Here is a 72089-nt window from a genome sequence, read left to right on the forward strand (position 1 = left end):
TATCTTTTATATCTTTTGTTTCTATTTTGAAACTTTTTTAATTTAGTTTTTTAACTGACCAATACAGCCAAGTACAAAACTCAGAAACATGAAGCATAATTAAAACTTTGTTACTTTGTACACAGGTCATCAACAAACTGAAATGTTAAAATCAATATATGGAGACATTGTCTTCAAGAATGGACTACGTATCAGTCAAGGCTAAATTTTCCCATAAACTAAGAAACTGGAGTGATAATTCATTTGCGTGGTCAATAAATTTCAGGAAATGAGATGGTGAAATGTTTGTTATTCCCATTCAACTGTTTCTTGTTCTGTACTACTGAAATCTTGTGTTCGATAGATCGTTGTAGCGTTGTAATATCTTTGGTGTGGTCAGATAAACCAGTGGAAGTACATCGTAACCACAGCCACGTGTAGAAAACCCGGTCTTCGCTGCGCTGTCATCTTGAAGAATCGCTAACAACGTACTTCCAGTTTTACTGGCTTCTGTGTTCTACGCTCAAGCGACACGGCTTTCAAATTTCTGTCCGCAGGTGAACTCAAGAACGAATTTAGCATCTAAAAAACCTAAGGATATATATATGTTGTTGGAAAATCAGAAATTCCGAAGCACGATTCTTCTTTCAGGGGTTGTCAGTAGCTTAAATATAAAGAGAATCCGAAGATAACAAAATACGTAATAAGTTTCTTCGAGTTAGTTATTTAAATTATTAAAAGCTACTTAGCAATTTCCACTGAAAAAAAGAAAACGTGCGTACAGGGAACTGCACTACGCGAAACAGAAAAATGTGAGAATAAAGACAACAAAAATTCGTCTTCAAACACACATGAACAAGATATGTGTCTGCTTTTGATTATGCTTTTAGATATGGTTGTATTACTGTACAGAGCGATGATTCAGAGAAGTGTACTGTTCAGCATTTTAAGTATGTAGCATTGATTCAGATGTTTTCTTGACGTTCTCTGTTTGACCTAATTGGCGTTTTTGTACGACGTACAAATTCATAAATATGAATTTCTTTTGCGTTTATACAGATTCGCAGAGTAGGTTGTGTCAATTGAGAACAGGGATATAAAGGTCCCTCGGTCAAAAATCAAGTTTTCCTGGCTCTAAAATTAAGCCATGCATCTTTGCAAAGTGGTTATGCGTATCAGATAAAACACGAACTCCAACAATTGAGCGGATATGAAATAATTCTGAAAACAGGAAAAATGACAGAGAGAAAGGTAAAAAATGGAATTTGTTTAATGCCTGAAGGCCGCGTATTTCTGCGAGAAAAGGATTGATATAAAGTATGCAACGATTTTTTGTAAGCTCGCAGTAGGTGCTCCTCGATACAATTATTAAGTGCTATCGCTTCCATTCCGTGCTACGTATTTGAAGTAAAACTCGTCACTATCATGTAATATTTTCTGGCATTAACTATTTGTACTTTTAAAGACATTTATCGTCGTGTATAACTGTTAAAACCAGTTACTCCTAAAATCCAATAGCATGTTGGCATTCCGGCCATTCAGATGGAACCTGAAGAAAACTTCTAAGCCAAGATCGCTAAGAAAAACATGGATGACTGCTTTCGACAGAGCTATGCTGTAATCATCGGATATTATGCTTCTGAATTTTTACGACATACTATCCATCAGTGATACAAGTCACTTCGCGATGCACACACCCCAAGCGACTTCCAACACTGACCGATACTACTTTGTAAAAATTGAAAAACATGGAATCCGATGGTAACATAGTTCTGTCGAAACCAGTCACCCAGTGAAAAGCTTTTCTCAGCGATGTTGGCTTCTGGAGTTTTCTTCAGTTACACATCGCAGATCGCCCCCAGACTGACCATGTCAAGAATATATAAACTTTTCAAAGGGAGTACAGCGAAAAATTTGTGCTTCAGCTGTGTCAAAATTTCAGATGAATTTAGTTTTTCCAATTCAGGCTTGTGCTGATGCACAAAATATTCATTTTACTTGTAAAATGGCTGTACGGCATTTTTAAATGCGGTATGTTGTTTTAACAGTGAAAGGGGACTAGTGACTTTGTTTTATGACTGTCAGGTCCGGCCAGGGTATTTGTGCTATTTGTGTTGTATGTTGTGGGAAAGTGAAATCTCTAATGCCATTTCTTATTTCGTTCGTGTGTATATTTCCTGGCTGTGTGAGCTGTGCCCACCATGTGTTTGCGCTCAATTAATTAGATTCATAGTTTTGAGATTATTATTTTTTACCTACTGAAATTGTTAATCATTGTCGTGTTAGTGACTACGAAGAGAGCATTTAACTGCGGGTATCGTACTTTTTTTTAGGGGACAAATCGAGATTAATAATTTTTCATCTTTTTTTTTTTTTCAAAGGAAAGAGTTTCGTTTTCGTTTTCTCAAGCCTCGTTGGTGTCGTTAGGAGGCGAGGCGGTTTTGTTTTGGTGATCAGCTGATCGCGCCGCTGTCCTCACCTGCGGCGACGAAACAGAACTCGAGGGCCTGGTGGGCCGCGTCAGCCCAGGCGGCCTCCATTTCGAAGCCTGGCGGTGCCTTGCAGAGCAGAAGAAGGAGAAGAAGTAGGAGCTACGCGGTAGTCGTTGGAAGGCTAGGGCCGGGCACGCACCGTATACGCAACTACCTGCAGGCTGAGCGCGCGCGCCGCCCGGCCGGGCCGTGGGAATGTTGGCATTGTCGGCGAGGCTCCGCCCCCAGCGCGCGAGGCCACGCCCCGCGGGCCGGCCGTGGGCGGGGCGAGGCGGGCTCGCCCGGTCGCTCCTCAAGACGCCGGCCTCTCGGGTATCGCGGAGGGGGGCCGCTTCTTCTTGAGGCGGCCGCGGCTGAAAACACCTTAGCCTTCTCTTCTCCAGTAGCCTGCCGGGGGCCCTTGTGAGACGTTGGCAGAGTGCGTGTCTTTTATCGGGCTCGGCGCAGCGCCGCGCCACCGCCGCGACGTCCATTTTTAATGACGCGACGTGACAGGCGGGTCGGCGCACAGAAAAATACAAGGCCCACGCCTTGTCCGCCCCGTCAAGGACGCTGCCAACGGCAGCCGATGGCCCGATACGCGGCGTTTTATTTCACTCACCATTCGCCGCTGCTCTCATCGTTTATTTTCTCAATCGTTCAATGTTTGTCGACATTGGAGTATCGTAAACGAGCAACAGCTCTTATATCAGTAACGGAAGAATGACGCCACTGCATCACATTAGGTATATGATTAGCAATCTTTCTCGTATTTATTTAACAAAATAATTCTATCCACTTCTATTGAACTTTGTTTCTAATTACGCATAGTTTTTACCCAATAGCAAAATTTATCACACATCAATAAGAAATTAGTTTATTTACAAGAAAAACGCGCCTACAAACTGCGAAATTCAACAATTCATCATAATCAGTTGGTTTCTGTATCTGTTTCTTCTAGTTTCATAGAATACTGAAATTGGAAACGATTAACGTTCACCTTAATAATAAACTGATTTGAAACTACCAATAGCTAAAACAGCAAAATTTATCACACATCAATAAGAAATTAGTTTATTTACAAGAAAAACGCGCTTACAAACTGCGACATTCAACAATTCATCATAATCAGTTCGTTTCTATTTCTGTGTCTTCTAGTTTCATAGAATACTGAAATTGGAAACGATTAACGTTCACCTTAATAATAAACTGATTTGAAACTACCAATAGCTAAAACAGCAAAATTTATCACACATCAATAAGAAATTAGTTTATTTACAAGAAAAACGCGCTTACAAACTGCGAAATTCAACAATTCATCATAATCAGTTCGTTTCTGTTTCCGTGTCTTCTAGTTTCATAGAATACTGAAATTGGAAACCATTAACGTTCACTTTAATAATAAACTGATTTGAAACTAATTGGTGGCGTGTGGCTGTTCTACGTTAAACAACTTTGTATATGGAAATAAAGTTAACATTTTCTTAAAAAATCTGAGAAAATTTATTCACACACATAACTCAGTAGTTCAGTGTTCGTCAAAATCGGAGCATCGCAACCGAGCAGTAGCTCTTATTAGTACTGAAAGAATGACGCTATGTGTATTACGTTCCGTATATGGTTAGTAAACTTCCTCGCATGTATTAAATAAAATAATGTCAGTTTCCATCGAACTTTATTTTTAGTTGCACAGTGACAACGAAATAGCAGAATGTCGCCACAAATTAGTAAAGCCAACTTTATTTAAAAGAAAAATAGCCATCGATTGAAAGAAAAATTCATCTGCTCATCTTAAGCTGGTTTCTGGTTCCTCGAATTATTGCTTCATTAGTTTTTGAAATTTGAAACCAATAACAATCACTTTAAAAATAAACTAATTTGAAGCTAATTGACGGGCAATTGTTGTTTTGCATAAGAAGGAGTAATGTTTAATATAACATTTTGTTAATAAAATGTGAGAAAGATTCATTTCAAGTCCATGACATAATGCAGATACCAATTTATGAAAAGATCCGTTTACCTGTTTTGAAATTTCGTATTACATCCTCTGCGATTTCGAGCTTTTGAAATAATTGCCTCTAGTTTGCTTATATTCTAGACGGGTAACGACATTTCTTTAATAAACTACGGCAGTTAAAAACATTGTTTCAATAACAAGCATGGATCTCAGGAAACATATTTTGGTAAAATAACATTATTGCTTGGTTTTCCCTTCACCTTTCTCATTCCTGAGGTTTTATCGACGCCATTGAGACATCGGATGAAATGCTAGCATCTGTATGTATGTATTATTAATTACTCCTTATGAGGTTAAATCCGAAAAGAACTGCGAGAGAGCGGGTTGCACAGCTTCTATCACACCCATTTTATCCTCCAGGCGTATAACTGTCCGTCAGTCAGCAAAGAAAAATGTCCTGTGTTTGTATTGAAAGGCGACGCAATGGTAATGGAGAAGGTGGTGTTCCAGTCCCTGACCAAGGCGCTTTTCTTTCTTGCACAGAGTAGTGTCGTGATGTCATTGCTTTGAAACTATATTATAAAATGGTTGACTGCATTTTGTGCTTGGTGTTCTACAGATAATATTATTAGCAATAAACTGGAAGTTTCATGTTGTAAACACCTCGCAGCAATCTGCTTTGTTTTGTTTATAGTTTTCGTCGCTTCTACGCGAACGGAACGTTTTCATACGTATACAATTGAAAGATGTAAATTGCGTTTGCGCAAAAAATATTACAGAATGTGTGATGTTGAATGTGAGTGTATAAGTAGAAAAGTTGTACAAGTGACACCACTAGAATAAAGCATTCACGGAGAGGATGCGTTTAATAAACTTTCACGTCTATTTTCTATACAACCGACAAACTCTGGAATCGTTAACTATAAGCGGTGGCTTTTCGCTCGGCATTAGTTTCTACTTTTTCGTTCATTTTCTGAACTGTTCATAGTTTTTCGATATTCACTAATCGCAATCTGATCTCATGTAGATAAATTTTTTCCTCTTCTGTAGTCATATTTATTTGACAACAAGTTTTCGTTTCTTGTCATGCCTGTAATTATTTCTTCTGTTTATCATAATAGAGGCATCGGAGGAAGTAAATGCCAAATTTTTGGTTAGTGTGTTGCTGATATAACAGTGCTATTTTCAGCACTCATTTTTTGCTTCTAGTGAGTGAATGATTGTTTCCGAACTAATATGGTAGAATATTTTGCACTGAAAGAGGAATATCTTCAGATAGTCCGATTCCTACAATGAGCGCCATGTCTTTCATACCAATGTTTCTATTTCTGTTTATCAGTTACAACCTACTTTATACCAGAGCCCAACTTGCTCTGCGAAATTTTTATTTTTAATAAAACTAAACAAATACGAGATCTTTTGTTAGCAAGATATTAAAATGCACTGTGCTTTATGGACTGCACACATTATAGAAAAAGTAATGTAAACGTTCATTTATAACGGTATTTGTCTTTCAAATATAATTTTATTTAATATGAATACACAGTTTTTTCTGTGATTGTCGTTACTGTAACGCTTATTTAATGGATTGTTCCCATTTACTTATTATTCAGACAAAACAATGAGAGAAGCAATAAATGTGGGAACTCCATTTCTTGTAGATATAACTTTGTTTTACTGGGTGACTTTTCCTGACCTATCAGTCTGATCACAAGGAACAATAGTTTATCTATTTATCCCATTACTTTTGCGGATAAAGGTTAGGAGTACTATTTCCGTAAGATTTCTTTTTTTATTGTCATGGGTAGGGTAACAGGCAAATTTGAAAAAAAAAGGAGTTCCATTTTCAAGCATCGCTTAAGAAACACTGCCAATCTCAGAGGTTGTTGTATGACCTTAAACAAAATTCTAAAATTTTCAGTTGTGAGTGCTGAAGATTAATATAAAATAAAATCGTACAGTTATTTTAGTTGACGATTTTATTGTTTAATCGCAGCCCACGTAACTTTGTGAGCTTACAGAATAATTTCTTTGGGATTCAGCCACTACGGAAGAAGAAAACGAACAATAATTTTTTTTTTTTTTTTTTTGCAGTTTTAGCGCAAGCGATCACAATAAAATATTTTTCTACACGATGCCATGGAGATTTAGAAACTCCATATTAAGTTTTTTGAGAAACGAGAAGTAATTACACTGCAACAGTCTAAAATGTATGGAGCGTAAGTTCTAAGATGCCGCAGTATGCAGTAATCAACGAAGATATGCGGTCGAGATTGACAGACAAGTCTAGGTGTACGTTGCAGTATCGTTACTTCAATCGGAAGCGACAGCCGAAATTTTCTCTAAAATCTCCACCGCAGGCGCGAACGAAGATATTAGATTCGTATACTGTGGCGAGTACACCCGAAAAATAACAAGTGAATGCCACCAGTGCTGAGAATTCACATTTCAGCTAGTTTTCAAACTGCGGGACGCTTCATCAGACGGGTTACTGAATTTTTGTACTGCTCTTTGTTTCTAATCCAACTCCTGCACACGTAGGCTTGTTCAGATAATGTTGTAACTCGCGTAGACGTGCTTCTGTAATCGATGCTCTTCAGTTTTCTTTTCATGTCCTTTTTCATAATTTCATCCATTAAGCTTTTTTGAAAGAAAGAGCGGAAAATAACGGTATGTCAACTGCATGCAGAGTAAGTAGCCGAACTGTGCGTTCTTACCAGAGATATTCTACAGTCACGGTCGAAAAATAGTCAAAATGGCTTCATATTCTACCTAGCTGCTTATCTTCCTTTTTCGTAGCCACACGCTTGGCTCTTCCTTAAATAGATCATTATTCAGGAAGATAACCAGAAACGGAATCTGTACACGAAAAAAGTTCTCCTGATATATTCTCTTGTTTTGTTACAAAAACTTCAACTTGATACCATTACCAGGAAATTTTATTGTAAATATTCGCTGTTATAACCCGTTCCTAGTTTCTGTGTTCTTGCATTAATTTTCTTGGACTATTTTCATAAAAATAATTATATCTTTACAATAAAGTGAGTGTCCTGCAGTAACAGTTATTGCTTTTCATGCTAAAAGGTTACATCGTTACGTGTACTGTTAATATCGGAAGCGTTTTTCAAATGAAATTTCGTATGTAGTAGACATTTCGGTTCTGGAAGTTGTAAGCAGCATGTAAGGTAAGGGCTCTGAAGCTGATGAATATTAATTTAAGTCCGTTTCAAGCTGGAGTGCAAAATATTTCGTGGCGGTGGTGTTTTCACGTTTCTTATTTAGAAAGGATCATCACTTACTGTAAGCAGATATTATGATGCATTTCAAGTCAGAAATAGTTCTTTCCTATATGTGCAAAACAGTTTAGTTCCTGTATACGCGTATTATGAAACAGTTATGTACACTGATTTTTTTCTTTGCTTGTTATAACGTCGCTTAGTGTACCTTTTCACGCGAACATGGATGCGAAAGAACTCGTCGATTGCAGTTTTGTTTGTCGTGTGCTAGTTTCTCAGGGTGTCATTAATGGCTCTCAAGTTTCTGGCTATATGTTCATTGCTCCAAGTAAACTGCATGTTTACTATTCTTTCCAGAGCCAATCTCGTTTTCGCACAAGTGTTTCGTTTGTCGCTTGTCAATTGTTTAGCTTCACGTATGTGCTTGTCTCTACTTCCGCGCGCTACCAATTTTCGTGTCTGACGTTTAAATGTTTCCTTGTTGTTTGAGTGTGTCTTTGCTGTCGCTTCCGCCGAAAAGCTTCTCGTGAATTATGTGACTACTTGGAAGTGCATTTTTATGCTTTTGTAAGTAGCCTGCTGTTTTCGTAATACTGCACTGTTATATCATCTTGGAGCTAACGTAAATGTCGCTGTATACTAACTGACTTCACAGTAACTGAAACGTTATTTGAATATAACCTTAAGGCTGTATTTGGGTATAATTCACAGAATTTTACTTTCCATGTGGTACATGTTACTGGCGGGATAATCTAACTCAGCGCATACAACAATTTATAGACAGAAACAATCAGTTGTGCATAGCGCCTGAAAGAGAGGAAAGCGATTAACTAGAGGAAAACATTTACTACAATTAGCCAAACAATTGACGACAAGTTGGCTGTGAGGCATGCAGGCCGACTCGTGTTGCGTTTGTCGCCACGCGAATGTCAATAGTGAACTTGTTATATTGAATCAGCATATCCCATAAAATTTTGAAGATTTCTGTTGCACACTTGAAACATTGTTTTTAGCCTAAATCAGTTTACAATTGTAATAAACTTCATCAGCATTCAGAGATGCCTTAAAAATATATTACTGATTTTCCGTTACCATTGTAAGCTAAAACCTGCATATTCTGGATACTTTTCATGGAAAATTAATTTTTCTACAATGTAAAACGTTTAAGACTGGAATTTCGAACTAAATACTGCCTAGACATGCGTTCTATCTGAAGATAAAACACAAGAACAATGGCCAATGGCGTATTAAACTTTGGTGCAAAAGGGTGCTGAATTTCAGACAGTATGATTTCCAAATTTTGGTTACTTACTTATTGTGCTTAAAATTAGCGATTGAAGTCTCTGCATTTCCTTACGGAAAGGTCTGATTTTAGACCAGGCGAAAGCCGTGTCGTGGCATGTGATTTATATAAATGCCTATAATGTTTAGACAGTATTACAGAACGGAAAAGAAACATTGCAGTTCAAACAGAATGTAATATAATGAGAGTTTTAAGTCTTCCATTGTTGTAGTTTTCCCTTTCATTTATTTTGCTTCATTGAATAGCTCGCTTTTATAGCTTTTTCAACTGTTCCCCTCAACTCCTATATTCCTAACGATTCGTAAGCGTACCTCATAATTCGCTGCAAGTCATGGGTCCAAACACTAGGAGACATGTAAGAGAAGTGAATAATGCCATAACATACTCTCTTCAGGTTTCCGGTATCATACATTACAAATATTCTGTATTTCATCAACAGCAAGGTTTGACCTACATCAGATATGCAGATATAGATAAAAACAGTACGCTATTCAGTCATAGTATATGTGTTCTGATACATGAATAACTGTCGTTATTAAAGTTTCGTTGATACTGAACTTGTTTATCAAACTACTTCGGTTACTATGTTATACAATGGAAGTTTCTCTCGTCGCTGGGCTTTTCCCACAAGCATAATGCCTAAAATAACATTCCGTTACCACATTGAAAGCGTTCACTAATCTGCTGCAACTTACAGCATATCTTTGACCAAGTTGACCCATATTAACATTTGGTTATATTTATAAGAGGTTTATGCCTTGTATTGTCACAAAAATTCCCAAAATCTTATCATACATAAAATGAGAAGTAAATTTTTGAAAGAACGTGATAGTTGTCCAGAAGATAAGTAGCACTGACTAAATACAAAGCGAAAATTTTAACATTTGTGCAGTGGGAATAAATGGAAGTTTGTTATAATAGTATGGTGAATGAACACATTTACTAAAACGGCAATGCAAAAAATATGTCAAGCAGTGCACTTTCATCTGATAAGTACTTAAAAATTATTTTTCAAGGTGTCAGTCCATCAAGTTAACGCGAATTGGATACGAAGAATTTTATTCTGTAGTATTCACTCGGTATGCAGCTCAACAAAGCTAACAGTTTTTGTTTCTGTGTAATGAAAACGGAATCTAAAACCAATTTTAAACGAAAACTTATTTATGAGCTGTACATATGCATTTACACGTCTAAAGCAGGGCGATAAATAATCATAGATAGGGCCTACTTCTACTTAGTCCCCAAAAGAATTATTGGGAAAGCAGGAATACCACTTCAGACAAAAAGTTCATAATCTAATTTTGTCCATTATAAATCTTTTTTGTGAAAGCCTGATACTGTGAAAAATCGTGGAAAAATGTTACAGCTGAAACAATTTAAAAAATCTTCAGAGAAGTACGGATTCCATTCATAGAACACTCACTGCAATAACAGAAATTCCTGCTAAGCGTCACTTTCAGTTTTCACAGACGCATTTGCACACACTGACTTAACACGTCCTGCGTGTGAGGGGACAGTCAGAGTCTCTTGTCTTTTTACAAAGCACCAAGACTGAATCCTTTCAGTGATCTACAGTGCTCTGGCTCAGGATAACTCCAGTTTTCCACACGTGCAAGTGAGCTACGATTAACATCCAGTCTACAATTCATTCACTCATCACATTCAATTTCACATTCACTCTAACAATGTAATTGAAAACAATCTGCTAAAAAATATTAAATGAAAACTGTGCATACTGTACAATAAAAAAACTGAAATTCATAATAATGAACGCTCAGTTCAGTGTTTTAATGCGGGATCAGATTTATAGAACAATATAACAATGGAAGTGCAAGAGAACCAAATATTCAGTTCACAGTGTAATTATACACAAAGAACTCTGTTGTAATGTGTTGCATACGATTACAAATAAATACAGTTTACTAATTAAAATGGCCAGAACTATCTAGATGACAACAATAATAATCTCTATCATAAACATTGTCTATTCTTAATGGCAGAAAACAAATGCACCTCTATGCGTATTCAAATATTTTACCATCCACTCATATTTTATACGTTTCCATGTCACAGATGTTATTTAAACCTATCAATTTTTTTGGAGTTAGGATAACTCAGTCTATAGGCGTTTCTTTATTCCGGTCACATGATTTTTCTTTATTCCTGACTCTAAGTCAATGTCAAACCTGATCTTTTTTTCCCTTTACATTCTGCCTGTACTTCCTTGCCTGCATTTCTTGAACCACTCTTTTCTGTTTCCTGTTGTGTAATAATTTCTCACGCTAAATTTGAATTTCTTGGCCTTACACGTCTACTGTCCTAGACAGGCAAATTCTTTTCAGCCCCTGTGACTGTAGGGACAGCTATCTTTGTAAGTCTAATTATTCCCTAATGTGATGTCGTATCCTTCTTGTATCTTCTTAGTCATTTCATCTAACTATCCCCCAGTCTCAGATAGTTTTCATCAGTAATCTCATCCTATGACATTGTCTTCCTTTCATAGTTAAAAATTGAATTTCCCTCATTTTTGCTTCTAATTTATTCGTTGTCAACAAAAAATCAACTGCATCATCAGTGATTACATCATTTTTGCTGTCAGTGCTCACTCTAGCGTTAACAGCTTCCTCACAACTCACTTCAGCGTTAGTACAAATTAAATCTTCACCATTATCAGCAAATCAGCAATAACATAAGAAATGTCTTGTACCTGTGAAACCGCAGAATTCTGAACAGGATCAATACTCACTTTTATCGCTCCTGCATTCAGACTCTCACACTATTATAGATTACTGGATTGCTGCCAATATCCATAATATGGAATATGTAGTTCCTAGCCTGAGATATCTTCTGTAAATCTCACTACTAACCAAGCAACTCAGCCTATACAGTCCTACGAATTATAGTGTCTGACTTTGCTAATTTTCGACATTAGTAACACCGTTTAATAACATATTTTCATTGACTAGATGCTGCTCGTAAGGTTGGCTCCTTGATCGCTAATACACTACTTGATTTCAGCTACTTGTCCTCTCACCTTCACCGGAGCATCCGCTGTTAAATTTACGTAATTCATTTTCAGTTCATACTTTTAATTGGGCCCCACACTGAGGCATTATTTCATTGATTCATACGTTCACACATGAGAATGCCTGAAGAAATGAAGCAAAGAAAGATTCATGCAAAATCTCAGATATCTGCAAGAGAGAAAACTGTTTGCCACATAGACACCGCTGCCTTCTTTCAGCTTTATGATGTAACACCGATGTCATCGGGATGCACGGCTGTTCGCCACTGTATCACCGATTGTGCACTCGATAACAGCACTTACTTGCAATATCTGAAATTAAGAACTCGTCGGAAAATTGGGCATTTTACGTTATTTTAATTCTCGGAAAACAAAAATTCATGTAAGTAACGTATGCTGTGAAATTATTCTCACACACTGCAGGCCTACAGAATTGTTGAGATCGTTGTTATACAGGGTGTACATAAAGTCTGGGAATTCTTTCAATTATTTACTGCACAAGAACCAAACATTGTGCAGATATCATACATATTCTGAGGAGAAACCATGGAAGTTTTTTTTTTCATGTATACCGCCATAGCGTAGTTTGGTAATTTGTCGATAGTCAGAGCTAGTCCCAAACACTAGCTTTCTGTGTGTTGGTGTTCGACAAAAACCAGTCGTAACGAATTTGTTGTGCCAGTGGTAAATGGCCTTCCCTGTTGGTGGCTTCTTACCGTACTTGGTTCTACACATCCGTTGAACAGCTGTGGCACACTTGTTTTTGTCGAACTCCAACACAAAGAAAGCTCGTTCCGCACCTGAACTCGCCATATTTGCGACTATCGCTGACTCGGCAAATTACCAAACTACGCTATGGTGGTATACATGGAGAAAAAGGGCTTTCAGCGTTTCTCTCCAAAATGACATATGTATGATATCTGTACAATGTTGTTTCTTGCGCAATAAATAATTGAAAGTGCTCCCGAACTTTATGTACACCCTGTATATGCCTTTTCTTACGTAAATATTAACAGTTTTTATTTTGTCACAAATAGATTTTCAGTTACTTAGGTTATCAACAGCTGACACATAACAGTCACTGCTGCAGAGGAAATATGCGTAGAGTCGTCAGAGGTACAATGTAACAGCAGAAGTTACATTTCCAGGTACAAAGTTGATCCGAAATTGATCTTGCAGTTATTTTTCTGTGTTTTGTCATATGATACAGCTAAAGCACTTTGCTGCGAGAAGCTAATTTAACAAAGGAAAAAATAAAACTGTGCTCATATCTTTAAAACTTAAGATCGGAATGTGATTACTTTCACTTTGAAAATGTTTGCTGTGTCATGTTCCTGCTTGTGTTACGTGTAGCAGCAGCAGTAAAAAAAATAAAAAATAAAAAAAAAGATACCTGTGGTGTGTACTGTTTAGTTACTGAGACACATTTCAAAATTTATGCCCTACACTCAAGCACACTTGCGGTATTTTTTGATTAAAGAGAGGGGGTGTAAGGGGTCAAATTCAGAGAAGTAATTTGGAAAAATACCAATGCTTAATCAGCAAATCATCGTGATGACAGCACACAGGTAAATTCCAAGTGGCAATCTTAGGTTGTATTTTCAGCTCTTGAAAGCCATTCTTCTGGAAACACTGAAAGTGCACAGTGATTGCTCACAAATGTTTTCATACAACAGTGTATTATACATCGAGGGTAACCCCAGGCTAAATGTGTCCGCAATGAAAAGAGAAACATCTCGTTTTTCTTCGACTCTGGAACTCGTAGTTACCTTCGATCTCACTTACTGCCGATGTTTTTCCCACATTGTCCTTTATTTGTTATATACGGTGTTTCATAATTACTGTTTCAGGTTTCTAGGGGTCTTGCGAGACAGTCTTGATAAGGAATCTATATCCGAAAATGTACTGTTTGGATGTAAAACAAGTTTGCAAATCGCATCATTTTTAAATTTCCCGCTTCACGGTACGCACAAAGCGCAGACAATTAGCCTTCACTAGCTGCTCCACGTGGTGACCCAGCTGCTAGTTGCACGAGGTGTGTCCGGAAAGCATGCTTTGATGTATACCGTTCACAAACCCTGGTCCGTCTCCGTAGGGCACCACAGGTAACAAGCATAGCTGCGAACGTACGTTTCTCGCAACCGCTTTGTTTATGATATATGATGGACTGAGGCGACGCGGAAAACGGTGTCGATACGTACGTGGTCCAACTCTACCATTAGGAACATACCGCGAAGCGGGAGATTTGAAACTGATCCGATCTTCAAACTTACTTTATATCCAAACGGTACGTTTCCGAACTTGGGTTTCTTACCAAAACTTTAGCTACAAAGTCCCCTCTACAGCCCGTGACATTCTTTAATAGGAAATGTGCAACAACCTCTGTATGACCTTATAGCTACTTAATATATTAATTTGTTAGTCAGCGATGTGTTTAAGCAGTGTCATTATATCTTAGGGGAGAGAACTACCAATGCTTTGTGTATATATTGTACAGATATAGCTACGTCATACTCTGAGTCTAGAAAATATTAACCAGTTTATTAGCTGATGGAACCGTAGTTTGGTGGATGTTGTGACGTTTATTTATGTTTATTATGGTCCATCGCCTAAGTAAATAATATGGCCTACAGGCAATTTTATGCAAGTTGCACAGAATTCGCATAAATTTTACAACTAGGTCACAGCCTTAGTGTTATTAGTGCAAGTGATCATTCTACTTAATGACTGTTAAAATATTTGTTGCGACTACAGTTTCGACATTTTATCACTGTCATGTAATGTGGGATTTAAAAGCCGACTCTACAGCGTTAAGTTCTAACATGCTGCAATATAGTTCCCAGCAACCTGAACCCAAATTATGGTGGTATAACCACACTGGCTCTTCCACACACCATGTGGCAAGCAGAACAGTAACAGTAATCATGTTGTTTTTCGGTTATGTTGTGGGTGTACTTTCGTTTTTATGCAGGCTGGTTGGTGTTGTTCTGTTTGTCAAATGGCTCGTGCTCAAATGGTGTTTGGAAGAATGGATATCCTTACACCACCATACGTATTTGGATTCAGGTGGCTAGAAACTATGTTCCAGCACATCACGTTTCACAGTGTTTGACAACGATTAAATGTAGAAACTGTAATCGCAATAAATATTTTTCACTGCTATATGTGGAGTGACTACGTTCAGGTAAACATGATTTTAATGTCGTTTCAAAAAAATTCCGTTGTATTATTCTGATCTGATTCCTTGCTGGCGGATGAGCGCTCCGTCAGTGCGTGGTGATCAGCAATTCCTTATTCAGAGAAGCCTATGACACTTAACTTATATTAATACTGCTATTATTGTTACCATTATAACTACCCTCGATATAATATTAGAAAAAGGAAAAAATGTGGTATCTGCAATAAACAATCTAATAACTAAAAATGTGACAGAGAGAGGAAAAAAAGGATAAGGACGAAAGTTACCGCGATTACTAAAATACGCACGGAAGGCGACAATTAACAGAACGGTTTTTAAATACTCTTAATTAGTCTCAGGGACTAGGGTTCTCTACGTCCCGTTTTCTCCTTGCTCTAGCCTCAAGCACGTCGTGATTCCGAAAATAAAACGGTGTACAGGAGTGTTTTCTACCTCAGCACCTATGTGACAGTTTAGGTACTGTTGATCCACTCTTCATCTGAAATTCGACTTCGAACTCGAAAAAAATCAACTCGGCTTCGGAACCAGACACAGGCTGATCATATCCTTGACTTATTTCCCGTATCCCTTGCTCAGAGTAGCCCTAGCACCTTATATCCGCAACTATTTATTTGGTGTGTATTATAGCCTCTCCACACAGTTTTTACCCTCTACAACGTCGTCTAGTATGAAGGAAGTTATTCTCTGGCGCCTTAGACCATGTGATGTTATCCTGCCCTTTTTCTCCACATCTCCTTTTCTTCGCCGATTCTTCCTTCTGAAAGACTGGGGACACTTTAGCTAGTTTGAGTCATTTCAGATCCGTAACCCTTATGCCTTTGGGACTGGAAAGCTTCTCAGCGAATTTTCAGCGTATAAAGACATTAGATTCTGGAACTGTGATAGATGCTGAAATGACGTGAGCCCTACCTATATTTCTGTCGTTCGCGAAACAAAACCGAGGACAAGCCACATGGTGCGGAAGATTTACTTACAGGCGAAATCCTTTTCCAACGTCAGTGCTACGCTGTTTAATTTTTACTTCTAAAAGGAAGATTTGGTTGCTAAATTCTTAACAGTGTTCATCATACAAATTTTGAAGGGCAGCTTGAGGAGTCTGTTAGAGAAAATAGTCTAGATTTATAAAATTTCAGTTGATGTTTGTCCTGGGTCACTACAAGAAAGGTAGATTAAAATTTCTTAAGGTAAATATGCCTTATAAAGAAAAATTCGCCGATATTTTGTCGGTCCAGTTCACGTTCGCCCTGTATATTTTGTTTTCGGTGCTAGCCATTGAAAAGAATTTTGAATCGCATTTTTTAGATACACAAACTGCTATAACAATGTAGAATAATACTACAGCTTATTATTTCAGAGTTGTCAGTGATAGTGGACTGTGGATCAGAGATTCTCGTGTGAAAGTCCTTGACAGTAGGGACTTAGCAAATTAGTTTGAAACCCAGTTTAGGAGGACTCAACTCTTTGATCACTGATCTTTTCACCACTGTTAGGTTTGGTGTGACTTAAAATAACAGGAAACAAGCATTATACGGAACTGGGATTTCCTCAGAAAGATTTCCACTGCTCTTATTCGCTTAATTAAATCGAAACTCTTAAACGACATATGGCGCGTTTAAGTTTTTCGTATCACATACATCAAAAAAAGTTTTGCATCACGCCAGTTCCCAGAACTCCGGAAGATAGACGTTGACTGTGGATATTGTATCACAGACACAGTTCCCTTGACAGTTCAGAGATGTCACTAAACCCGCCCAAAGATGTAAACAACCATACATGAGCAGCGCTTATTAGACGGAAGGGGTCCGACAGCCGACCAGTTCCAGTCATTCCACCAGGAACGAGGTACACGGCTCGTGTTGTCTGTAGTTCAACGTGCCTAGACGGTCAATACCGCTATTCGATCGCGTCCGCATTGTTACTTTGTGGAAGGAACGGCTCTCAACAAGGGAAGTGTCCAGCCGTCTCGGAGTGAACCAAAACGATGTTGTTCGGACATGGAGGAGATACAGAGAGACAGGAACTGTCGGTGAAATGTCTCGCTCAGGCCGCCCAAGGGCTACTGCTGCAGTGGATGACCGCTACCTACGGATTATGGCTCGGAGGAACCCTAACAGCAACGCCACTATGTTGAATAATGCTTTTCGTGCAGTCACAGAACGTCGTGTTACGACTCAAACTATGCGCAATAGGCGGCATGATGCGCAACTTCACTCCTGCCCTCTATGGAGAGGTCCATCTTCGCAACCACGACACCATGCAGCGCAGTACAGATGGGCACAACAACATGCCGAATGGTCCGCACAGGATTGGCATCACATACTCTTCACCGATGAGTGTCGCATATGCCTTCAACTAGACAATCGTTGGAGACGTGTTTGGAGTCAGCCCGATCAGGCTGGACGCCTTAGACACAGTGTCCAGCGAGTGCAGCAAGGTGGAGGTTCCCTGCTGTGTTGGGGTGGCATTATGTGGGGCCGACGTACGCCGCTGGTTGTCATGGAAGGCACCTTAACGATACGTGAATGCCATCCTCCGACCGTTAGTGCAATCATATCGGCAGCATACTGGCGAAGCATTCGTCTTCATGGACGACAATTCGCGCCTCCATCGTGCACATCTTGTGAATGATTTACTTCAGGATAACGACATCGTTCGACTAGAGTGGCCAGCATGTTGTCCAGACATGAACCCTATCGAACATGCTTGGGATGGATTGAAAAGGGCTGTTTATGGACGACGTGACCCACCAATCACTCCAGGGGATCTGCGCCTAATCGCCGTTGAGTAGTGGGACAATCTGTACCAACAGTGCCTTGATGAACTTGTGGATGGTATGCCACAACGAATACAGCCATGCATCAATGCAAGAGGACGTGCTACTGGGTGTTAGAGGTACCGGTGGTACAACTATCTGGACCACTACCTCTGAAGGTCTCGCTGTGTGGTGGTACAACATGCAATGTGTGGTTTTCATGAGCAATAAAAACTGCGGAAATGAAGTTTATGTTGATCTCTATTCGAATTTTCTGTACAGGTTCCGGAACTCTCGGAATCAAGGTGATGTAAAACTTTTTTTTATATTTATATATTCTAGAATGAATGTCTCGGAAACACAAACTATTGCAGAGCATGTGATCACTTGCACGACGGAAAAATTAATTCAAAATGTGTTAATGTGGATCTGCTGAGGTTTTGTTGTACTTAGTTGTTTGTGGACACGAATTAAATCTTGTTATTACAGCAGTGGAACCATAGTTTGGGAAATATCTTTGCTAAGGTTTGTCCTTTTTTACTGTGCTAACTTGGGTGCACTATTCATACCTTCAGCATTCGACCTGCACCAGATGTTTATACACTATAGACATTATATCTGATTCAAGAATCATCATTTTTTCTTCAATGTCATACATTGCCAACACATATAAGAAATTTCATTTACGGTTTAAACTCATACTAATTATTAGTGAGCCTGCACATGTGCGCGGATTCAGATTCTGTTTATCGTATTTGTATGCAGCTGTACTCGTAAATTACATTACCTCGAAGAAAATGTCATCTAACTACATATTTTATACAAATATAACTTTGCCTCGCAAACAAGCTGCTGTCTGCGCGGATATTAATCAGCACTTCATGTAAAGCGTAGGAGTTGATCTTTTTTTAGTGTAAGTTATAACACTTCAATAGTGAAAAACACGTTATATAAGGATACGGTGCAGAGGTGAAACACAACGAAACTTCTAGTTATACTGCCACTGGTTTCTCCTTTGAGACGAAATTTCATTTCGGTGAATTTCTTACCTCCGCTTATTTTTGCACTGAAAACATCTGTACAACAGTGGCAAATGTTGAAGGTATGCACAGCGTGTCTCGTTTGGAAACAACTTTGTTTCATTCACGCACGATAGTTGCTGTAGACATCAGTAGTACCCACTTCAGTCTTCGCCTCAAGCTTGCATTGTTGTGTTCTGTCTCGAGCTTAATTTTCCGATAATGGTAGGTATTACGTTAACAACGATGCACAGCAGTTTCGATAGGTTCTCTGATGATGAATTCGCCGATTTGCATATCGTGTATGGGTTCACTGAATGCAAAGGGAGAGCGGCACCACGACACCATTCTGAACTACATTAAATGTATTCGCAGTTGCGGGTATGAACAACCATGAGCTGTACAATGGAATGATGACACTGAAAATTTTTGCCAGACCGGGATTCGAACCCAGATTTCCCGCTTATCGCGAACGGTCGCCTTACCCTTCGGCTACCGGAGCACGACTCACGGCTAAACCCGAAGTTTCATACGTCGTCAAACATGTGTGTACCTCCTTTACTGCAGTACAGCACTGGGTATTACACAGGCCCTCCAATATCGAATCGTAACTGTGCTGCACTAAGCTGTTCCCGCAACACTTCTGCAACTGTAGATACGCGCCTATGAGAAACAGGATGCTTCCGTGTTAGAATGGAAGACACTGCCCGTGCGAAGTACGCCATAACACCCGATGCCTTTGTACAGGGTACTTAAGCACAGCCGTCGCTGACTTTCAGGAGAGGTATAGTGCATGTAGACCAGTGGTTCAAAATGGCTCTGAGCACTATGGGACTCAACATCTTAGATCATAAGTCCCCTAGAACTTAGAACTACTTAAACCTAACTAACCTAAGGACATCACACACACCCATGCCTGATGCAAGATTCGAACCTGCGACCGTAGCAGTCCCGCGGTTCCGGACTGCAGCGCCAGAACCGCCGACCAGTGGTTCCCAGCGTTTCTTAGACCATTACCCCTGAGTGCAAATAGACATTAGCTAGTACCCCCCCCCCCCCCTCCCTCCTTCCCTGCTGCCTGTTGTCCCCCTCCCCCCCCTCCCCCCCCCCCCCCCGTCCACCACATTATCACCGCAGAATGAATTACTTTTCTTGGAGCACTTTTACGATGAAAGATGAATGATTATTTGTGTGTGTATGTCTGTTAGAATGAATGACGAAGGAATTCGTGGTGCATGGCAAGTGCTACCCACAACTCCTTCTCAGATAAGAAAGCTAACTATTCACAGTTAGGATAGACAGTTGTTACAGAACATACTCCCCATTGCCGCAATTGCTTGACCTGCACACTGCAACCCCATTAAAATTAACCAAGTTAAAATGTGTGCACTATACTTACTGTTCGAAAAATCACTTGATTTTTACACTCTGTATTTATGAACTGGGAGAAATTGGAAGACTTCATGCTGTTAATGGTTTGTATCTGCCAACGGCCACAAATAGTAGTAGTAATAGTAATAGTAATAACATTAATAATAATAGTGTTCAGCACTGTAGTAACCCTTATATAGTTACTGCTGTGTCGTGCTGTCAATTAATTCATTAACCTGTTTCGATGCGGGTAATGAAGCAATTTCTGGACTGCTACAGGTACTATCTACAACTCGAGAAAGGTATTTTCTTGAGATATTAGTATTTCTTACGTATATGTCTAACTTTTATCATCAGCGACGTACGGAACAGAGCACAAAATATGTATTTAGACGAGGGAATAAGTGAGGAAACTGTAACCTCCATCACATTAATGCTGCTAATTGAGAAAAAGAAATTATTGATAAGTTATGTAATCAGTATTAGAGTCTTACAAAATTATGATAATAGTAATGATATTTTGAAAATAATTTAGTTTCGTGACTGAAACAGAATCTAATCGCTTAATTTTTACCCCTCATAAAATTTCATTTTACCTCTCAAGGTTACCCCGAGGTTGGGAACCATTGACCTAGAGGATGGAAATCACATAGCAATGCATGGTCGGAAACACTTTCTTGGCGTGGTATTCACGACACGAAACACAAGAAAGGAGGTGTTGTGGTGGGTTATCACAAATGAACTGGTTGCTAGACAGGAGATAAATGATACGATTATTGCACGCGTAAAATGTAAGAAATGAAACACATTTACAGTCAAAATGAACGCTTTTCTTTTCTATACAAGTTCTTCTTTACTGTGGGTCAGAATGTAGGTATATTTATATGCACTGATAGGAACAGTCTAACACTTGTGCTGGTTGATAATACAACTCGAAGCACTGTTCGGCGGAAACTCTTTCTCGGCGCACTGTTGAAGAAGAAGTTCGCAAACATGTACAAGGACTTGCATATTAACTTCGATAGTCTACCTGGCTGTCCCTAACTCTGTTGTCGTCGGACACGGGGCTGTCCTCAATGCTTGCTGTGGACTAGGCGGTGATTAGGACTTAGAACAAACTTCGTATCCGTGTGTCGGTGTGTCTCGGTACTTTCATCTCATTGATGTGGCCAGCAATGCCCCGAGAGCAAAGAGCATCTTTGTGGATTCGATAGCAGGCTCCAGTGCTGCGCCTGTTGACTACATCACAGGAAGTACACGAATAGGGTGAGAAAAGATATTTGTTATGCTTAGTACAGCAGAAACACAAGAAGTAAGAACAAAAACTGACAAATATCGTCATCAAAGAAGGTGTGCGAAATTAGGAGGCCGAACCATGATGCAGGCCTCCCGTCTCCATCGCGTGTGTGCTCTTAACAGAAGCCACAGTTTAGGTTTTGTCTTAAGGAAGCAGCAGAATAAGGTATAAGATAATGTCGTTAAATTAATTACTCCAGCTAAAAAATTTGGTTTCCGATCAGTGGAAATGTGAAGTATCAGCTTGCTTATACGCTTACGATAGTCCGCAGCTCGTGGTCGTGCGGTAGCGTTCTCGCTTCCCGCGCCCGGGTTCGATTCCCGGCGGGGTCAGGGATTTTCTTTGCCTCGTGATGACTGGGTGTTGTGTGCTGTCTTAGGTTAGTTAGGTTTAAGTAGTGCTAAGTTCTAGGGGACTGATGACCATAGATGTTAAGTCCCATAGTGCTCAGAGCCATCTGAACCATTTGAAGCTTATGATAAAATAGTCAGCAGTGTTGGACTGCGGAAATAATATGCTACAGAGTTTAGTAACATATATCATATTACATATCATTACATACACTCCTGGAAATGGAAAAAAGAACACATTGACACCGGTGTGTCAGACCCACCATACTTGCTCCGGACACTGCGAGAGGGCTGTACAAGCAATGATCACACGCACGGCACAGCGGACACACCAGGAACCGCGGTGTTGGCCGTCGAATGGCGCTAGCTGCGCAGCATTTGTGCACCGCCGCCATCAGTGTCAGCCAGTCTGCCGTGGCATACGGAGCTCCATCGCAGTCTTTAACACTGGTAGCATGCCGCGACAGCGTGGACGTGAACCGTATGTGCAGTTGACGGACTTTGAGCGAGGGCGTATAGTGGGCATGCGGGAGGCCGGGTGGACGTACCGCCGAATTGCTCAACACGTGGGGCGTGAGGTCTCCACAGTACATCGATGTTGTCGCCAGTGGTCGGCGGAAGGTGCACGTGCCCGTCGACCTGGGACCGGACCGCAGCGACGCACGGATGCACGCTAAGACCGTAGGATCCTACGCAGTGCCGTAGGGGACCGCACCGCCACTTCCCAGCAAATTAGGGACATTGTTGCTCCTGGGGTATCGGCGAGGACCATTCGCAACCGTCTCCATGAAGCTGGGCTACGGTCCCGCACACCGTTAGGCCGTCTTCCGCTCACGCCCCAACATCGTGCAGCCCGCCTCCAGTGGTGTCGCGACAGGCGTGAACGGAGGGGCGAATGGAGACGTGTCGTCTTCAGCGATGAGAGTCGCTTCTGCCTTGGTGCCAATGATGGTCGTATGCGTGTTTGGCGCCGTGCAGGTGAGCGCCACAATCAGGACTGCATACGACCGAGGCACACAGGGCCAACACCCGGCATCATGGTGTGGGGAGCGATCTCCTACACTGGCCGTACACCACTGGTGATCGTCGAGGGGACACTGAATAGTGCACGGTACATCCAAACCGTCATCGAACCCATCGTTCTACCATTCCTAGACCGGCAAGGGAACTTGCAGTTCCAACAGGACAATACACGTCCGCATGTATCCCGTGCCACCCAACGTGCTCTAGAAGGTGTAAGTCAACTAGCCTGGCCAGCAAGATCTCCGGATCTGTCCCCCATTGAGCATGTTTGGGACTGGATGAAGCGTCGTCTCACGCGGTCTGCACGTCCAGCACGAACGCTGGTCCAACTGAGGCGCCAGGTGGAAATGGCATGGCAAGCCGTTCCGCAGGACTACATCCAGCATCTCTACGATCGTCTCCATGGGAGAATAGCAGCCTGCATTGCTGCGAAAGGTGGATATACACTGTACTAGTGCCGACATTGTGCATGCTCTGTTGCCTGTGTCTATGTGCCTGTGGTTCTGTCAGTGTGATCATGTGATGTATCTGACCCCAGGAATGTGTCAATAAAGTTTCCCCTTCCTGGGACAATGAATTCACGGTGTTCTTATTTCAATTTCCAGGAGTGTATAATTACCTTACCATGACTATATTTATTACCAATGAAAAGAAGATGATTTGATGAAATATGGTGTCATAATAAATAACATTAATAAGTACAATAAATTAGAACAAAAGAAACAGGAAAATAACCAGTCGCCATCTACGAATTAAAGTTGCATCCGATTAGAGATGTTTCATTATCGCACGAACGTACTGCCTTCAGGTTCGGAGCAGCATCTTATTTTGTAACAACTGTAATCCATTACTCATCCTGACAAACGGCTGAGAATCCTCTCAGAAGTTTCAAAGAAATCTGCTGTCTCAGTAATCTTTTCGTTGATGCTTACGTCGTATTTATTCTTAATTCTACATAGACCATTTGTTCGACAAGATAGTCACACCTTGAACTGCTTGGGTGCCTTCACCACAAAATCGGTAGATGAAATAATAATAATAATAATAATAATAATAATAATGACAACAACAACAATAATAATAATGAAGCTACGGAAAAGTAATAATAAAGAACACTCAAGACGATAGACACCAACTTTAGAGGACATTCTGACACCACGTAGGATAGACTGGGTACGGTTGTGCCAGGGTACGGTTGTGACAGTCGCCATATTAGCCAAACAAAAAAGAATAACGTGGAGAGTGGGAGGGAGACAAAAGCGGCGTGCCTGTCTGGACTTGTGTCACAGTATTGGTTGAGCCGTCGCGCGACAATAACGCTAGCAGCGGTCTACATTACTTTTCAACAGTCAAATGTAAGTTTCTTGATTCCATTTCTTTCAATGATTGTTGCTATATGTGTACTGATAAAGTAATGAGAGTTCCTTCTCGTTAAACGTTAAACATTAGTAGTTTAATATCAGTGATTACTTCGCACGTAGAAAATTTTGTATTGCCATTGCGATGTTTTTCTTGTGGAGGAGTGCGTTAGGTACGGTTGTGACATATTTTCTGGGTACGGTTGTGACATGTTTTAAGCGTACGGTTGTGACATATTTTCTGGGCACCGTTGTGACACGAAGATAATTATTTTTTTCTAGATGCCCAGAAAGAGGTTGAGGAAGACTGACAGAGGGCAGTGTGGCATTACAAAACATGAAGGCGCTTACAAAGAAGTGGAAAACGGGAGTTCTATACGCAGAGCCGCGGAAATGCACGAAGTTAACCGCATGTCTTCGCTACGATACATTCGTAAACGCGATGGAGTCATTGCAGGCCAGAATGAAGACAGCGTCAGTATGGGAAATGTCGCACATAATAAAGTATTCTCTGAGGAGCAGGAACAGCAGCTGGCACTTTATATAACACGATGCGCAGAAATATATTTTGGCCTTTCTTGGAAAGAGGTGCGGAAGCCAGCTTTCGAACTTGGTACTAAATACAATCTGAAGCGACCTGCTACTTGGGTCGAAAATGATATGGCTGGCGAGGAATGGTTTCGTTCATTCATGAATAGAAATCCTTCATTCTCTGTTCGCGTATCTCAAGCAACTAGCCTTTCAAGAGCAATGAGCTTTAATAAAACAAACGTAAAAGCTTTTTATGACAATTTGCAAACTGTTATGGACAGACAGAAATATGAACCACAGGATATATACAATGTTGACGAAACAGGCGTCACTACTGTCCAAAAACCTGACAAGGTAGTAGCAAGACGTGGGGTACGCCAAGTGGGAGCTCTTACTTCAGCTGAGCGAGGCACATTAGTCACAGTTGCTTTTGCAGTAAATGCCTTGGGGAATACTATGCCTCCTCTATTTATATTTCCACGGGTTCGTTATCGTGATCATTTTGTTAGGGATGGGCCTGTAGGATCAACTGGGACTGCAAATCCTTCAGGATGGATGCAAGATGAATCGTTCTTAGTATTTCTCCAACATTTTAAGAAATTCTCTAATGCTTCTCAAACGCATAAAGTGTTGCTGTTGCTGGATAACCATTCCTCACACATCCACATCAACACACTGGATTTTTGTAAAGAAAATGGAATCACATTGCTTTCATTTCCTCCTCACTGGTCGCACAAACTTCAACCCTTGGATAGATCTGTGTTCGGACCCTTCACGAAAGCTATAAATACTGCTTGTGATGGCTGGATGCGGAGTCACCCTGGAAAAACAATGACAATCTACGATATACCAGGTATTATCAAAACTGCTGTGCCTCTGGCTTTCACACAATCGAACATTCAGTCTGGTTTTTGCAAAACTGGTATTCACCCCTATAATCGTAATGTATTTCAAGAAACTGACTTTGCATCTTCCTTTGTTATAGACGGAACAAACCCTGACACAGAAAAGAACACTTGTGCAACACCATCTCTTGAAATGCACACACCGAACCCTGAGACTGGGAAAAACAATGCTGGAGTTAACAATGAAATACCACAGTTTTTAACACAAGAATTTGGCTTTTCACCATCGTCTGAAATAGAAAGACCTGACTCTGGAGAGAACAATCCTGAACGCAATGATGAATTGGAGCCACTTTCAGCTTCTTTATTATGCGAATCTTCAATCCCAAGTTGAAGTAGTATTGAGCTAACTGCGTCATTCTCAGCCACTCCACCTGTTTTCTCGCCTGCAATTGTTCGGCCCTTTCCTAAGGCTCCGCAAAGAAAAACAAGAGGTTCCAGAAATAAAAAGTCAACCATTTATACAGACACGCCTGAAAAAGAGGCAGTTAGGCAATAATATGACGAAAAAGAGAAACGATTGAAGGCTCAGCAGGTAAAGAAACATCTTACTGAATCAAGAGGAATAAATAAAGGGAAAGGAAAAAAACAAAGCAAAGAAAAGGAAGATACCACCATCGTCATCGGATGAAGAAGATTATTTCTGTCTCGTTTGCTTAGGCCCATATTCAAAAAGTAGGCCTGGCGAAAAATGGATAAAATGTCAAGGAAAACGTGAGCTCTGGTCCCACTTGGAGTGCGCAGGTGGCAGTCAGTTTTACATTTGTCATAATTGTGATGAGTCAGACTAGATCTCAGAGTCGTACTTTTGCACTTTTAGAACTAAGAATCAACCTTATATTTCTACTGTTCTTTGTTTTTTTGTGATCATATTTACACAAATGCTTAGATTTTCCTTGAATAAGACATTTTAAGATTTTTGTTTCACTGGTTTTTATAATGCCTATTTATTTACATGTTTTGTATTTCAACACACTTATTATATTGTATAGTTTGATATTTTAGTTAAATTCTTTTGCTGATTGTAATATGATGACTGTTATAATAACAGCTATAGATGCTAGAGTTCCTTATTAATTACAAGCTATTAAAGTGTTCCAAGATTATATTTCTTTTGTTGCATAAAAGTTAAATTTTTACAGAAGAAGATTATGTTGCTGTTATGTTAGATATTAGTTGCAATAAAACTGATTTTATATTATTTTGATGCAATATTTAACGTGTCACTACCGACCCCAGGTACTGTCACAACCGCCCCTGTGGTGTGGTCGGTTGTGACATTTTTCATTTTTTTTCTAATTTGCTCCTATGAGATAACCATTGTAACTAGCGAAAAAATTTTAATATTTTCATTTAGACAAATGTACACTGTACTATAAAAAACATTTTTACTCCATCTAACTCGCATAGTAACAACAATATAGGGAATCAAATGAAAGTTGTCACAACCATACCCAGTCTACCAAACTACATAAATAGTGCTGCCTTATCTTCACGAGCAATGGATGTCTCAAGGGGCCAATAATATGTGCTCAGACCATAAATGGCAAATATTCAGGACTCCAGGATTACCAGATCTCTCCAACAAAGCGCTTCACCTCCAGCTGTCATGATAACTAGATATAACACTAGCCTGTACGATCAGCAAATACATATCAGCCGAACGGTAACATCTGTCAAGCCTGATTTTGTTGAATGTCAGCTAGGTAAAAGAACATGTCTCTTAATCGATGACTCAAGTCCGTGTGATGGCAACTTTAATGATAAGGCGTATTAGAAGAAACTGAAACATAAAATTTTGTTCATCACTGTTCGTCGAATGTGAAATGTTGAAACAGGTATCAGACACGTCATCGTTGGTGCCACAGAATCAGTACCATGTAACCTGAAGAGCGCTCTGTCCAGAAACACGAGATAAAGTAAAGACAGTGAAACAGTGTTGCTTGAAACCCCTTGTATTTTGCGTGAAGTGTAAAATCACTTCTTTACTCACCAGCTCTAATCCTTTGGAAGCAGGGAGAAACTAGTGCAAATTTGACTGTATCTAAATACGTAGTTTGTGTTGTGGATGAATAATAATAGTTGTAGTAGTAGTAGTAGTAGTAGTAGCATTGTCTGGGGTTCCAAGCACGACCTGCCAAAATATGCAACTGATGAATTGTTGCTAGAGAGAAGATCGAAGCTACAGAAGGTTTTGGATGGTCATGCGGTAATCAAGGATCTGAATCTTGAATACAGGAAAGAGTCTTGGCTATAAAGGAAACGAAGGAGGAAAGAGTGTTTCAGCGATTGTATTTCTGGCAGAGAGAATTGTATAGCAAGACAAAAAAAGTTGACCACATGCTGTTTCTTACGTTGTGCTAATTTCGGGACTTGTGGAGAAATCAACGAGAGATGTTTTCATAAACCAAAGAAATGTTATGGATAATTCTCTCTATGATACATGTGTGCAGAACACCTGTTACCCATAGACATCGCGGTAAGTCTCAGGTAAGTAAACGTCATTTATTGAAACTCAATACATTATGTTGACAATCGAGAACTGAAATGGTGCTTTAATGAACTGCATCAAGTTCACTCAGCCGAAAAACAGCTGGTATGAGTTTTCGAAGAATGTGACTAGCGGAACCTTGCAAAATAGATCAGTGGAAGTGATGCACGGTTATAGCAAGAGAACAGACAAAGAAGTTGACGGGAACAATTCTGTATTAAGTAGACGATCAGTAGTAGAGTCACCTGAAAAACAGAGATTGTTATAATCTGCGTCCAGGACCTGCGGAAAATTTTCCTGAAACAAGTTGTCAGCACTGAGAAACCAACATGGAAATAGTGAAAGGTACAAAAATACCGCTTTCGTTCGATGCATACTGAAAAGATCAGCATTGATCAGTTGCCATCTAATCCATCTTATAATCTATAGCCACGTCAAGACGTCAATAAAGCGGAAATCATGACTTGTAGAAACCAGATGGCTGGATGTTGTTTTGTATGATGAAGAGCAACATATTGACCGCAATTTTTTTCTGGTAATCAGTCTTATTTATCGTAACTTAACGAAGAATTTATCCACCCTGACAGATTCTTCTGCACCGCGTGACCGAAATAAAGTCTTGAGGAGCAGAAACCTACAATACATAACCCTAGGTACGTGAGAGCGAAAATGCTAGGTTCTCCCCGTGACAATAGACTACCAACGATGCTGTGGGAAAAATAGCCTATGATTCCTGGATGTGAGGCAGTAAGAAACACACAAAAGTTGGTGCAGTTTGAGAAGCTTTCTACATCGCGAATCATACTTCTGAATCATTCATCCTTATGGGACCTGCTATCAAGGATCTGGTGTGCCATTGGCTGAAATGGTTCAAATGGCTGTGAGAACTGTGGGACTTAACATCTGCCGGCCGGTGTGGCCGTGCGGTTCTAGGCGCTTCAGTCTGGAACCGCGTGACCGCTACGGTCGCAGGTTCGAATCCTGTCTCGGGCATGGATGTGTGTGATGTCCTTAGGTTAGTTAGGTTTAAGTAGTTCTAAGTTCTAGGGGACTGATGACCTCAGATGTTAAGTCCCATAGTGCTCAGAGCCATTTGAACCAACTTAACATCTGAGGCCATCAGTCCCCTAGACTTAGAACTACTTAAACCTAACTAACCTAAGGACAAAACACACATCCATGCCCGAGGCAGGATTGGAACCTGCGACCGCAGCAGCAGCGCGGCTCCGGACTGAAGCGCCTAGAACCGCTCGGTCACAGCGGCCGGCTGTGTACCACTCAAATTATTTTGAGTAGTTGATAATTCCTCACAAAGCGGCACTATAGTAGTGATATTAAAAGATTTACTGTATATTGCATTCATCTCGAAGAAGTAGGGAAACGTACATCCTTCCGTCGAGCCGGTTATGGTTCTTGGGTGCTGTTATGATCGTGGCTCGCACATTTTGCGACTGTAATATTTTCTTTAGGGTGCGCTTTAGAGCTTTTGCAAACGGCATTGTTATTTTTATTTCTCTTTAATGCTCTTTGATAATCATAAATGAACTACACTTCTAGTACATTAACAATGACAAACAAAAAAAAGTAGATAAACAATAAAAGAAACTGAGTAGCTCTAAGTCACTGGAATGGTTGCCCTATTGGAACATGTGCTGTGTTGTTGTTGTTGTTGTTGAGGTCTTCAGTCCTGAGACTGGTCTGAAGCAGCTCTCTCTCTCTCGAATAATGCGGCCGTGTGGGTGTATGGCGTGACGTGAACACATGATATTTGAACAGTCTGTTAACAGACAGGCGTGCAGTGAACAAGGAGACACGTCGCGAGTGAATCAGATTTGGGGTGGTGGGGGGGTGGGGGGGGGGGGGAGGAAGCGAACTCCGCGTTCTGGCCCTGGTGAGCCATTCGGAACTGACCAACCGCCGTGTGAGTCTCTCCGCCGATGGCGTCATTAAATGCGATATGGAGGATCCGCTCTCTAGGTCGTTCTTGACCTTAGAACCGCTACTTATCACTCAGGCAGCTCCTCAAAGGGTGTCATAATGCCGAATGCACACCTGTTAAGCCCTCCCACCAAGGAAAAATCTCTGGCCGTAAGGGAATCGAACTCGGGTTTTCTGCATTACAGCCAGATGCGCTGATCACTGCGCTACGAAGGCAACAAACAGCTTCGAACGTACAGCACGAATGAGTCATAACATATCGAAGATTGCACAAGCGTTCCGGTGTCTAAAGTTAAAAGTCTCTAGGCTGGATATTTGGTGTCGCAGCCACGATGTTTCTACTCGCTCAGCCGGCCGGTGTGGCCGAGCGGTTCTAGGCGCTGCAGTCTGGAACCGCGCAACCGCTACGGTCGCAGGTCCGAATCCTGCCTCGGGCATGGATGTGTGTGCTGTCCTTAGGTTAGTTAGGTTTAAGTAGTTCTAACTTCTAGGGGACTGATGGCCTCAGAAGTTAAGTCCCATAATGCTCAGAGCCATTTGAACCATTTTTCTACCTGTACGAAGCGAAATGCAACACATAGGCTTAAGCAGCCAACGACCGAGGTCACAACCACTGCCTTCCCACGATTCCTGGTTAGTCGATGTGAATGAAATGAAGGATGAGAGAGAATGCAAGCGAGACATCCTTTTGAAACTGACTGGGTCAAACTCTGCCTCGAGGAGGGAACCGCACTGAAGCAGTGCGCCGCAGTACGATGCGGCCCGGGTTAGCGCATTGGAACCGCAACACAGCGACCGTACGCAGCAAATTTTGGATGTAAGTCGTTCGGCAACCTGCGAACAACATGGAGGAAAATGACGTGGATGTGATAATAATTGTTCGTTATATGAGGAAAAAGACTAAAACTTTACACAGGGTATTCGTAAATTTCCTTTACAAACTTCTAGGACCTGTAGAGGGGAATGAGTACATAATATTTTTCACACCCGGGTTCCCGGGTTCGATTCCCGGCGGGGTCAGGGATTTTTCTCTGCCTCGTGATGGCTGGGTGTTGTGTGATGTCCTTAGGTTAGTTAGATTTAAGTAGTTCTAAGTTCTAGGGGACTGATGACCATAGATGTTAAGTCCCATAGTGCTCAGAGCCATTTGAACCATTTTTGAACATAATATTTTGAACAGGAACTCGTGTCCGGAAATGACATTAAACGACGTTACAGAGTGTCAACGTTATAGGCACCGGCGCCTGTAACTGTGTACGCAGTGTGATTCCTTGATGGTGTTGCAAGTTTTCAGGAATGGTAGGGAAAGATAAATGCATCAATTTGAGGTAAGGTTCCCTTACTGGAAAACAACGAGTCGAAATTTATAATCGAAAATCGTTCTGAAACCTCTGACAGTGGTATATACAGTATGTAACGCTACTGTTGTTGCTAAGACTGTAGAGTAGGCAACTTTGATATGTGGCAATACGGGCCAAAACAAGAAAAAAGTTTAGTAAACAGGGGTTCTAAAATTCATACCTTAAGAACTATGAGCATTTGTTCAACACAGGAGATGTGTTTTACGCTACCGTATATGAACAAGTGCTCATAGTTTCTCAGATACTAATTTTAGAGCCCATGTTTATCAGACTTTTATTCTTGTTTTGATTCATACTACCACCGCTGAAAGTTTCCTACCCTACAAACTTAGCAACAACAGTACCGGTACGGGGTCGGAGGTATCAGGAAGGTTTTTGCTTATAACTTTCGACTCGTTTTTACCGGCACAGGGACGCTTACCTCAAATTGATACACTTATCCTTGTCCACTGTGCTTGAAAGTTCCTATCTTCATCATGGAGTCATCCTGTGTATACATGCGTCTACAGGCGTCTGTAACTTTGACGCTCTATAGCGTCATTGGATGACCTTTCCGGGTATGGAAAATATTATGTACTTACTCTCCTCTACAAGTCCTAGAAGTCTGTAATGGGAATTTCCGAACATCTTGTATATGCGACTGTTGGTGACTTCGGAACGAACAGCGATGCGGGGACCTTTTCACGGTAAGATTTAACTACAAAACTTGAAACAAATGCCTTGAATATACCAGGTCCAAAAGAAATACTTGGCACGAGAGTTCCACTGCCTCACGCGATTGGTGGAGACGAAGCTTTTCCACTGAAAGCCTCTTTGATGAGACTTATCCTGGAACACAATTAGATGACCAATCGACAAATGTATACTGTTTCAGATATAATAGAGCCCGAAGAATTTCAAAACACTTTTGGAATATTGTGCCAAAAATTTAGGATTTACTATCGCAAGATCTGTTTCTGTCCGGAACATGTAAAGAACGTGATTCTTCTCATTTGTCTTGCACAAGTTTCTCGAACACGGTACAGTCTTGTTTGACAATGAAGAGACTGAAGAGCTAAAATTAAGAGACGTTCCTCATATAGGAGGCAGTTTCGCAAATTCCAGATACGGCATAGATTCGAAGATCATCCGAGTTCCCTGCAAGGAAGTTTGGTCTGGCAAAAGGATATTGTAAACATGGTATGTGGGGGAGAAAATAAGTACCTGCTAAAAAAAAAGTATAGTGAGCACATCGTCATAAAAGGTAAAGACCTCATCGCCCGTTTCACGAAAAAAATCGTGATTTTTAGATATTCTTAAGTTATGTTTCCTGCTATCTTGTTGACAGTTCCTTTCGAAATGATGATTTTTCTCATACTGTTAATACAGGGTGTTTCAAAAATGACCGGTATATTTGAAACGGCAATAAAAACTAAACGAGCAGCGATAGAAATACACCGTTTGTTGCAATATGCTTGGGACAACAGTACATTTTCAGGCAGACAAACTTTCGAAATTACAGTAGTTACAATTTTCAACAATAGATGGCGCTGCGGTCTGGGAAACTCTATAGTACGATATTTTCCACATATCCACCATGCGTAGCAATAATATGGCGTAGTCTCTGAATGAAATTATCCGAAACCTTTGACAATGTGTCTGGCGGAATGGCTTCACATGCAGATGAGATGTACTGCTTCAGCTGTTCAATTGTTTCTGGATTCTGGCGGTACACCTGGTCTTTCAAGTGTCCCCACAGAAAGAAGTCACAGGGGTTCATGTCTGGCGAATAGGGAGGCCAATCCACGCCGCCTCCTGTATGTTTCGGATAGCCCAAAGCAATCACACAATCATCGAAATATTCATTCAGGAAATTAAAGACGTCGGCCGTGCGATGTGGCCGGGCACCATCTTGCATAAACCACGAGGTGTTCGCAGTGTCGTCTAAGGCAGTTTGTACCGCCACAAATTCACGAAGAATGTCCAGATAGCGTGATTCAGTAATCGTTTCGGATATGAAAAATGGGCCAATGGTTCCTTTGGAAGAAATGGCGGCCCAGACCAGTACTTTTTGAGGATGCAGGGACGATGGGACTGCAACATGGGGCTTTTCGGTTCCCCATATGCGCCAGTTCTGTTTATTGACGAAGCCGTCCAGGTAAAAATAAGCTTCGTCAGTAAACCAAATGCTGCCCACATGCATATCGCCGTCATCAATCCTGTGCACTATATCGTTAGCGAATGTCTCTCGTGCAGCAATGGTAGCGGCGCTGAGGGGTTGCCGCGTTTGAATTTTGTATGGATAGAGGTGTAAACTCTGGTGCATGAGACGATACGTGGACGTTGGCGTCATTTGGACCGCTGTACGTGGTCGCCCTACCTTTCCAGCACGTTCATCCGTCACGTTCCCAGTCCGTTGAAATTTTTCAAACAGATCCTTTATTGTATCGCTTTTCGGTCCTTTGGTTACATTAAACCTCCGTTGAAAACTTCGTCTTGTTGCAACAACACTGTGTTCTAGGCGGTGGAATTCCAACACCAGAAAAATCCTCTGTTCTAAGGAATAAACCATGTTGTCTACAGCACACTTGCACGTTGTGAACAGCACACGCTTACAGCAGAAAGACGACGTACAGAATGGCGCACCCACAGACTGCGTTGTCTTCTATATCTTTCACATCACTTGCTGCGCCATCTGTTGTTGAAAATTGTAACTACTGTAATTTCGAAAGTTTGTCGGCCTGAAAATGTACTGTTGTCCCAAGCATATTGCAACAAACGGTGTATTTCTATCGCTGCTCGTTTAGTTTTTATTGCCGTTTCAAATATACCGGTCATTTTTGAAACACCCTGTATAATGTTCATTGTGAAGGTCATGTAACTTTAGTATCCGCTTGTAGAGGGTGTCTGGGAAGTAGGGACGAGTATTAAAGTATTACAAAACATACAAAATCCATTGAAAATGTCTTTTTTTTACAAACACATTAAGTAACTTCTCCTAGTTATGTATGAAAAACTATATCCTTCATATGACCACCCAAGGCCGCGCGGCAACGAGCAATGCGTTTATTGAAGTTCTCGATGATGCGTTCTCAAACATCTGGTGCGATGCCGTTAACTAACCTTTTAATTTCATCCTCCATTTGATGTATTTTTTGTGGTTTGTTCTCGTACACTTTTGATTTCACAAATCCCCACAAAAAAGTCACGCGACGTAAGTTGCATGATCTGGCAGGTCATTCCTTGTTGCCACGCGAAGAGATAATTTTTTGAGGAAACTTTTCATTCAGCAGAGCAATCGTTTCACGGGATATTTGAAATGTCGCACCATCTTGTTGAAACAAAAAATGTTCATTTTCATCAATAAGAGGGAAAAACAAATCAGAAAACATGTTTCGATAACGGGAGCCGTTCATAGTGACGGCACCTCCGTCATCATTTTCAAACAAGTACGGGCCGATCACTCTCCCTTTCCAGAACCCACATGAAAAATGGTTCAGATGGCTCTGAGCACTATGGGACTTAACGTCTGAGGTCATCAGTCCCCCTAGACTTAGAACTACTTAAACCTAACTAACCTAAGGACATCACACACATCCATGCCCTAGGCAGGATTCGAACCTGCGACCGTAGCGCCAGCGCGGTTCCGGACTGAAGCGTCTAGAACCGCTCGGTTACAGCGGCCGGCTGAACCCACAGCACACAATCGTGCTTTGTGTACGCCTCTCACCTTCCACAGTCACTCCCGTATTTTCGTTACCCCAAATTCTACAGTTCTGTTTACTGATGTACCCACTCAGATGGAAGTACGCCGTGTCTGAGAAAATTATTCTTTTTGTGAAGTTATCGTTCTTCACTTGCCGAACCAAAACCTCCTGAACAAATCGATGTCTCTTTCCATGATCTGCAGGTTTCAACTCTTGTGTAGGTTGAATCTTGTAAGCATGCACTTTCATATCTTTTGAAAGGGTTTCATGCAGTGAACTTAGTGATAAATTCAATTGTTCAGCTCGTCGGCGAACCGATTTTCTGTGGCTTACGGTCACATTGTCACGCACGACAGCAGTGCTTTCTTGTGTTCGAACAGAACGCGGTCGTCCTGTTTTCTTAACGTCTGAAACAGAACCCGTAGTTTCAGACTTCCGCATCAACTTCCAAACCGATGATTCGGTTGTATCAGCATTACGTCAGAGTGCCATACGCAATTTACGAACGGTTGTCTTTGGACTTCCATTCCTTTTGTAATAACTTTTCATCACTTGGATACATTGCTCAGTTGTCATCTGCTCCATGGCAAAAACAAACATCAAACAACAATATCACCACACAAAAGCTATCAGGCTACTAATGAGAAGGATCGCAGATAACAAACATGAAAAAAAAAACACTGCTGCCAACCGTCACCTGACAAAATAGCGCAAAATTCAAATTCGTCCTTACTTCCCGGACACCTGTTACATACTAGTAACTTTTTCTCGTCTAACACCATTTTGGTAAACAAACTTTCGTTTCGCACCTCGAAAGAGCTACGATTTGAATGGATTGCAGTGTGGCGACACATGCAATAGGCGTACCGCACTAGCGACAACTTTAGTAGGCGACGCCTCTCAGCTCGTAACAGTTGGCCAGCTGGTCAACTCTGCCTTGCAGTGTTGCACCATCTACATCTACATCTACATTTATACTCCGCAAGCCACCCAGCGGTGTGTGGCGGAGGGCACTTTACGTGCCACTGTCATTACCTCCCTTTCCTGTTCCAGTCGCGTATGGTTCGCGGGAAGAACGACTGTCTGAAAGCCTCCGTGCGCGCTCTAATCTCTCTAATTTTACATTCGTGATCTCCTCGGGAGGTATAAGTAGGGGGAGGCAATATATTCGATACCTCATCCAGAAACGCACTCTCTCGAAACCTGGCGAGCAAGCTACACCGCGATGCAGAGCGCCTCTCTTGCAGAGTCTGCCACTTGAGTTTGCTAAACATCTCCGTAACGCTATCACGGTTACCAAATAACCCTGTGACGAAACGCGCCGCTCTTCTTTGGATCTTCTCTATCTCCTCCGTCAACCCGATCTGGTACGGATCCCACACTGATGAGCAATACTCAAGTATAGGTCGACCGAGTGTTTTGTAAGCCACCTCATTTGTTGATGGACTACATTTTCTAAGGACTCTCCCAATGAATCTCAACCTGATACCCGCTTTACCAACAATTAATTTTATATGATCATTCCACTTCAAATCGTTCCGCACGCATACTCCCAGATATTTTACAGAAGTAACTGCTACCAGTGTTTGTTCCGCTATCATATAATCACACAATAAAGGATCATTCTTTCTATGTATTCGCAATATATTACATTTGTCTATGTTAAGGGTCAGTTGCCACTCCCTGCACCAAGTGCCTATCCGCTGCAGATCTTCCTGCATTTCACTACAATTTTCTAATGCTGCAACTTCTCTGTATACTACAGCATCACCCGCGAAAAGCCGCAAGGGACTTCCGACACTATCTACTAGGTCATTTATATATATTGTGAAAAGCAATGGTCCCATAACACTCCCCTGTGGCACGCCAGAGGTTACTTTAACGTCTGTAGACGTCTCTCCATTGAGAACAACATGCTGTGTTCTGTTTGCTAAAAACTCTTCAATCCAGCCACACAGCTGGTCTGATATTCCGTAGGCTCTTACTTTGTTTATCAGGCGACAGTGCGGAACTGTATCGAACGCCTTCCGGAAGTCAAGAAAAATAGCATCTACCTGGGAGCCTGTATCTAATATTTTCTGGGTCTCATACATATCGTATAAACAATATTTGGTAGCGTGGAGCCGCGCCGCTCTGCTGTTGTGCAGTTACGCTCAGTGTGGTCTTACCTTGAAATGGTAGATCGTCACCAGAGCTGTCCGCCCCGATAGCTGAGTGGTGGTCATCGTGACGGATTGCCGTCCTACGGGCCCGGGTTCGATTCCCGGCTGGGTTGGGGATTTCCTCCGCTCAGGGACTGGATGTTGTGTTGTCTTTATCATCATTTCATCCCATCCCGCGCGCAGGTCGCTCAATGTGGCGTCGAATGTAATAAGACCTGCACCAAGGCCGGCCGGTGTGGCCGAGCGGTTCTAGTCTGGAACCACGCGACCGCTACGGTCGCAGGTTCGAATCCTGCCTCGGGCATGGATGTGTGTGATGTCCTTAGCTTAGTTAGGTTTAAGTAGTTCTAAGTTCTAGGGGACTGATGACCTCAGATGTTAAGTCCCATAGGGCTCAGAGCCATTTGAACCATTTGAAGACCTCCACCGAGGCGGCCGGACCTGCCTCGTAAGGGGCCTCCCGGCCAATGACGCCAAACGCTCATTTCCATTTCCATCACTAGAGCTGCTTACGCTCCACCAGCTTAATACCTGTCTGATTGTCCCAGAATTTTCTATCCAACCTGTGAGCGAAAGGCCCGTCGTTTGGCGTCTAATGGCACCGTGCTATCACTAACAAACTGTCAATAGAACGGCAGGTTGTTCACGAACTTATAAACTAAAAGTTACAGGAATAGGAACAACAAACAAAAGAGGAGCGAATGACAGCCTGCTTATTTTTTTGAAGTTCCCCACCATCAGTACAAAAGCCCCACTGTTCATCAGGAAGACCTACCTCGCAGCAAACGCTTCACATTTTATTTCTTTGGTGGCTCGCCAAGTCATAAATGTACCAGACGGCAACCAAAAGAGGACCTGTATCCTGAGGAGGTTCATGATTGGTTACGTGACTGATAAGAGGTGTCATCCAAATACAACGTAATTCTGTGCGGTATTCTACTGTAGTACTGACGATAACAGTCATCACTTTGAAGAGTTATTAAATGCCACATATAGTTTATCATTAAGGGCTCCTGCAGTAATACCTTTGGTGATTAAATGAAACTATATGGCTCCAGAGACCTTTTCAAGTCTCAGACATCTATGATGTATATGTGCAGACTGCAACGGCGAATGATAATTTCTAAAAAGCTAGGAAGCTGGGATTCGAACCCGGGTCTCCTGCCCTGTTTCAGGGTGACATAGTGGTTAGCGCATCTGCCTGGGTTTGAATCCCGGCCTTTGTACAAAATTTCATTCGGCACTTCAGTGTGGCCGCGCGGGATTAGCCGAGCGGTCTGGGGCGCTGCATTCATGGACTGTGAGGCTGGTCCCGGCGGAGGTCCTCCCTCGGGCATGGGTGTTTGTGTGTGTCCTTAGGGTAGTTTAGGTTAAGTAGTGTGTAAGCTTAGGGACTGATGACCTTAGCAGTTAAGTCCCATAAGATTTCACACACATTTGAACATTTGAACTTCTGTGTGCATACATACGATTGGTGATGTCTATCCACAAATGTGGAACGTTTATGAAAGGGATGTTCTGCTTATATGGGATGTTTATCAAGATACTGAAATTTTGATTTACTGCCACTGCTTAGTAACAACAGTTTTGCAGAGAGAAAAGCTGTAAGCAAAGAGCAAGAGCGACATAGCTTTCATCTTTACGCGCCATCTCTGTGGCCATTCCCGCTCATAAACCGCCAGTCCCAGTCCACGTGCACACACTCCTTTATACGTCACCTGAGCGCGGGCTACCTGTTTCACAGCGCGCTGACAACGTAACGGCGTTTCTGCATTGTTTGGAGGCTGGCGATGTACTCCACTGCGGCCGCAGGACCGTGTGTTTCCTGCAGTGGAGCGACGCGGTTATCGACAGCGTTCACGCTGAGGCTCGATCAGTAGCCACAGAGTTTACAAGGACAGCGGCAAGCCTGATTCGCTGCGTCTGCTTTCCACCACAACTCCTCCGATTTCTGTGCCCTGTTTGTGAAAGCCACGCCCTTCAGATAGTGGTACACGCAGTACAGTTTTGGCTATCGCTGTACAGGGCTCACGAACAAACGTACGAAGATCAGAAGATATGTTTATAGCCGTATGGGTTTGTGTCCATGACTAAGTTATTTTTTGTCCACGTAACACGCTGCTAACATACTTTATACATTCCCTTCAGCTGGAACTTTAGTCTAGGTATTACCTGAATCTGGACTGAAATCCTTTCTTTTACGGATAACAGTGAGAAATGTGCTGTCATCAAAAAATGAGATGTCCAGTTGCGAGTACCGGTAAGGTGACGTTTCAATCCGTTGTGAAATGTAAAAACAGCGAAACGTTCGGTGGAGACTGAGGGTGTAATTCTGTATTCCTGACTCTTATATTTTTCCCTAAATATTCTACATTACATGGCCAACAGAGGGGTAACGATCATGGCCCGACTCGAAAGATAGAGGGCCGAGGACAAACATAAACATAGACAGTATCACTGTGTTACGGCTATGAAAAAGCGAATATTTCCTTATAGGAATAAACGTAATAGGAAGCAGTTTGAAACAGTATCCTGCTTATAGCTACCGTGCGAGGCTTGTAGGTCGTAGACTGTGCGGCATAATGGAGTAGTGGTGAAAAGGCGTTCAGGGTTGTGTATGATCTGTACAAGGGGAAGGCAGCCAACTGCAGATACTGTCGCGGAGCTGCATCAGATGTCCGTAATCAGGAAGTTAAGATGTCGACTATTAGAGATGTTTTTAGCGATCGTATATTCGTTTGAACACCTCAGTTGTCTACAATGCGTGGCCCATTTGTAGGTAGTACACGCATACTTTTACCTTTCTCTGACCTTTGAACGAATTTTCTCAGCAAGTAATTGTGGTAAGGGATATAAAACGTGACGTGGAGTCAGGACATGGTGTATCTACGCCACTTTCAAATTGACATACACACTCGATCTTGTCGAAAGTAGTCCCCAGGACTACGCAAACAACACATTCTGTTCCTTATTCTTATCAATTAAGGTTTATCCTATTGTTAACAGTCAAAACTATATCTATACAGAGAGTCTTCGTAGTTTCATTTCTACGTGTTATTTCTTCACTTCGTATAGATGACAGATTTCTTCATTATTGTGACTGCACATACAAGATTCTACATCTACATCTACATCCATACTCCGCAAGCCACCTGATGGTGTGTGGCGGAGGGTGCCTTGAGTACCTCTATCGGTTCTCCCTTCTATTCCATTCTCGTATTGTTCGTGGAAAGAAAGATTGTCGGTATGCCTCTGTGTGGGCTCTAATCTCTCTGATGTTATCCTCTTGGTCTCTTCGCTAGATAAACGTATGAGGGAGCAATATACTGCTTGACTCCTCGGCGAAGGTATGTTCTCGAAACTTCAACAAAAGCCCGTGCCGAGCTACTGAGCGTCTCTCTTACAGAGTCTTCCATTGGAGTTTATCTATCATCTCCGTAACGCCTTCGCGATTAATAAATGATCCTGTAAAGAAGCGCGCTGCTCTCCGTAGGATCTTCTCTATCTCTTCTATCAATCCTATCTGGTACGGATCCCACACCGGTGAGCAGTATTCAAGCAGTGAGCAAAGAGGTGTACTGTAACCTACTTCCTTTGTTTTCGGACTGCATTTCCTTAGGATTCTTCCAACGAATCTGTCTGGCATCTGGTTTACCGACGATTAATTTTATATGGTGATTTCATTTTAGATCACTCCTAATGCCTAGTCCCAGATAATTTAATTAACTGCTTTCAGTTGCTGACCTGCTATATTGTAGCTAAATGATAAAGGATCTTTCTTTCTATGTATTCGCAGCACATTACAATTGTCTACATTAAGATTCAATTGCCATTCCCTGCACCATTCGTCAATTCGTTGCAGATCCTCCTGCATTTCAGTACAGTTTTCCATTGTAAGAACCTCTCGGTATGCTACAGCATTATCCGCATAAAGCCTCATTGAACTTCCGATGTTATCCACAAGGTCATTTATATATATATTGTGAATAGCAATGGTCCTACGACACTCCCCTGCGATGGGGTAGCTTGCATGCCTCAGTGATACAGGTAGCCGTCCCGTAGATGCAACCACAACGGAGAGCTTTCTGTGAAGAGACCAGACAGATAGGTGGTTCCTGATGTTGGGAAGCGACCTTTTCAAGACTTGCGGGGTCAACATTCTGCATGACTGATTGATATCACCTTGTAACATTAACCAGCGTGGCCTTGCTGTGCTGGTACTGCGAGAAGATGAAAACGAGATGAAACAAGAGCTGTTATATTTTTTCCTTTATGGCTTAATAATCATGGCATCTTTCGGGTAAAATTTTCCGGAGGTGAAGTAGTTCCCCATTTGGATCTCCGGGCAGGGACTGCTCAGAGGATTTAATCAGGAAAAACGAGACTGGCATTCAGTGCATCGGAACATGGAATGTTAGATCCCTTACTCGTATAGATAGGAGAGAGAATTTAAAAAGGGAGGTTAGATGTAGGGATAATACGTAAGTGTGCTGGCAGGAAAATATGACTTGTGGTCAAGGTAGTACGGGTTATCGACACAAAATCAAACGGGGAAGGGTCGAGGGGGGGGGGGGGCGTAATGCACGAGTAGGCATAATAATGAGTAAGAAAATTTCAATATATGTAGGTTACTATGAACTGCCTGATGAATACATTATCATAACCAGGACAGGCATGAAGCCAACGCCCGCCACATTAATACTAGTTTACGTGCCAACTAGCTTCACAAATGATGAAGAAATTGAAAGGCTATATGATATAAAGCAGGACGAAAATTTGATTGTAATGTATAACTTGAATTCATAGTAGGAAAAGGAAGGGAACTGAAAAGAGTTGATGATCATGGAATGCGGCAAAATAATGGAAAAGGATAACGCCTGGTAGAATTTTGCACAGAGCATGATCTTATTATCGCTTGGTTCTAAGGGTCATGAAACATGTTTGTTTGCGTGGAAGAGATCTGGGGACATTGAAAGGCCTCAGATTCTTTATATAATGGTAAGGCAGAAATTTCGAAACCAAATTTTAAACTACGAAAAATTTCCAGCGACGTAATTATGTGGACTTCGATCATTTTGTTAGTTATGAACTATAGATTAAAACCGACGAAATTACAAAAAGATGGGAATTAAGGATATGGGACCTGGAGAAATTGAAAGAACCAGATTTTCTTCAGTTTCGGAGAGAACATCAGAGACTGACTGAAATAGGCAAAAGGAACACAATAGAAAGCGAATGGTTATTGTTGTGGCGTAACAAGACAGCTACGCCACACTGAAGTAGCCGAAAGGCACGCGTAATCTCACTTAGGCTAGATAGAGGTCTGAAACAGGATACGTAATAAGTGGTAACAAGAAAAGTACGTAGCTGTTTTAATACTTCACTTTTAATCGTCCTTGTCGTATACATCGTTCTTGATGAGACATTTCATACGATAACTATCAAACTATGTAAGGCTAATGGCGCCTGGCTAGGTCGTAGTCATGGACTTAGCTGAAGGCTATTCTAACTGTCTCTCGGCAAATGAGAGGAAGGCTTCGTCAGTGTAGTCGCTAGCAAAGTCGTCGTACAACTGGGGCGAGTGCTATCCCGTATCTCGCGACCTGCCTTGTGGTGGCGCTCGGTCTGCGATCACACAGTGGCGACACGCGGGTCCGACATGTACTAATGGACCGCGGCCGATTTAAGCTACCATCTAGCAAGTGTGGTGTCTAGCGGTGACACCACAGTTATCTCTGAGAGATTAGTGAGGGCAGTGGAGGATCAAGTAAGTATGAAGATAAAGTCTCGTAGGAGGAACAAAAGGAGAAGATATAAAGATGCAACAAATAAAGCAGCGACAAAGAAATAGAGACGTCTAAAAATGATATTGGGGGAGAGCAAAGAAATGCAGTTGCATGTATATCAAGAATACATATTACAAGTCAGTATTAAGCAAAAAAAGTAAAGCTTAAAGTTAGAAAGAATATGAGGAAGATCAGTGTAAGGGGAAGAGACTCGAGGATAATAGTATAGAAAGAGCAAAAGGAGTAGACGAAGATTACATAGGAGACGTGATATTGTGAGAAGAATGTGACAAAGGAAGACCTCCATAGAAATAATGTCTCGGGACTAGAGGATAATCCGTTACATTTATTGAGAACCTCAGGGGAATCAGCCATTACAAAATTATCCAACTGGTGTGCGACATATATGAGACCATGAGACCAGGAAAGTATCCTTACACTTCAAGGACAATGTGCTCTGATTTGCCAGAACATTATGACCAGCTGCCTAACAGCTGGTATGTCCACCTGTAGCACGTATAACAGCTGTGACGCGCCGTGACATGGAAGCAATGAGGCCTTGGTAGGTAGCTGGAGGGAGTTCACACACGTCTACACACACAAGTCACCTAATTCCGTTAAATTCCGGGGAAGGGGCGATCAGCTCTGAATCCATCTTCAGTCACATACCAGATGTGTTCGATCAGGTTTAGATATGGCGAATTGGGAGGCCAGCATATCAACTGGAACTTGCCACTGAGTTCCTCGAACGACTCCGTCACACTCGTGGTTTGTGACATGGCGCAGTGTTATGTTGAAAAATGCCACTGCTATGAGAAAACATGATCGTCACGAATGGATGTACGTGATCGGCATCCATTGCAAGATACTCTTTCCCCATCATGGTGCCTAGCACGAGCTCCTCTGGACCCATGGATGCTCACGTGATTGCTCCACGGGGCATAATGGAGCGACCGCCAGCTACTCTCCAACCCACAGGTGTCAAGGAGCAGTTCTCCTGGACGACGACGGATTCAAGCCCTCCCATTGACATGATGAAGAAGGTAATCGGGTTGATCAGGCTAAATAATACTCTGCCATTGCGTCAACGTCTAGTGCGAACAGTCACGTGTCCACTTCAGTCGTATTTTTGCCGATGCCGTGCTGATAACATTGGCACATGCATGGGTCGTCGGCTGCTGTGACACATCGCTAGTAGTGTTCGGTACACTGTATGTTCAGACACACTCGTACTCTGCCCAACATTAACCTCTGATGTTAGTTCTGCCACAGTTCGCCGTCTTCCATGTGTAAACTGTCTGCCGACATCTATAATGAGGGGTGGTCGCCCAACCCCGCGACGTCTGGACGTGGTTTCAACTTGACTTAGTCTTGTTGAAGACATTCAGCACAGCACTCCTCGAACACCCGACAAGTAGTACAGTTTTCGAAATGGTCTTGCCGAGCCTCTGGGACATCACAATCTGCCCTCGGTAAAACTCAGATAGGTCGCGCGCCTTCTCCATTCTATACACGGACAGCACCCTCCTCCAGGAACAGTGCTTGTGCCTGACTAGCAGTTATTCCTCGCTAGTTGACGCTGCTTTCGGCTGGCCGGGTTTATATCGATAGTAAGTCGGTGGTCATAATGTAATGGCTGATCAGTGTAATAATTCAGTACAAAAGAAGGCAGGTGCTGACAGTTAAGAATACAAAAATACTGACATTAACTACATTCTTACACAAAAAAAGCAAAAAAGACACACGACGAAGGAACTGTCCATGTGGGACTGAAATCAGTAGATGTGATGTACTTATACAGAAAAAAATGATTACAATTTCAGAAAAACTGGATGATTTATTCAAGAGAAAGAGATTCACAAATTGTGCAGGTCAGTAACGCGTTGGTCCACCTCTGCCCCTTAGACAACTAGTTATTCGGCTGGGTACTGACTGATATAGTTGCTGGATGTCAAATGGTTCAAATGGCTCTGAGCACTATGCGACTTAACGTCTGGTGTCATCAGTCTCCTAGAACTGAGAACTAATTAAACCTAAGTAACCTAAGGACATCACACACATCTATAACCGAGGCAGGATTCGAACCTGCGACCGTAGTGGTCGCTCGGTTCCAGACTGTAGCTCCTAGAACCGCACGGCCACTTCGTCCGGCTGCTGGATGTCCTCCTAAGAGGAGGTATCATGGCAAATTCTATCCAATCGTCCAAATCCCAAGATGGTTAGAGGGCCCTGCCCGTGTCGCTCCTAACGTTCTCAGTTGGGCAAAGATCTGGAGATCTTGCTGGCCAAGGAAGGATTTGCAAGCACGAAATTTAGCAGCAGAAACTCTCCCCGTGTGCAGGCGGGCATTAACTTTCTTGCTGTAATGTAAGCCGAAGATGGCTTGCCATGTTGGGCAACTAAACGAAGCGTAGAATATTGTAAACGTAACGCTGTGCTGTGAAAGGTCCAAGGATGACAATCAAAGGGGTCCTGCTATGAGAATAAAGGACACTCCAGACCGTCAGTCCTCGTTGTCGGGCCGCATGGCAGGCAACAGTCAAGTTCACACTCTGCTGCTCTCCATGACATGTCCAGACACGTCGTCGATGTCATCGGGCTCAGTTGGAAGCCGGACGCATCACGGAAGAAGATTCTGCTCCAGTCAATGGGATTCAGGCCGAAGACATATCATGTGCCGCGCCAGTTGGTGGCGGGATACCAACCTCGTTGTCACCCTCCACACGGCCCGACAGCCGGGAGTGATGGTCTGGGGTACCATTTTATTACATAGCAGAAAGCCTTTGGTTGCCACTCGCGACATCCTCAGGCACAGCGGTATGGCGACGATGTTCTACGCCCCGTTTTGTTGCCCTTCATGGCATGCAATCCTGTGCTTACATTTCAACAAGATAATGCCCGTCCGCACACGGCGAGAGTTTTTATTGCTTGCCATATCCTACTTCGGCCAGCAGGGTCGCCGGATGTCTCCCCAACTGAGAACATTTGGAGCATTATGCACAGGGCCATACAACCAACTCGGGATTTTGATCATCTAAAGTGCCAGTTGGACAGAATTTGGCATGATATCCTTAAGGAGGACATCAACGATTCTGTCAATGCCAAGCCGAATAACTACTCGCAGTGACTTGACTTGCTCGACTGACTTGCTCAGTTTGTGAAACTCTTTCTCCTGAATCAATCAACCAATTTTTCTGAAACTGTGCATGTACATCAGACCTGCCGATTTCCGTCGGATAATTCCTGTACAGTCTACTAGCGGAGCTTGCGAGCTTGTCACCGATAGGCAAAATCCCAGACATGTTTTCGAGGTGGCATGTCTGTTTAACACGCAGGTCATGAAGCGAGAACAAGTCATGCAAAGAACAGGTTGTGATTATACTTTGCAACATGTGAACGACCACCATGTGGAGGAATGCACTGAACCAAGAGTACCTCTTCGAGCTCGTTGTTGACATACTGGTGAGTTGTGTGCCATGCCTTACTGACATCAAGTTCAGTGTTCTCTCGGTGTTCTGTGATGCACCTTTCATTGAACAGCATTACGTCCCATATTAGCTGCTATTTTACAAAATACAGAATTCGCAATGGTCAACCATTCCCAGCAGTTGTAAATCCATAACTTGTTCACGCGGAACCTTTGAAGCCGACGAGGTGTGGTGATCCCTTATGCAATTTTTCCTGTGGCTTTGGCAAGACTGAGTACTGCTTAAGACACACAGGTTGTGTGTTTGGGAAGAGGTGGGTTGAAATCTCCATCTGAAAGCTGATTTATTGTCTCCCTTCTTTCCCTGAATCACATCTTTGAACAACGTCATGGATGATTTCCTTCTCTTGTCTTGTTACGCCAGTAATTCGTCTCTCAGTACATTCGATGTTTCAGAGATAATGCTTGGGGAACGCAGGTTGCATTACTTGGTTATACTACTCACTGACGTGTCACAATATACAGCTACAGTTTTCCAACTCAGTAATAGTGAAACGAGAGAGTATTTTTAGAAGCTCCTCTATGTGTTTCCCTCTCATAGTGCCTAGAACCATTCAGTCACGAATGCTGACGGTTTAATAACCCTAATACTCAGCCTAAGAACATTTACTAACTTACGTAACATATACATCATAACGCAAGACGAGCACTTGCGAACAACGGAATTCGAGACGGGAGAGCTCCTGTGTCTTGTTTCGCTCCCATCAAATAGTTTTCATTGCTTCTCATACAAGGACAAGCCGTTAATTGAAACTTCCTGGCAGATTAAAACTGTGTGCCGGACCGAGACTCGAACTCGGGACCTTTGCCTTTCGCGGGCAAGTGCTCTACCAACTGAGCTACCCAAGCACGACTCACGCCCCGTCCTCACAGCCTTACTTCTGCCAGTACCTCGTCTCCTACCTTCCAAACTTTACAGAAGCTCTCCTGCGAACCTTGCAGAACTAGCACTCCTGAAAAAAAAGGATATTGCGGAGACATGGCTTAGCCACAGCCTGGGGGATGTTTCCAGAATGAGATTTTCACTCTGCAGCGGAATGTGCGCTGATATGAAACTTCCTGGCAGATTAAAACTGTGTGCCCGACCGAGACTCGAACTCGCGACCTCTGCCTTTCGCGGGCAAGTGCTCTACCAACTGAGCTACCCAAGCCGTTAATTACACGTCTTATAGCTTAATAAAATTTCAGACAAGTGTACATCATTTGCGAAAGAGATAGAGAGAGGGAGGGAGAGTGAGAGTGAGTGAGTGAGAGAGAGAGAGAGGGAGAGAGAGAGAGAGAGAGAGACAATTATTTAGGCTTTCACTTCGACACTCCCCGGTTTTTGAGAAAAACGACATACAAGATTTGTCCGTAAGTTCTAATGCCAAGAACAAATATATTGGCGAGCTGATCCTTTGTTAGACTCATAAAGGCGTCACATTCCAGGTTAATTGATTCATTTTTTCCCGATCCATAGGAAAGATTTTTCTACAAAAATAATTATTTTTAAATAATCCAATAATTTTATTTGTTTGATGTGGAAGAATTTACAACGCAGATAGTATCATCCAGTTATTGCATGTCATATTTCTTCCGTTTTTGGGACAAGTTTTCGTTGAATTTTTGATACATTCAGAACGTGTTAGGTAGAAGTTAAGCTAGTGTGTAGATTATGTTTATTACAGTTATTGTAGTACAGAAGTACTGAAAAAAGTATTAATTGCTAATGAAATGAAAATCTGAATTTTGATTACATTTACAACTCATTTGACACGAAATTAATACCAATATAACAATGAATGTTGATTATTTCTTTGAAAAAGTGAATTTCTATCAAAAATATTCTTCGATGTGGAAGGGCAGTATTGAAACAAATTCTTCTGTTTTATTCAAATAGTGAATTAGCTTCTTTTTTGTTTGTCATTAAATAGTTCTTTCCTGTGTAATACAATGTTCTTTCTTCTCCTTCATTCCGTCTCTTTCTACGTTTTTTTAGATGCATTCATAAGTTGTATGAATTGCCAACAGTAATAATGTTGGTATTCTGCGCTTACTTTTTTTTTTAATGGTGCCAAGAAATCTAATTGGCGATATGTTTTGAGGTCGTGCCGAAATTTTTACATGTATGTGTAATGCTTCACGATTCTGCTTTTCACCTTTGCAAAAATATCCTTCTAATTGTAGTAAGAATGCTCTGAACACCAATAAAGTGTGTAATAGTTGAAGTAAATATTAAATATCAAAGAAATAAAAATGTGAAATTTTTACTATTAATGATTTATTCTTCATCAGATAAATGAAACTACTTATAAATTTATTTACACGAGTAAAAATGTTTCCATGAATTCGAAACATGTACTCTAATCTGAGTCCACAGAGCCAGAATTTGCCACGGTCGCCACCCGCCAATTGGCTGTTGACTCGATAACACTTACAGGACACACAAAACTATGTTGATTTTATAAAAGTTAACCTACAGTTTTCGAGCTAAGAACCGAAATAGGTGACTTTTTTCTGTGAAAAAAATAGCTATTCACGAATTCCGTTGTAAGTAACACCATAATAACGTTCTTCACATTGCCCTCAGGTGGTTACTCTTGCAGATACTTTCGAGTCTGATGTGTCAGTGATGTCATTCTCCTTTTGTCTCTTCTCCGTAAACCTACAATTACACTGAGGTGGCAAAAGTCCTGGGATAGCGACATGTCCATAAACAGATGGCAGTAGTGTGAAAGAACACTCCATTGAGGGAGCTGCTTTTTGTACACAGTGAAAAGGTTTCCGAAGTAATTATGGTCGCACGATAGACTTTTAACGCGGAGTGGGACTTGGGGCTAGACGCATGGCGCTTCCCTGTCGGAAATCATTAGGAAAATCAATATTCTGAGATCCACAGCGTCAAGAGTGTGCCGAGAAAACCAAATTTTAGGCATTACCTCTCACCATGGAAAACACAGTGACCGACGGCCTTCACTTAACGACCGAGAGCAGCTGCGTTTGCGTAGAGTTGTCAGTGCTAACAGACAAACAAAGTAACCGCAGGACTCAATATGGGACGTCCCACGAAGATATCCATTAGGGCAGTGCGGCGAAATTCGACGTTATTGGGTTATGGCAGCAGACGACCGACGTGAGCGTCTTTGGTAGAAACACGATATCACCTGCAACGCCTCGCCACGGCTCATGACCAGACGACTGGAAAACTGTGGCGTGGTGCGATGAGTCCCAATTTCCGTTGGTAGGAGCTGATAGTAGGATTCGAGTGTTGTGCAGACCCCACTAAGCCATGGGTCCAAGTTATCAACAAGGCACTGTGCAAACTGGTGGTGGTCCCATAATGGTGTGGGTTGTGCTTACATGGTTCAACTGAACCGATCATTGACCGGAAATGGTTATATCCGTCTACCTGAAAACCGTAGGTGATCATGGACTTAACGTTCACAAGCAACGATATCACCAGGCCACAACTTTTCTGGACTGGTTTGAAGAACATTATGGACAGTTCGAGTCATTGGGCCACCCAGATCATCTGACATGAAACTCCTCGAGCATTTATAGAACATAATCGAGAGGTCACTTAACCCGCCAGGGTAGCCGAGAGTGCTAATGCGCTGCTTCCTGGACTCGGGTAGGCGCGGCGGCCCCGGATCGAATCCGCCCGGCGGATTAACGACGACGGCCGGTGTGCCGGCCAGCCTGGATGTGGTTTTTAGGAGGTTTTCCACATCCTACTAGGTGAATACCGGGCTGGTCCCCGCGTCTCGCCTCAGTTACACGACTTGTAGACATTTGAAACACATTCACATAATTTCACGATTTACACTAGCCGCTGACAGCTGGGGTACACTAATTCCCTCCTGGTGGGTATGGAGTGGCGGCAGGAAGGGCGTCCGGGTTCAAATGGCTCTGAGCACTATGGGACTTAAGTTCTGAGGTCATCAGTCCCCTAGAACTTAGAACTACTTAAACCCAACTAACCTAAGGACATCACACACATCCATGCCCGAGGCAGGATTCGAACCTGCGACCGTAGCGGTCGCGCGGTTCCAGACTGTAGCGCCTAGAACCGCTCGGCCACTCCGGCCGGCAGACGTCCGGGCACCCCTTAAAATTAACCATGCCAATTCCGTACTTAAGCCTGCCGACCCTGCACACAATGCGGGACAAAGGCAGTAAAAAAAAAATTTAAAAAAAATGGATGGCTATAGATGGAGATTGCCTCAATATTTCTACAGGGGACTGCCAGCGACTTGTTGAGTTCATGCCACATCGATTTTCTGCACTACACTGGGCAAAACGAAGCCCAATACAGTATTAGGAGGTACCCCATGAATTTAGTGACCTCAGAGTAGTTTCATAAGGGAACTTATTTGCTTCTGTCCGTGTTTAGCCCATTAATCAGCTTCTGGGACCTTGCATTTATGGCGTTTTCAGAGACTTGCATTTTTTTCATATAAATACTTTCTGTAGACTACTGCCTTCGCGAATTATGCATGCTTCGAATCATCACCAGTACCACCACCATTATAAAGCATTTGGCGTGAAATGGTGGATAAAGGTTTGCTCTGGACTTTTATATGTGTCACGTTCTTCAGGTCTACGTATGCACAGTGTCCGTGCATCTTCTCGTGTGTCTTCCACTTATGTTCCAATAGGCTGCAAATGGTTCAAATGGCTCTGAGCACTATGGGACTTAACTTCTGCGGTCATCAGTCCCCTAGAACTTAGAACTAGTTAAACCTAACTAACCTAAGGACATCACATACATCCATGCCCAAGGCAGGATTCGAACCTGCGGCCGCAGCGGTCGCGCGCTTCCAGACTGTAGCGCCTAGAACCGCTCGGCCACCCCGGCCGGCAATAGGCTGCAGTCACGGTGTTTTCCTGTCTTCTGGATTCCGCTAGATTCTATTAACAACACATCTGTAAGGAGTCCACAGAAGCTGCTTTATTATGTCGACAGTTGGAATTATTCTGAAGGGATATCCTTCCTTCAAGCAGTGGGAGCGTCACTACTTTCTTGGTCCGTCTACCACCCGCACAGTTGCTAATGTGTACCTCTAACCTTAATTTTCATTGCGATTTTCTCCTGTCTTTTCCCTGTTTCATTTAAGTACAATACAGGAAATTTTATCAAGCACAAGTATAGCGTGCGTCAGAACGCTTCCTTTGTATACTCAAACACCAGCCAAGTTCTGTTACATATCAAATTACTGTAAGTTTTCTATATACCCCCCAAGGTAAATGAACAGTTATTCAAAAGAGCACTTGACGTCTACAGGTAACGAAGATCACAACAGAAAACTGAAATTCTAAATGTCTTATCATTTCCGTACTTTCGACGATATTCTCTCAAGAATGAGATTTTCGCTCTGCAGCGGAGTGTGCGCTCCGCTGCAGAGTGAAAAGCTCATTCCGGAAACATCCCCCAGGCTGTGGCTAAGACGTAGCTCCACAATATCCTTTCTTCCGGGAGTGCTAGTTCTGCAAGGTTCGCAGGAGAGCTTCTGTGAAGCTTGGAAGGTATGAGACGAAATACTAGCAGAAGTAAAGCTGTGAGGACGGGGTGTGAGTCGTGCTTGGGTAGATCAACTGATAGAGCACTTGCCCGCGAAAGACAAAGGTCCCGAGTTCGAGTCTCGGTCCGGCACACAGTTTTAATCTGCCAGGAAGTTTCATATTCTCTCAACGTTGGAAGGTATTCCAGGTTGTTGATTTACGTGCACATGAATATTTAACATCTTCTTTCAAGGGTCATTATCGGTTCATGTTGTATCCTTAGTTATTACACTGAGGAAGAATTTCATTTCTGTCAGTTCTCCTCTGCAGTTACAAATATAAGAATTCCTAACATTAGATTCAAGTAATACTGCAGAGGCCACAACACTACGAAGTGGTTGTGAGGACGGGAGGGCATTTGCGCTTAAAAACACCGAAGTGGGTTCGGTATCATACCGCATTTAGTTTTATCCATGAGATTCATTCATGTGGTCCTCGTCTGCCATTCCAGGGACGCAGGAACCTGCGGTCCTCATCTGCTAATAGTTGCAGGTTTTGCTCTACTGTCTCGCTGACAAGTTACTAGCCCCACATAAACGCTCTTATAGCACTTGCAGATATCTATTCCCATTGTTTGTTTTTTTATAAAAAGTTCCTTGATATCGCATAACGTTATTACTCTGGGACTTTTTCATGTTTCAACACAAATCTGGGAATTTATTTATTCACTACAAATAATAGTAACGATCCTTTTACAAAAGCGCCAATGCGGATCATGGCCTCATATGATAGAAACATTTTCTGAAACACTTCTACCCTCTCACTATGCCATTCCAAAAACATTTCAAGAAATGCTGTACTGCAGAAACAGTCTGCCGGTACGATTTCCGAAGGTACTAAGGGCCCACTTGATGAAGCAGCTTCTGTAGACCCCTTGTGAATGTTGATACCAGTATCATCATTATCGTCTGTTCACAAAATTGCTAGTATTTCTGATCCTTGTGCACTAGTGACACAGTAAGTTGCTAAGTGTAATGACGTCAGCCCCTGAAAGTTTTGGTGTTACATGAGTGCTATGCTCAAAGTTGCATCATGCTTGCACAACTGTCAAAGATTTCCAATCCTACTTCCAATTAACTATTGTGACTCTCTGTTGTTCGCTTAGCTAAAATGCTTTATTTTAATTTGCAGAGAGGAAAATAAGTAAAAAAAATATATATTGCGTGTTTACCTCTTTAGTTTTAATAATATCAGTCAAATATTTTATAGTTATAGAACTAAGCAAAACATTAGTCGGCACTAGAATGTACTTTAAGATGTGTAAAAGCTACATTCTGACCGTTACGGAACGTGATGCAATGTTCCATTTACTAGAATTGGTAACACTTTCTTCACTGCTGTTCTCACCTTGTTTTACTTTGTGTCTTTGTTTCAGATGCAGGACTTGACACCGCAGACTCTTCTACATGTGTGGCGCCATCTCAGAGGCATGTGCTTACAGCTTCTCAGGAAAAATCTCATTGCTTCTCGGATAACATGGACAAACATAAAAACTTTGAAGAGTGCCAGTGACATTGTAATTGTACCATAGACAGCAAAATATTTGAATCGAACAGTATCAACGGTGTCTTGATAAGATATTACGTAACGTAATGTAGTCGAATCAAATAATGTGATGTTGAGGGAATTAGAATAGAAAATGAGACACTAGAAATAATCGGACGCCAAAGAAGTGAACATTGCTGAAATAAATTACCAGCAGCAAGAAAACATTTCCAAAAAAAAAGGTAAACGTCGAATGTAAATGTGTTGAGAAGGTTTGTATTAAGGTATTTTTCGGGAGTGTACCCTTGTAAGGAATTCACACATTAAGTGGCAAACAGCTCATAAGTAAAGACGATAGAAGCTGTTGAAATATTACGCTCCGGAAGCATTCTCAAGATTACACGAGAAAGTCGAACAGCTAACGAAGAAATACTAAACAGAACTGGGGGAAAATAAATTTGTGGAGGGAGTTGGAGTCATTCTGCAGAGGCGAAGTGGCTTGCACAAGAAAATTATCCTTAAGAGCTACATCAAACCAATCTTCGGACTGAGGCCCACAACTATAACGAATATGTGGAACGCCAGACACGATAAGGAACAAAGATGAGATAGAACACTGGTAGTTGCAGTGCGTTACACTGTGTAGATGAGACTGAGAAAGAAAATTCTAAAATTGCAGTCCACAAATGCAGATACCGAGGTCAGCCTAGGACTACCCAACACAGGATCAGCTTCGAACTGAAGATATCTGAAGAGAGATCTTTTTTTTTTTTTTGACGCTCCGGAAGCATTCTCAAGATTACACGAGAAAGTCGAACAGCTAACGAAGAAATACTAAACAGAACTGGGGGAAAATAAATTTGTGGAGGGAGTTGGAGTCATTCTGCAGAGGCGAAGTGTCTTGCACAAGAAAATTATCCTTAAGAGCTACATCAAACAAATCTTCGGACTGAGGCCCACAACTATAACGTAGATGTGGAACGCCAGACACGATAAGGAACAAAGATGAGATAGAACACTGGTAGTTGCAGTGCGTTACACTGTGTAGATGAGACTGAGGAAGAAAATTCTAAAATTGCAGTCCACAAATGCAGATACCGAGGTCAGGCTAGAACTACCCAACACAGGATCAGCTTCGAACTGAAGATATCTGAAGAGAGATCTTTTTTTTTGACGTTACTGAACACTTTAAGTGAAGATACAGTCGACAATCATGCCTGTTCGTATGTCTTGATAAGCTCGTAAAGCTTCAGTTGTGTACAGCTCGCAGCACTGGGAACGCAACACGCACCGGAAATTGTAACGATTTTACTTATAGATCGTTTTGATTTTCTGTAGTTGAGTATAATTACTGCATATTGTTTTGTATATACATTGTAACACTTACTTTTATCTGTTGGAAACGCTGAGATGTTTCAGCCTCGAATGTGCAAATAAGAATAGAGATGAGTCGTTACGTTGTAGCTGTATGGCAGCGTTTGAGGGTCTGGGTTTTCCCCAAAGTAATTATGTTTCGTGTTGTTACATATTAACCCTGTGGATTACTAATTGTTTCTTTTCAGTTTTGCTGTTACGATGTGTTGTGTTAATACCTTTCTTGTGAAATGTTATGCTGTTTTTCTATTGTACAATAAAATGAATGTTAAATGTAAACTAGTCGTATTTAGACGCTCTGGCGTAGTCGGGGTTATGCATTGCTGTCGAAGCTGCTATCACATTATCGCTGGGCGTGCGAACTCGCCGGCAGTACAGTGTAAAGCGGTGTTGACATGTCAACACTCAAGTCGAGTCGAGTCGCGTACGGGGAACGGTGGAGAGAATAGTGATACGACGTATGTGTTACGACGTGGTAGTAAGGCTAAGTGCTAAAATATGTAATGCCTCGGCGGATGTTTGGTGTGGCCAGGTCCAGTATAAGCCATCATGTGGGCACGGGACAATCACTGCAAATGGATACTCGTAGTAGCTAACATGAAGAGTATTGTGGAACCAATTTTAATTACTGGAACTGCAAGAAGAGGAGCCTGTGCCACATACTGGCAACGAACAACGCCTTAACATGCATTGACGGCGACTCAACATGGAGATCTAAGTAATTATTGTATCAGGCGTGTGTAGCTCATTTTGTGACTGAATATCAGACAGATATTTCAAAGTGTCTATTGTCAGTTCTACCTAAGACAAAGTTCCATCCCACCCATTATTATTAACCTGAGAAAGTCCTAATAAATGAGAAGCAATTGCAATGTTTCTCTCTAAAAGAATTAGGTCAGATAAAATAACTTAGCACTAAGTAACATTCTGCTATGCTGAAAGGGTAACAGTACTTAAAGTCTTAGTGGTTTGCAACATAGTAATTAACCAAAGTATTTACGCCTAGTAATTTGAACAGTAATCTCAAAAGCAGTACTTAACAAAGTAAACTTCAGCAAAAGGTACTTTTGCGAATTTTTCAATGATAAATAAGTTTTTATTTTACGCAACTGTAATCAGTCAAAAGCATTTAAGTCTTGAGCAAATAATGGTAGTAACTGTACAAAGTGATTTTCGGTTACTGTTAGTGAATAATAGCGAAAGATGCTGTTATTTGAGAGCAGCAAGTCAGTAAAAGCATTGTTCGAATTTTGACATACTTTTGCAGTTGAAAATTTGATTTGTAGATTACGTAAATTTGAATTATACGAAAGTGGTTAGTGAACACGGCTGTTATCATCATGTCGTTTTCCAGTTTAATTGAGAGCATTTGTCAATGAATAAATATACATGCCTTTTGCGCAAAAGTAACGACAGTAGCATTACAGGGAGTTAACATCACGAGTTTTGCATTTTACGTAACGTTCCACAGGTAATAAAATTTTTCCGTTCTATGTTCATTAGTAAATTGATTCCATGCTGGAAAGTATTTCACCATTATGAGATACCCATTTGAAGCTGTGCTAACGTGATATTTAACAATTGTGTGCTATTTTCGCCTGATAACATTCCAAGTATTCTTATGTGTTTACCAGTAATACAAGTAAGTAATTACAGAATCAGTAATTTTGCTCATGTACTGAGCTAGGGACTGTTAATTTTCTTTACTCATTAACTGAATTCATAACATTTTTTTCCAAATTTTGCTAACTACTGCGATTCGATTTCATTCTTTCTGATCATTTTACTTTAACCACAATTCATTTTCTTATTGTCAATGCTAAAGGCACTGAGCGTTGGCGATTCGGTTACAGCAGCACGGATTTCGTTTATTTTTTGGAGTAAACCCATGTGTAATGTTCTCTCGAAAGGAATAGTTAATTTGAAAGAAAATTATTGAAATTTGATTTATCTTAGTGACTACAGTAGGAGTACAATAAAGAAGTATGTGTCATGGAAATATCAACGTTCATTAATATCAAACCTCCTACTTGGCATAGCGCCTGTGTTACCCACTATTATGATTTTTTCTTGCAGTCAGCTGCAGAGTCGTATATCTGAAAAGCTTGATAAAGGCGCATCGTTATGATGTAATGTATAATGCAACGGAATGTTTTGCATTACACAAAAGCGGTAGCTGGACTTCGTGACTAGAAATTTAGATTGCATGTTTCGAATTACCCTACTGGCCATTAAAATTGCTACACCAAGAAGAAATGCAGATGATAAACAGGTATTCATTGGACAAATATATTATACTAGAACTGACATGTGATTACCTTTCCACGCAATTTGGGTGCATAGATCCCGAGAAATCAATACCCAGAACAGCCACCTCTGGCCGTAATAACGGCCTTGATACGCCTGGGCATTGAATAAAACAGAGCTTGGATGGCGTGGACAGGTACAGCTGCCCATGTAGCTTCAACACGACACCACAGTTCATCAAGAGTAGTGACTGGCGTATTGTGACGAGCCAGTTGCTCGGTCACCACTGACCAGACGTTTTCAGTTGGTGAGAGATCTGGGTAATGTGCTGGCCAGGGCATCAGTTGAACATTTTCTGTATCCAGAAAGGCCCGTACAGGACCTGCAACATGCGGTCGTGCATTATCCTGCTGAAATGTAGGGTTTCGCAGGGATAGAATGAAGGGTAGAGCTACGGGTCGTAACACATTTGAAATGTAACGTCCACTGTTCAAAGTGCCGTCAATGCGAACAAGAGGTGACCGAGACGTGTAACCAATGGCACCCCATACCATCACGCCGGGTGATACGCCAGTATGGCGATGACGAATACACGCTTCCAATGTGCGTCCACCGCGATGTCGCCAAACACGGATGCGACCATCATGATGCTGTAAACAGCACCTGGATTCATCCGAAAAAATGACGTTTTGCCATTCGCGCACCCAGGTTCGTCGTTGGGTATACCATCACAGGCGCTCCTGTCTGTGATGCAGCGTCAAGGGTAACCGCAGCCATGGTCTCCGAGCTGATAGTCCATGCTGCTGCAAACGTCGTCGAACTGTTCATGCATATGGTTGTTGTCTTGCAAACGTCCCCATCTGTTGACTCAGGGATCGAGACGTGGCTGCACGATCCGTTGCGGCCATGCGGATAAGATGCCTGTCATCTCGACTGCTAGTGATACGAGGCCGTTTGGATCCAGCACGGCGTTCCGTATTACCCTCCTGAACCCAACGATTCCATATTCTGCTAACAGTCATTGGATCTCGACCATCGCGAACAGCAATGTCGCGATACGATAAACCGCAATCGCGATAGGCTACAATTTGACCTTTATCAAAGTCGGAAACTTGATGGTACGCATTTCCCCTTCTTACACGAGACATCACAACAACGTTTCACCAGGCAACGCTGGTCAACTGCTGTTTGTGTATGAGAAATCGGCTGGAAACGTTCCTCATGTCAGCACGTTATAGGTGTCGCCACCGGCGTCAACCTTGTGTGAATGTTCTGAAAAGCTACTCATTAGCATATCACAGCATCATCTTCCTGTCGGTTAAATTTCGCGTCTGTAGCACGTCATCTTCGTGATGTAGCAATTTTAAAGGCCATTAGTGTATAAACTATACAAATGAGCATAAAATGGTGCACGGGTGGCTCGTAATTGCCAACTCACCAAACCAGTCGGTTCCCAACATTACTGAACTTGGCTGCTGATGTTGGCTTGCTTATTTTGTGAGGTCGCAGGATATCGTTTGGATTCGCATGTAATCTTTGTTTGTATCTTGAAGTCCAGCTGTACTGCAAAGACATTGTATCTAAGTATGTTCCTGTTACACGGGATGCGTCCCGTTTTCCAGAGGCCGTTTGTAGCATTTTCCATTGTCACTGCTCTCAGGCAGGGCGCTACGAGCAACCTTGTAAACAAAAATGTGGTTATCACTTGAGCTGACAAGGGACCAGTCCTATCCGTCATGTCAAAACTGCTCTGACATTTTTTGTACATGAAGATTACACCAACATAAACACAGTTTCAGAATTATAGCTGCTAAGAGGCACTGCAAGTACTTTTTAAAAAGTTGGAAAGTGCCAAATTCGTGGCTTGTCGGGTGGTTGGACAAATGTACAGTACTACCGTAATTGTAGCAGACAGCACATGCACAACACAACAGCTTTGGTAGACGGCACATCGGTAAACACGGCACAACGTGATCGTAATTTGTGAAGCGAATTTCAGGTTCCGTTGATAGTTTTCTCTGACACAGTTGTTCACAGTTACTAATTCCTCGCATTTGGAAGACATTTAATACCTATAAAAATTACGAGTTGCCTCTGTAGTATCTGTAAAATAACAACGGATATAAAACTGAATTATTTCTTTGTAATTTCATCTTATATGCTTGCTGGTAGCATGAATCCTTGTATAGATTTCAGAGTTCATAGTAATGTGAATCCAATTAATGGTTTCAATATCGCAAAGACATATATAAAGAACGTGATATGCAGTCAAAATCACTGTATTCTGTTGAAAACTTACATACGTATTATTTATTAGTTAATTTCTTGGACATTCATTTGAATGACGTCGACATTTCATTAGAAATTGTGGAAATATTAGAAGAAACAGCAAATAATTCTGACAATTCTGTAACTGTGGTTCAGCGATGATTGTTGTGGTACTGAAAGTCCAGAGTAAAAATACAGTACCTTTCTAGGCTAAAGAAAACATGAAGAGTAATAGCTTTCATTGACAAAGAAAAGGCCGTCAATATCAATGCTTAAAAGTTAAGCTCTTTGCACAGCTGGTTTCGTTTCGTAAAATTTGAACGTGCGTTAAATACATGGAAGAATGATTTATACGCAGTACAAAACATGCACCAAAATGAAACTCGCAAAAAAGTGAAAGAAAAACTACTCGAAAGATTTAGAACTGCGCGCGATAGTCAGTGCACCATTACCGAGGGAGAGGGAGATCTACGAGAATGGGCCCACTGAATTGCGAGTGAGATGAACATTACCTATTTCCAGGGTTCGTCGATCTAGTTAAACAGCTTCAGGAACCTATACAGAAAAAGGAAATTACGGAGTTTATCTCAAGTAAAGGTGTAGAGGAGATATTACTATTAGGTAACACTGTGGAAAAATTCATGGCTGATGTGTTGACGCAGCTTCTTGTTACACTGTAAAATGCTATGTATGGAGTCAATCATTCAGGTTTCGTGCAAGAACTGCATACCAACAATGCTTTCTCCAATTCGAGCGAAAAAAAAGACGGAGTGTCAAAAATGGTTCAAATGGGTCTGAGCACTATGGGACTTAACATCTTAGGTCATCAGTCCCCTAGAACTTAGAACTACTTAAACCTAACTAACCTAAGGACATCACACATCCATGCCCGAGGCAAGATTCGAACCTGCGACCGTAGCAGTCCAGCGGTTCCGGAGTGAAGAGCCTAGAACCACTCGGCCACCGCAAGTCAATGAATGCTGTGACACATTCGTATACAACAATGCCAGTGACAAGTATCAGTGGGTTACTGTTTCGGTAGCTCTACATCTGTCTTGAGGAACCTCAAGGCAAATCACGATAAAATTATGATACAATTTAAATGTGGACTGTTTAATTGCATAAATATTGTAATTGACATAGCGAAATCTGTCAGAATGGGAGAGGATAATTTTCAGTGTCACATCCGAAACGTCTTCTTTTCTTGGTTTCTTGGGAAGGACATACCAACACCTCTGACTTTGGATGGACGATATAAAGATTTTATGTAATTCGGATTCCTTATGGATGCGATTCGGTCTCCCGATTAAAAAAAATAAATAAAAAATAAAAAAAAATGTCACGGGAAAGTATTTTTCAGAAAGCTGTCGGACAATGTAATTTCCGATTTCTGTTTATCATTTCATGTTTACCAGCGGAGAAGTGTTAAACTGCTGCTATTTGTGCTCTGTCAGTTTGCATCAGCATGTCTTACGAATTTGATCACTTATGCCAGCTACACAGCACAATGTGCAGAACAACGGCCACCACATCAGCAGAACAGCATTGTTAAGCTTTAGCCATTTGTGCACTGTCAGTTTGCATCCGCATGTCTTACGAATTTGATCAGTTATGCCTGCTACAGAGCTCCAAATGCAGAACAACGGCCACCACACTACCTACTCCATCTGAATTCAGTTTATATAAAACTAGTAACTACTGTGAAGTGCTTGAGCGCATTCATTTTTATTTTATCAAGTGCGGCTGGCGTTAGGAAAATGTCGTCATGTAATAGACACTTCTTATTTTAGTGACGACTACTTGGAATAAGCAAAGAACAGTGCCCTTTTTTTATGTCCATCCCTTTGACTAGAGGTCTTGGGGACCACGGCCGTTCACTACTGTGAGAAAATGAAAGGCCTGCAGCGGTCCTTATGATCTTATTTATTGTGTAGCTACCAGTTTCGGCACTTCAGTGCGCCATCTTCAGGCCGTAGTTGGTGCCCAAGGACTTGTCACGATCATATATACACTGAATCAGTGTCCAACGTAACTGGGTTGCACAAACATCGGTAACTGCAGATGATGGTTGGAGTGCTGACACCATAGTTACAGATATATGCATAAACAAGTTATTTTGGCCAGTGATGTAGTTTATATATGGGTCGTGATAACCCCTTCAACATCAACTAAGGCCTGAAGATGGCGCATAGAAGCATCGAAACTGGTAACTACACAATAAATAAGATCATAAGGACGGCTGTAGGCGTTTCATTTTCTTACATCAGTTCCATTTGTAGTGAAGTATACACTATTAAAAAGCTACCATAAAAACTGTGCTACAGGGATTATTACAAAATACTTCATGTCAACAAATTAAAGTGTCTATTGATTATTGATGGATGACGTCTGTAATGTAAAATCATGCACTGCCTTGATTATCTTTCATCTGCTAGTCACTTGTGTAAGAATTGCATTTGCAACAGTTTAGCTGTCGATATGAATACTAAATTACTCAAAATGTTAACGATTTTAGACTTTTGTCATATTGTTGAAGTGCTCAAAATACCCATATGTGCACTTTTGGACGTCACGCTGTGCGGCGCTGTGTTCTCTTGTCATTGGTGTGTCCGCCTATTTGTGCGCTAGGCAGGAAGGGCTGTAAAAGCCGCTGTTATAAGCGGTTCATCGTGTGGCAAAAATGAGTAACTTTAACATTGAGTAAAAAATACTTGCAGTGCACATTAGCAGCTATAATTTTGACAGTGAATTCCTTTTGGTGTATTATTCTTGAATAAAGAATTTCGAGGTAGGTTTCGACAGGTCGTATTGGACCATTCCCTTGTGAGTTGTGTGCCCACCAGGTTTTGCTTCTTGCGGATAATGGGTTTTAAATGGTCCCATGAATTACAAACAAGAGGCTGTACTTCATGTGTGGAATGGGCTAATAAACAGATGGTGTGGATATGTTTTTCTATTCCTTTGTCTATGACACAAATGTGATATGTTCCCCATAAAGTATTATCACAGCAGAATCATCAGCATGTGGCTTCACAAAGTTACACAAAATTGTCAAACCACATAGTAAAAATATCTTAATCAGCTACTAGTGTGACAAGATATAGTTACCCTAATACGAGGTTTTGTGTTCTAATATGCCTTACTCTTGAGTATAATCATGGTATCAGATATTAGGAATAAGTCATCTGACGTTAAGAAACCTAGCCTCATAGTTGTCCTACTTCGTTAAAACAACATTTCATTACGACAATGAAGGAGAACTTTGTGAAAAACAATCTTATGAATACTGTTGCAACAGCTACTCAACTGCAGATATTAAAGCCCTATAAGCACACACATTCTAAAAACTTGGAATCAAACACTTTTAAAATCAAAGATTCTCGACAATATCCATCTATGTAAATGGTCTTATTGTCATTGCTCTTCGCCTTCTGTACTGTGAGAACGAAGTTGTAATACCTCCCAGCAGAGCTGAGGACATACTTTAGTCACAATGTAGCTTTCTCACATTAGCGAACTCTCTCATAATTGGTATCTTTCATCTATATCCAAATTCATTTACAGTAATCATAGTATCTTTTGGGTAAATTAAAAACAATGTCAGATCAGGATGTAAACCGTCATTTACTCAAATTAAATTCTAATTGGAATAAGACAAAGAGTAGCACATCTGCAGTTTCATACCTGCAGACCAGCAACATTGTCGAGTTCTATTTTCCTTGTAAATTACGGGGAAACGAATCATACTCTACCTTTGAAAACCCTATTGTATGCTTTTCCTGTCAGTTGGAGGATTGTGCATTATACACATCGAACCAGATTTTAAGAAATATTGTCTTACAGAATTTAAAGGACTTACATTAAATAGCTGAACTAATTTTTCTCAGCATATTTGTAATTTTATTTAGAGATCAAAATTCATTGGGCCATTGTTAAACATTTATTCTCTTACTGGATTTCATCTCAATTATTTTTTTCTGCTTCTTCAGTTTTTGCGTTTGGGCTGCTTTAGTGCATTTTTTAATGCATACGTTCAAAACGTTCTCTTTGGCACATTATTTGGAGCTGATTATTTTCGAAATTGAGATGATAATGAATTTTTAGTGTTCCCAAATGAAAGGGCAGAAGGGTTGCAGTTGAGCTTCGTTCTTACATTTCAGTGCACAAATTGAAAAAAAGTGTATCACTGCCATTTTCATTTGTGCCAAAGAATTAGTTACTCTCTCCAACATTTGAAATACAAGCTTTGTAAAAGATAAAATTTTGCTGGATGCCTGACTGATCTAAAATCACTTTTTCCTCAACATAATATTCTATCACTCCTATAAAACTAATGTCCTTAAAATAAATTGGTTCGATTTATTTTAAAATCATGTGAATTTTTTAGCTTGTGCTACAGTAGTTCTCTTAAAGACTACAAATAATGTGCACTGGTATTGTATTCATCGACACAAGAAAAGCTCCCACAGAAAGGCTGTTTGGCACCTATCACATTGTGGTCATAAAAGAATATTGTCTAGATGATGGAACTGATTCTGGTTCAGTGAGTGACAACCAGGCAGTTTGCCAGTGAGCTACTGGCACGGCAGTAGTAGCAGCTCCTTCAGATCACTTCTAGCATTGTCAGTCAAATCATTACATACTTTATGATTGCTGTTAATATCCTGTGCTTCTGTGTACAATACTTAATTGGTAGTAATTTCCCATGTTGTCTACAATACATCTCACTGGTATATGTTGCCAGATATATGGGTGTTCACAGGATGAAAGTGTTGCCACAAATTGTGACATAGCTTTACATGTTTAGAATGCCCGATGTAGGAATGTGAAATCATTAGAGCGAACACCAAGGTAGAATCATAACACAAAAGAGTGGCCTAGAACGTTCAAAGAGATGGATGTAAGAGAGAAATACGATGAATGATATGGGAGTGCTGCAGAAATACTGAGATAATTAACAATTTTTGAAAGAATACTGATCACATAAGATAGATATGACTACCGCATAATAAGAATTATCAATCCAAGTTTCATCAAAGTGCTCAATGTGATGAAACAAAATTGTGCTATCAACACTAATACTGTGTGGTAACAGTTGGTGCTATAAAACAAAGAGGAAACATTATAAGCCAAAACGAATAATTATTTGACTCTTATATTATTTAATCTTCTACCAGTGAACCAATGTCAGGAAAAGCTCAAGTGGAGCTCACCATCATTTAGAAGGAAACAGAAATCATTTATGCTTTCATAACACAATACTTCTTCAAAGCATGTCGCATCACAACACTATTTCAGGATGAAGACACTGAAATTTTAATGATCAAGATTAAAGTTTGTATGACATTGATTCTCTCACTTACCTCATTTCATGACATCACATGAACAGATATAAAAAATCCATTGCAGAAAAAAGACATCTAAAAATTAACACTTATAAGTTCAAAAATGAAAAATCCAGTAGATGAAAGTTACGTTTGGCACCCAGTGCCAGGATACATTTTGATGTAAATATTCTGGCTAAACTGTGCATGCAAATTCATGAACAGTGCTACAATTTATATTTATAATGTAGTAGTGTTGGCTAACAATATTATCAGTGTTTTTGATGCTCTTTGTTAAGCAAACATGGTGCATGTTTTGATCACTTTATTATCATCATATTTGAACAGTTTAACAGTGGGACAAGGGAAGTGACCTAATGTACTATGAATTTTTTTGGGGTGTGCAGTATAATTAAGTTGAGACATAGGAATTAGCAAATTAAACACCTTTTTCAGGTGACAGTTTGCTGGTAGTATTACTTCTGAATATTTTTTTACTTGGTTGCATGTAAGAAATTGAGTTACTAAACAAGGTCAATAATGTGATTGCAAGAATATGAAAATACTGAACCATGAGCCGAAGAATACCATTTGGCTCATAATACTTCTGTAGCTGTAGCAGTTGTGCTATGGAAGATCAGAAGAAACAGCAGCTCGTGAATGAAGGTCTGTATATGGACGCTTTGAGTGGAGAACGTCATTGAGTTTGATCTACCATAATATACACAGGGAGACAACTCTATGTACCCTAATGTCACTTTAATTGTATTCCCATGTGAATGGTGATGAAGGACATGCGACTGATGCCCATGTTTTTGAAACAGCTGTATGTTAGATACAGTGATGAAGTTTTTTTGTTCAGAATCACGAATATTATCAATCCCCAAAGCCTGTACCTTTCCTCCTGATGCACTCTGTATATGAGGAACGAAAATGTGAGATGTACGAGTTCTGAGAACATCAGTGATTTCTCATCTAGAGATACAATGGAAGAGTTCATCCAGCAATATGGGTGAGGAAATTAAATATTGCACTTGCATCAAACTAAAGGGAAGGTAGGAAGATGAATTTTATTAGAAATTATTTTATAGCTACAATACAATATTAAAGGCTCAGAATTGCCTTTCTACAGAATCTGTAGAAAGATTTTGGCCACAAAGTCATCAGTCTAAAAAGAAGTCTTAAATTCGAAATGCATGTAATTATTTGAGAGGTGATAAATTAAAATGATCACAGAATTTTTAAAACTGTTATTATGAGAACAACATACTTTCATCACAGACGCTGCAACTAGAAGATCTGATTCATGTATTAATCCCAAATTCCCCATGGAACATACAAGTGATTGTCATCACAACTAGAACAGAAAACATGTAACTGTTCGTCTCTATGCTGGAGGATTTGGATAATGAATGTCGAAGTGACAATAATTTCAATGGAAATGGGGAACACTTCCAGCTAGGAAGCGATTTTGAGCAGGAACATAGGGAATACAAGCCATGGAACCGAAGTAACAGGGATCCAAGAAATCGATGGGACAGATTTGATAATAACTGGATGAGGTATGCAGACAAATTTCCAGAAGACCACGATTACCCCAAAGAACGATCTCAGCAATGGACAAAAAGAGATCATCAGAACAATAATCTAGAAATGTGATCTCCTGCTGCACCAGCAGATAATGCACAATGGTCACGTTTCGGGAAAGCGTGTGAAGAGAAAATTAGTAATGAAATGACATCGAACCGGATTGGTAATGGGAAAAAGGAAACGAATAAAAGCGCGCAGATGCATGGACAGAAGACAGTAGGAAAGTAATTGCAGAACAGTGTTTCATTTATTTCAAACAGACTAGGAACCATTCATGCAGATATGTCTTGAATGAATGAGTGATGGAGAAACGACTTTTAAAGACGACGAATGTGGAGAAGAATTTGGATAACGGGAAAAGTGTTTATGAAGTATTCGTGGAGTCTCAAACAGTGCAGCAGAAAGAGAAGAAATTTTTTGTAAATACAATAGATAGGGAAGACAGTCTGTAAGATTTGTTGGAAGAGAGTCGACATATGAAGAAGTCTGGCATGTCCTGAAACTGATATATGTATACGGAAATGATGATGACTGTAGACACTGTGAGTGAGATTGTGGCAATTTAAAAAGAATGCTTTGAAGAAGTTTGAAACTGTTTAGTCATGTAGAATATTACACATTCTGCAAGTGATACTCCTTTTTCTTGTGCCTTTGTCCAGCATTTTCGCATGGTTGGCATGGTTACAATCGGATTTGGCATGGTTAATTTAAGATGTGGCAGGATGCCCTTGCTGTTGCCACCTCTTTCAAGACAACGCAAACACCCAGTCCCTGAAAAGAGAAAATCTTCAACCCAGCCAAGAATCAAATCCAGGCCCCTTGGCATGACAGCCTGTCGCACTGAACACTCAGCTACCAGGGAGAACCTGGAAGTGATACTGAAAGGTGTGTTTTTGGAGAAATGTGTTGAAGTAATTGAGCAGTCCAGTATAATTATAGGAAGTCTAGGGATAGAACTTGGTTTAAGGTTACTGATAGTAGAAGTTCTTAATGAAGATGTCATATTGGGCAGTGATTAATTAAAGAAGAAAATGTAACAACAGGTTTTAGCAATGGAAATGGTGAATTAGTGGTTGCTGGTTGGAAAAAAAGCATTACAGCTTGAAGAACACTAGAAGAGGAAAATGGAGTTAGAGTGTCTGTGAGTTGTTGAAGTAGGCTTAGAAAATTTACGAGAATATATGGGTAGTTTCGTAGTTCATAATGAAAAAATTTCACAAGGATGAGAATTAAGTTTTGAAACCACCAGTAGGATCGAATAATGACTGCCAGTAACATGTAATTGGGAGAATATGGAAGCTGAGGAGGTAGAAGAAGCAGGAACAGAGCGAAATGTTTATAATGACACAGAAGTATTAATACTCTCATATGAGTGTATTATTTTGAATATAGATTCACAATGTATGCTGAAGAGGTATGAAATGGAAAGGATGGAATCAGAAAAATTACATGGAAGGTTGAACTCCATAATTACAACCAACTAAGATGACTTTACTGCCAAAATAAACACAGTTGAAATGTGTGCAGTAGTGGGCTAGTACCAGTTGTTTTCATCTCCATGTTCAAATTAATTAAAGTGATGACAGAAAAGAGGCAGAAGGGAAGTGAGCATAAACAAAAAGTGGTTGACAAGGTAGTAACAGGACTGCCAGAACTATGGAGATCACTGCAAAGTTTTCGTTCGTTCCTATGCCAAGCGCAACTTCTACGACTGTTAGCGAAATATTTATTAAAAATTTCATAGGAACGATGGACAGAGTGTTATTAAACATACTACCGAAACGGCGATCATTAATATGGAAACAACTCTTAAATCTCATTGTATAAAAGCCATTTATATTTTATTTCACCTGCATGAAATCTGACAGAACGAATGCTGAGGTAATTAAAAAAGATAGATCATCATATTGACATCGAATATGGAATTAGAAGTAATACAACACAAACAACGTGGTGCAACAGGTTTGTGTCTTAGGAGAGTTCTCTCTAATATCGAACTGAGTGACACTATTAGATAACCAGAATTCCATGTTCAAGATAAATAAGGAAATGTCAAACGATAGACATTGCAGTTAAAAATACAGAAAAAGCGACAGTCAGGATACAAGAGAAAATGTGAATATAACTTTTGTCAAGGGACAAAAAGTTATTGTACTACCCACTATTCTTCTAGTAAGGTGAAACAGAAGGGTAAGAAGTTTTTCAGAACATTTTGAGGTCTTTAGTCATATGAAACTACGTGGTTGCTGAGATCTTTACAAGTATCAGACAACTGTTATGTATGTAATGTATGCAGAGAGAAGCAATGAATGAAAATTTGCATAGTGAGCAGGGTTCGAATTTCGGTCTTGGTGCAAATTTTCGTTCGTCTCTTCAGTTTGTATACATACGTTTACAGGTCTGTTAAGAGTGGTAAGTATTTTTCTGTTAAGAGTGGAAAGTATTTCCCATCTCAGTGTTGTGGAAGTGGAAACATTATGCACTAGAAAAAGGTGAGGAAAGTACCATATGTTGGAATTCATTCTATTTCATGTATAATCTACCACAAAACGACTATATAGAGTGGAGAGAGAACACAATGATCATGAGTTGTAGATGCAGTTATTCTGGAATGAAGAGCTTCGATCTGAATACCGGTATTATTTTTCAATATTATAATTTTGAATTTTCGACATGTGGCTTGAATGTATCACATGTAATACCTTTCTGAGAGGTATCAATACCTTTGTGAGATGGACTGTTTTGGTTACAATTTCATCAGGTGTGTTTTTACATATAAGAAATTTGAATATGTGCATGTGGAAAATTTGTGGTACCATGGATTTACATATTAGATTGCTAATAATTTGATTTTTTAGTATTTTATTTTTACATGCAGTGGGTGCACAAGTGAACTCCATGCTTACAATAACAGTTAGAGGAAACATCTTAAGTTGTGTAGAAAGTTTTATTTATTAAATGATAGCTAGTTTCAGATGGCTTGCCCATTATCAAATCATCCATGTACATATCATAAGTCTTGAATTACAACCACAAGTGCATGTACGTTGTGGGTCACAAAACATTTAAATATGGCAATGTACAATATAGTGTCCACATATGAACATCACTGTATGTCAAAATGTTAACTGTTATCAGTTTTTGCTTACAGCGACGATTATGTGTGGACACTATATTGTAAATTGCCACATTTTTTTGTTTTGTGACAAGTAACCTACACACATCTGATCTCAATCCAAGACTGATACTCATGGATGATATTATAATGGACAAGGAGTCCAAAACTAGTCATCAATAAATAAATAGGACTTCCTACACAACTTAAGATAGTTCCTCCAATATTTATTGTAATTGCTTAAAGGTTGCAGACCTGTTTCAATCGCAGCATACTGGTTGTACAGTAACTCCATGCTCAGAAACATAAATGAAATCTGAGACCATGTAAGATACCCCTTATTTGCAGATAAGAGTGCATTTTACTTTATTTACAGTTCTACTATTTCACATAAGTGAAGTGGATGCATTAGTGCTGCAGTATGTATGGAGCAAGGAGTGGATCGTGCACTAGCTAGCAGGGGTAGTTGGCTATATGGCGCTTTCAGAGCCAGTGGAATGAGGTGCCGATGCAGAAATCGCCATGACATCTGCAAAGAGATATGTAGCCAAAGTACATTTATTCTGGCGTGATTCAAGTAATCGTTAGTAACCAGTATTTGCTAACAAAAGTTGTGTTTTACCACTCGGACTTAAAGAGGAGCATATGGGTCATAAATGCAGTCTTTCAGTAATTTTATGGTGCCAGGAGACGTTAGTATTACTAAATAAATGAATGACTTTGGCATAACCAAAAGTGTACGATCTTATATGAAATATACCGATTGTACGCTCAGTTGAAGGTTGTGTGTGCCATAGTGGGCAGTCGTCGATAGAATGTCTTTGATCTAGCCCTGCAGTAAACGATGCCCTCGTACCATTAGTAGTTAGCTTGTAATCAGTGTGAACAAGTTCATTTTATTGTGTTTGTTGAATAAACACACCATAATGACATGCCACGTAAAAATTATTTCCACATAAACCTTCTTCCCACTTCCTTACATAAAACATAGACAGTAATATTGCACTTTCAGAATCCAATGGCACTGCTACAGCACTGGAAGCAGCATAAAACTATGAGAACATCTCCATCTAACAGATAGGATGAATTCCTACACAGCAGCTCACTAAGTCAGTTCAAGGACGGACTGGATTAATTATCACAAAATTCGAGTGGGAAAGTGTGGCTAGTTATACTGTACTCCCCTTCTACCATCATCTAAGGACTCGCCAGCTAAACTGAGACATTTCTGGAGGTTTAGTACAAGTGGAGGGTTCTAGCAACCAATAAAGTAAATAAAGAGGCACAAACAAGGAACGTTTGGAATGCATAACATCACCACCAGGTTGTGTGATCTAAAAAGTATCTATGGCTCAACAGCCAATATTAGTTCAATAATGAATATCTGATGTTAATGTGTTTACGCAGGACCAACGTTTTTGGTTGTGTATGTCATAGAAAAAAGAAAATGCGATGTATTAAATATGAGCATAAAACTAGTCACAATAAAATTTACGATTAACATTTTCAACTGTACAGCAATTTATGTTTTGTTTGTTTTAAGAAATAACCAATTGATAATGGCGATGATTTTCTGAAACTAATTTGGGGATAACTAACTGGTAAGCAGGAAACAAAGCAGATCCACAAATTCCATACTGTTACAGATGCACAAACAGCAAAGCCTTCCACATTCTCATGTCTGATGAGGAACCAAATTAGGGAATCGAAAGTAATAAACAGACATATCGGAATAATAATATCTATTATCCACTATTCACAAACGTAATAGAGTACAGTCAAATTAAGCAGATTAAAGGACCACAAGTGACAGAGACATATAGATTACAAATTACAGTACTTAGTAACCCAATTTTACTGAAAAAATTACATTTGAAATCACAGGAAAATTTGGTGTGTATGGAATAAATCTAAGTTTTGACACTATCCAGAAACTTGGCCAGTGACTACCGCTCAACCCCAACAAAGCAGGCAAATTCAAACAGCCAGGAATGTAAGTTCACATTCCCACAGTACCTCTACCTGTTAATGTGGAAGAATAAACAGAATGTACTTCTCAGCAGTAAATATGTCGAAATTACAACAGGTCAAATGTTTGGTATCTGATGCCAATAATATCTATCAGGTCTAAGATTAAATGTACACTACTAATTGGCAGCTGGATTCGCTTGTTTGAAACAAACATGGACAGCCAGTGATGGAAAAATACTTCGTAATCAGACACAAACAACTCATATGCTTGGAACTTAACAAACTAGTCTCTGGAGGCACTACGTCACTCACTTATAAACTGTGGGAAAGAAATGCAGCACCCTCAGCGACTGTGTTCAGTGGCATTACGTTATAAAATTTCTATACTGAAGCGTTGTGGTATTAGTGATTCTTTTGTCTCACCTTCAACAGTGAGATGGCGCCCAGGATACCTGTCTGTGTACCCCCTGTTTTGACACTGCTGGCG

At 41.0% G+C, this 72089-nt stretch overlaps 1 long non-coding RNA gene across 1 annotated transcript; it reads left to right on the forward strand.

Annotated features, from left to right (window-relative positions):
- Positions 1 to 2825: 2825 nt before the first annotated feature.
- LOC126458527 (uncharacterized) lies at positions 2826 to 55366 on the forward strand. The gene is made up of 2 exons (XR_007585652.1): positions 2826 to 3196; positions 53604 to 55366. It is a non-coding gene; the product is annotated as an uncharacterized LOC126458527 (long non-coding RNA).
- The last annotated feature ends 16723 nt before the right edge of the window (positions 55367 to 72089 follow it).

Source organism: Schistocerca serialis, chromosome 2 (assembly GCF_023864345.2).
Source record: "Schistocerca serialis cubense isolate TAMUIC-IGC-003099 chromosome 2, iqSchSeri2.2, whole genome shotgun sequence".
Taxonomy (NCBI): Eukaryota; Metazoa; Arthropoda; class Insecta; order Orthoptera; family Acrididae; genus Schistocerca; species Schistocerca serialis.